Source organism: Rhinolophus hipposideros (genome assembly GCF_964194185.1).
Source record: "Rhinolophus hipposideros genome assembly, chromosome: 20".
In the NCBI taxonomy this organism is placed as follows: domain Eukaryota; kingdom Metazoa; phylum Chordata; class Mammalia; order Chiroptera; family Rhinolophidae; genus Rhinolophus; species Rhinolophus hipposideros.
In genome coordinates, this window is record NC_138066.1 from 35,243,058 (window position 1) to 35,303,872 (window position 60,815).

Below are 60,815 nucleotides of genomic sequence, written 5' to 3' on the forward strand. Positions count from 1 at the left end.
GACATTTCCCCAGCTCTGCTGCTGGAGAGATGTGCAACTCTCCTTGCAAAATGTTCTCCACCCAGCCCTCTGTAGACTTCCATCCACCTTTCCCTGGTACACCGGGCCCACCAAACCTGAGTTCTCCCTTTTGAGCTACTGATGAGATCAGCTATCTTAAGCTGGGTCTGTAACCCTGAAGTTGATCTAATGTGTTGAGGTCCTTCTGCCCCCTATATTTATCCCAGCTGGTACCTGGGAAAATATTCTCTTTAACTTATTCATTCTGGAAAAGTTTCAGGATCGTATCAGGCGCTGGGGAGGGGCACTAGTTGACCGCTAGGATCTGCATCTGTTCTCCCACTAACAATTGCCCTTCTTGGTAATGGATGTAGCCCAAAGAACCTCAGCCTCGCCTGCTCATACTCTTACCTGTGTATGTATATCTCACCTCAACACACTCCCAGATACACCTCAGTCTAAGGATGTAAAACGACCATTTTCCAAATACCATCCAAGTCATACTGTCATATTTCCTTGCTGGAAATCAGTCCTCCCCGCCACCCCTTTGCCTCCGAGGCATTTAGGGAATTGTGGAGAAGGACGGGTAGACTGCTACATATCTGTGAGGGGGAGGGTAGAAGTGAGGACCCGTCCAAAGTAAATGTCCCCTGCCCAAAATTCTCAATAGCTAGAAGCTGAGCAGGTGTGAGGAAAGCGATCTTAACCGGATCTTCAGCACCAAAGCCCAAATCCATTTGCTTAGGGCAGGCAGGAAGAAATGTCTTTTTTTCTCCTGTCCCATATTCTCCGAGCTGAAGTCATCCGTGTGCTGTGTATTTGAGACGGGACTGTTCCTGTCCCCAGCCCATGACTCAGACCTCCGTCTTTCTCCCACTGAGTTCTTCCTCCCCCATCAGTCCTCAGTGCTGCACCCGTTGACCCAGTCAAGGCCGGTGAAAGAGGGCGGGAGAGCCTAGTGTTTGCAGAGGGGGTTTTAGGACCCAACGGAAACCCGTGCCTCTTGCAGCAGTCTAACCCAGAAGCAGGGGGAATCCTGAATCGAGCTGAGAGGGCTTCCCCGCTTCTCCTGGGAACCCCATCGCCCCCCTGCCAGCACACACCTGAGCAGGTAGGAGCACGCGCACCCCTTCCCAATTCCCCCTCGGTCGCCTTCCACCGGGCGTCTCCTAATCTGCCGGTTTCCCTCTCGCCAGTTCAGGCTTTCCCCGTCCCTCCTCCCCCACTGCTCACTGTAGTCCTGGGAGGTGGGAGCCTGGGAACAGCGGGGTGTCTGGACGCCCAGCGCCCCTGCACCCTCCAGCTCCCTTCCTGCACTTCCCCGGAGACATTCCCATTCTCTAGCCAAGAATGGAAAGTGGGGGGAAGGACTGCCCAGGCCCCACGCCCTTGCACCCTCCTTTGCAGTATTGCCTAATACCCCTTCCCCCACGTCACCTCTACCGGAGAATTGGCAGTGCTGGGGTAATAGAGAGCCGAGGGAACAGGAGCAGGACAGGAGCCTCCCTGGGGAATTCCTATCTTCTTCCGCTCTGCCGAGAGCCCAGGACTTTGCCCCCCAACTCCCTACTCACCTTGGAGGGGAACTCATGTTCCCTTCCATGCTCATCTCACACTTGGGTGGCCAAAGGCTTTGCTGGAGGGTACTGGAGGTTGTCAGCGGCTTTTGGTGACCTTTTCCTCTAGGGAAAGTTCTTTCAGCTTAGAGCACCTCAACACCTATTGCAAAGAGACCCCCCCCCCCGCCTGTGCCTCCCCCTACCCGCGTGTGTGTGTGTGTGTGTGTGTGTGTGTGTGTGTGTGTGTGTAGACCATGTGGCTGTAAGATCCATAAGCGTTGGCTAGAGATGGCTGCGTGCATTGATAGGCAGAGATCCCAGATATGGCCCAGGCCAGAACAGACTCAGCCCAGATGGCTGGGACGGGGGTGTGTGGACCAGATCAGGGGGGCCACCCAACTGCGCCAGCGTCATGGGCTCCCTGGCTTTCAGAGCCTCGGGCTCCTGCTGTTACCCCGAAGCTGCTTCTCTCCTGCAGGCTCCCTGGGAGAGGGCTGAACGGCACCTACTAATGGCAGTGGCTTATTTTTCTCTCCAGTCTGGGGCTGACAGGTTATGCTCTCTGAAGATCTAGGGCATCTCATTCTGGTTTGGTGGCTTTGCAGGAGGGTTGCATGACTTGTCTGAGTAACCATGTGTGAGTTTGTACATTGTTTCTAGGTGAAGTGGACGAGGGAGGAGAGTGACAGAAGAGACTGGTCACACTTGGGGGAACCCCTCTAGCTTTCTGGGTGTCACCACTCTGGGTGCCACCACCCAGAGAGCTAGTAGTGGGCAGGTGGCATGTCCCCAGCTGGTAACTGTCCAGGTGCCAGGTGTGCTCCGTATTCCTCCCTGGCTCCCTGGCTCCCCTAGGAGTTGGTTTTGGAGGAAAGGGTGGATAATGGAGTGGATAATAAGCTTCAGACTTAGTTCTGCTCTTGACTCAGAAAGAAAAGTCAGAGATTTTGAGTGTGAGCGGTAGAGTGAGAATCAGAGGCCTGCACTTGAGACTCAGCCCAGTCATTTCATGATTGGCATTTATACAGGTCTCTAACCCTCAGTTTCTTCATTTGTACAAATGGCTGTCAGTAAGAAGTTCACTTGTCTGATAGGGATACGGCCATAAAGACCCGATAAGACAATTTATTGTAAAGCTCCGTGCAAAAGGTAGCTATGGCTTGGGGGGCGGGAGGGTGGCTCTAGGATGGGATTCTCTTCCTAAATCTAGGTCAGTCAATGTCTCTGCCCTCAGTGTCCTTCCTCCATCCTTGCCTGTCTAAGAGATGGAGGAACCAGGCTGGGCTGTTGCCTCATGGGCTGCAGAATGCCCCTAGTGCAGGTTGTATCTGTCACCAGAGAGCCTGTGGTCGGAGAGGACAGATTCTCCACCAGGCTTTTCTTCCTCTGGGCTCCACACCTTCTCCCCCGAGCCCCGTCTCCACCATCCTCCTGCCATTCCTGCTCAGCGTCCTTGTCCCTGTTTCTCCCCTGCCCAGTGGCCTCCTTGTCCGGCTCACTGGGCAGGAGCCCTAATCGGATTGGACAGCTGAGATATGTGTGGTGGCTGAGAGCAGGCGGGAGGGAAGCCAGTGGGAGGATGGTATGAGGGCTGCCCCTGGCACTGCCCAGGCCTCCCAGGCACCACCTTCAGACTGCTGACTCCTGGCTTGGCTTGGCCGTGGGGAAGGGGTGCCAGAGGAAGCTCAGGGGTCTGGAGATTGGGGGAGAAGGAAACACACCCAGGACCTCTTGGATATTTGGTGGCCTTACTGTCAGTATCTCTGACTGACAGGAGAAGAGGACAGCAGGTGAGAGCCAGGCTGGCCCCACGCCTCCCATCCCCATGACCCCACTTCTCTTTCTGTTCAGAAATGTGTTCACTTACCCAGCCCATCCCCTTTGGCCAGTTTCTCCTTATGGGTCACATCTGGGAGCTGCTGGGGGTGCCATGTGTCTGCCACACTAGGGGCTGCTTCCTCCCCTCCAAGGTATTTTTCTCACTCACTCTCTGGGCGGGGTGCCAGGACTCCTGGGTTTCCCGCCTGCCTCATGGTACAGGGCTGCCCTGCAGGCCACCAGAGTCACTAAGCTGGTTTCCTTCCTCGCATGTGGGGAGGGCCTTCTCCCAGGCCTGGGAGGTGTCAGGAATCCCATGTGGGAAAGGGGTTGGGGCACTGTAGCCCCGGGCCCGGAGCACCAGGCATTTTCCCTCCTAGCCTCTGACTTAGCTTGGGGACAGCACATGCCCAGCCTGGTAGGCATGGTCTGTTCTTGCCTCCAGGCTTCCATCTTGACATATGGATAGCCAATATCTCCTGCTATCTTTTTTAGCTTTTTTCCCATGGCATCTGGGTATGGCTGTTGAAACCCCTATGTCTGCACCCACACATTTTGGGGAGTACAGGATTAGCATAATTAAGGCAGGGGCACTATTTTGTCTTCCCTCCAGCTGGGCCAGGATGAAGGAAACTAGCACAAATTTCCCCACGCCAATTCCCTGTGCCCTGAAAAGACCAGTCAGTGGAGCCAGGCCCTGCCCTCTTGGTGCCCACAATGTGGTTGGCACTGATTTGTCAGAAATTGGGAAGGTTTCCCTGTGGACCGCTTGCCTCCTCTCTCTTCCTCTCACAGGGTTGGGACAGCTCTGTGATTGTAGGCACTTATGGGCAGGCCTCCCCCTAGGGAAGGGGTGTGGGATGCCCCCGAGATGGCCAAGTTGGCACTAGTCCCAGGCTGGAGTGCTGGACATGGTTCCGAGCTGGGAGTTTGTGGGGGAGAGCGGGACATGAGCCTCCTTGCCCCCCTCATTTCCTGCTCTTTGGGCAGCTGTGGGCGAGAAAGGCTGCAGGGACTATTTTTAGTTGGTCTGTCCCCTGGCAGGAGGGACGTGCAGAAAAGCACGGGGCAGGCAGAGGGGCTGGCCAAGGTGAGGGTAAGGAGGCAGGCTGAGGCATAAGGAAGGGCCAGAGGATCTGCAGAGAGAGCAATGAGGCATGTGGGCCATGGGTAGGACCCTATGGAGAGGGCCCTGGCTCCAGTGCATGGGCCGGGCTGGGTGGAGGAGTCCTGGGGACCCTCCAGGGCTCTCTTTGTCCAACTAGAACGGACTTAGAACCAGAAGGGGCTTGAGGCCATCTAGACAATTCCTCCACCTTATGGAGGGGAAAATTGAGGCCTAGAAAGGGAATGTGACTTGCCCTAGGACACTCCACTACTCACTGGCTGCACTGGGACCCCAACCCATGCCGCTTGCACTGTTTTTCTCCTGTCATGGTCCCTCACCACACCTGCCTCCCCTGCTGCAGCGAGGAGGACCGAGGCTGGGCGCCCGGTCTGTCTCTCTCTCTGCTTGTTTGTGCAGGGTCTCGGGTAAACCCCAGCTTGGTTTGTTTATAAGTCTCCACCATGTGGAGAGAGTCTGTGTCCGGGTTGGAAGGAGGTCAGGGTTGGGGTTTGTTTAGGTGGCCTGTGGCCACTGGTGTGAATCAAGGTGCGAGGCAAGTTCCAACAGGCGCACAGGCTCGTGAGCCGTAGGGTTTGGAGACAACTTAGAGAAGGCGTCTGGTCTATTTTAGAGACCCAGAGAGGACCAGACATTTGTCCACAGTGGTGGGCTGAGTTAGAGACACACTGAGGACTAGGACATAGGTTTGCTGACTCTCCACCTTCCTTTGTGAAGCCCCCCCATCCTGTCCGACCTGGGTCATGGTGGGTGTTTGCCAACTCCCACCCCCCAACAGAGGAAGGGAGCAGGCTGAAGAGCAGGGAGATAACACAGGCTTGGAATCCCAAGTCAAAAGCGAGCCCTCCTTTGAGACCTGGCGGCAGGGGCAGCTGGTTGAGATGCTTGGAGGAGGTAGAGCAGTGGAGAATTGTGGTCCCTCAGAATTCAGTCTCCTGCCTCAGCCTCGTCCCCAGGGCCACCATGTTGCACAGCTGTAGGAGGCGCCTTTCCATAGACTATGACGTGAGTGGCCCCCCCAGAGTTGTTCAGGGCCCTGCCTGTGTAGCCAAATGTGGTGCTTTGGCCCTCCACCTTCTTTGAATCAGCTTCAGACCCAGCTGGAAGGAGGTGTTCCAGAGGGGCCTTCATCCAACTCCCACTCCCCCACCCAGCCTCCTGCCACTCAACATCTCCAGTCCTTTGCCGCCCACTCCCTGCCCCCCCCCCCACGCTGGCTCAGTGGGCCACAAATTGTGGCATAGGAGCCCCTCCCCCGCTCCGCTCAATTTCTGTCTCTGGGGGGCTGATTTATCATGCGCCCCCTCCATCAGGCCTGCTGCAGTGTGAGAAATCAATAGTGCAAATGGATTGAGGTTGCTCAGCCTGTCGACTCCCCTTGGGCCCCATCAACTCCCCTGGGACTTGGGGAGCTCCTCTTCTGTCCCCTTCTGGCTCAAGGTACACAGAGATATACACACCGCGTGGTTGTAAGCCAGAGCGCTGAGCACAGGAATTATTCTTTCTGTCCATCTCTGTCTCTCTCATATACTGGGCTGGTCTTAGCATGACAAATACTCTTCACCATTTCTTTTCTAGCTTGGGTGGAGTGGGGGCGGAGGGGCTTCAAGGACAGTAGGCTGCCAGCCAGAGGTGGGAGGGAGGCAGGTGGGTGAGGGAGACAGTGCTGGGGAAGGGATTGGGTGACAGCCCACCCCATCGTCAGCTCTGGTAACTCAATCCATGCGCTCCACCCTCCCGATCCCCCTCCCGCTCAACAACTTCAGCAGCTGCTGGCAGAAGCAGGGCTGGCAGAAGTGTGTATGAGTGCATGTGTGTATGTGGGGGGTGGGAGGGTGAGGGGCTGTGGGGGCAGGAGGTGCTGCCAGGACATGTTAAAGGAGACTCACAGCCTGGGTACAACTTGGGTGGCAGGAGGAGGTAGGGCTGGTGTGAGAGTGAGTGGTGAGTGATGGGCAAGGGGCAGGCTGCAGGGGGGCAGGGCAGGGCAGTCCAGGGGTCCCAAAAAACTTGTCTGTACTGGAGCAGGGCCTGGCGTGGGGGGGGTGGGCATGGTGAAGGGGCAGGGGCACATACAACATGTCTTACTCCAGGATGCCTGTACTTCGCCAGGGGGTGCATGTACCCATGAAGGACAACCTGCCCCTGTCCCCAATCCCCCCCGCTGTGCCTGCTGGGCATCACAGTCTTGGTGACTAAGTCACTTCTGTCCTGGGGCTGGCAAGGTGCCAGGCTCAGCTCTTCTCGGTAGGTGAGTCACTGCCCTGGCATCTCCCCCGGATACAGCTGAGTCACCCGGCTGTGCCTGCTGGGCAGGTGGGCACCATGCTTGGGGTGGGGTTCAGGGGCTGTGCGTAGCCCCAGTGTCTTCTCTAATCTCTCTCTACCATGTCCTGGCTCCACCTGTAGACCTGCAGAGCACCCAAGGGTGGTGTTCTTCCCTGTGCTCTGGGGAGGGGGTAAAGGAAGAGGGGGCAGGATACTGTGTGGAAATAGGTTTGGCTTAGAGTAAAGGGGGGAGTTAAGGATAGGACTGTGGGTTTGAATCTTAGCTCTGCCATTGATAAGCGGTATGACCTTGGGCAAGACAATTTCCTTGTGGAGTCTCAGTTTCCTCATCTATACAATGAAAACAAGAGCGCTGCCCCAGATTACCCTTCTGGATGGTGAGAAACAAATGGGGTGGGGTCATGAGGGTGCTTGTGGGAGGAGCTCCTTGGGGGATGAGTGGAGCGGAGAGGAGGACTCAGCTGAAGCTGGTTCCTGTCCCTGCAGACATCTCCCATCCCACCCACAGCCAGATGATCTTGGAGGGGCAATGCTGCCCAGCCGCTGTTAGATGACTGACAATGGGATTCTCTGGGAGTTCCCCAGAGGCTGTGAGAGGGAGGCCTTGTTTTGCTACAAGTGTGGGCCCTCCCGGGGTGTCTCAGAGCTATTTTCTATGTCCTTTGACTGCTGGAGGCTGTCACTGGCATTTCACCTATCAGGGCTCTCTCAGGTTTCCTCTAGTTTGGAGCCTGATCCCTGTCTTGGGAAACAAGCGGCTCAGGCTCCTCCCCCAACCCTTTTTCTGTGTGCAGGAGGGAAAGGGTAGACTCCAAGAAGGAGTCTTTCCTAAAGCGTGAGGAGCCCTCTGAGCCTGTGGCTTTCCTCCCGCTCTGCTAGTCTTCTGTTGCCTCCTGTACTTTTTCCCCTCCTGCATGAGGGTCCTTGGAGGATGGTGGGGGGGCAGGGGGCAGGGGCTCTGTTGTGGCCCCAGCACAGCTGGAGTGCAGCTGCTGCTGTAGATTGGACTCCTGGCCTCCCATCTGGGACCTCTCCTGCCTCCTGGCATCAAGCTCGGGGAGGGCTATATTGGGCAAGCAGTACTGGGTGCCTGGGCAGGGAGGCAGTGCCCCAAAGGTGTGCAGGCTACGTGCTGGTTCACATGGGTACTACTCTTGTGTGCATGAGTGTCTGACCCCCTGTGGACAGCAGGTTTGTGGGTGCATGAAATTTTCCCTCATCTGTACATGGCCTACTGCTATGTCTGTTGAGGAGGGTGCCCCACCCTCATGCCCTTGTGTATGTACAAATACCTGTCTTGTGTGTGCTTGTTCTGTGTGCTCATGGATGTGCATACATCTGTGCCCTGAGTGTGCACATGGGTGTGCAGACATGGATGTCCTGGGTGTACATTTACACACCTGACTCTTGGTGTGCACGAGTATACCTGACCCCATGTGCTGGCAGGTGTCTGTGAAGGCTGCCCTTGGTGGGAGGCAGTGTACCTGTGTTTATGCACACTTGCATTTTTGTGTGCATGAGTCTTCCCTTCTGGCCTCAGCTGGAAGGAAGACTGGTAGAATCCAGGCCAGGGGGAGCCTGTGCGGGCTGGGGGTGGCTGGCCTTGAGTCTCCTGCCAGGCGGGTCCCTTTCCCCCGTGCGGCGCCCCCTGCTGCTGGCTGGGCTCAGGGAGGAAGGCAGGGGGGGGGGGGTACGGGGGTGGGAGGGAGGTTGGGGGGGAAGGGGTTAAGCTTCCGCGTTCACATCTGGGAGCCATTGGCGCATTCCTGCCGGCTGAGCGCATGTTTGCGGATAGATCTGGACGGGACTGGGCGGGAGGGTCTGGGAGGGCGGTTCTCAACGGCGGACGAAAATCCAGACGCAAGCGGGAGACCGCCGGGCCCAGCGGGCGGGAAGGGGCCAGGGGAAGCGCCGTCGGGCCCCTTTCCCCTACGCCGGACCTCAGGGCAGAGCGTCCCGCTGACCTGGCTTGTCCTACCTTACCAAGGCTGGAGGCTAAAGCTGGAGAGAGACAGTGGAATACCTCAATTGTAGACCAGTGCGACAGTGGACAGAACCCGGTGTCCGCTCCCGGCCTCCGGTTCCTTGTCTGTAAAGCGGGGGCCCTCTGACCAGTGGCTTTGAGAGCTCTGCCAGCTGGGTCAGGCTGAGTCTCTACTGCGCTGGAGGCCTGGGAGGGTGGCACTTCCCCTTCCAGTGGGAAGTCCAGAAAGGGCACTTGTGGCCACTTCTCTGACTGGGAAGCGGGGGAGGGTGTTCCTTAGTGATTCCGCTTTCTGCCCATCCCCCAGCGAACTGCTAGAGGTGGGGACATGACCCTCCCAAACGGAGCAGCGGGCTGTGAGGGGGCACATGGCAGTGTTGGGGGCGGGGGTCTCTGCAGATGGAGAGTGATTCAGATCTTGCCCCGCTGGAACAAGAATGCAGCTTTCCTGGCTCCTCCGGCCTGGGCCAGGAGAGAGAATCTTGAGTCCCAGAGTCTTTTAGCATGTTGGGGTGCTCCTGGGTGTCCCCTATTTAGCTCTTGGAAGATCCAAGAGCTGCTGCCCTTTTGGGGGAAGGCTACTGGGGGGTGGGCTGCTGAGGGGTTGGGTTGGGCCAGAGTTCCTCTAACCCACTCGCTGGAGAGTATTTGGGGGAGGAGGAGAGAAGAGTGCTGGAGGAAGGTCTACCTACTCTTGCACTTTTTTTGCAGGTGAGAAAAATTAAGATCCAGAGAAAGAAAGCGACTTATTTAAGGTCACATAGCTCTCAGCTCCAACTGGTTGGTCCCTGGAGGAGGATTTAATTATGGGAGTCAAGGGCTTGACAGCTAGGGCCGAAAACGCTGAATTCACTTCCATGTTATGTATGTTGCCTCCTGTCTTCCCAGGTTTAGGTGTGGGTGTGTGTATTTGGGGTAAGGGAGTGTGATACCACACAGTGCAGTCCTTTCTCCACCGAGTCCTCTTTCATTCTTTCTTCAGAACTTCAGCTCCTCCTCGCTCTGTAGCTCTCCTTTTGGGGCAGAGGGAGGGATTCTCCCAGATTCCCACGGTCCAGCCTTCTGGTAGGCGCGGCTCCTTTAATACTCGCCCAGCCCCGGGTCTATTAAGGGAGGGCGTGATCCTATGGGCCCGCCTCCGACTTGTCATTGGTCGGTGGGTGGATGGGGGCGGGCCTGAAGGAGGGCCTCCCACCCTGCTCTGTACCCTCCGCCCCCCCAAGTCTGGGGCTCCGGGTAAAGTTTCAGCCTCCGCACGTGACTCGCTATGGCCGCTGCCTTCGCCCCGCGCCCCTGAGCCGCGGCCCCCCGGACGGCTTCTCTCCTGGGATCCCGCACCCCTGACGCTGAGCAACACCAAGGCGCAGAGTCAGGGTAGACGCTGTGCCTGTGGGCGCCGGGACGAATTGCGTCCCCCCACTGCGAGGTAACCTCTCCCCCGGGGATTTTGGAGAGCCCCGGGCTCTCGCAGTCATCGGGGCTCCACGGTCTGCTCCTGATAGGAGCTGCGGGCGGGGACCAGGTGCCGGACGGATTCCGACGGGAACCTGGGGTTTCCTGGGCTTCCCAACCCGCCGCTGCCGTGCCCAGGGCGGGGGAGCCCCGTCTGTGCGTCTGTCTGCGCCTGTGTCTTCGCGCGCAGCCGTGAGGCGTCTGGGTCGGTCTGCCGCGCGTGTCCCCGGCGCCGGAGCTGTGGCAAAACCACCGCTGGGAACTCTTGCTTTCTCTCTCTTTTCTCTTCAAAAACAAGCAAAACAAAAAGACTTTCAAACCTGTTTGGGGAGAGATCAGATGCCCAACGGACTAGCCCCCTCCTCCTTCTCCTCCTGTTATCTGAGCCGCCCTGTGGTTTGGGGAGAATCAGTCCGGGGGCCCACCCCCACCAGAGGCAGCCGGCTGGGGGGGGCGGGGCCCGCTCAGCGGGTGTACCCCGTGGAGTGAGAGGAACCGTCAAAATTGGGTATGGGAGCAAGTCAGTCCGGGGAGGGAAGTCTCTGGGTCTGGTGCTACCATGGGGTTGTGGACGCTTTTGGGGGTGAGAGGAGGATGGAATAGGCTGGTCGTTTTTGCTCTGCTGAGGGTGTCTGGGACCTGGTGCCACCCACGAGGCGGGGAAGCTGCTAGCCAGATGTGTGTGTGGGAGGGGGCGCTGGAAAATCAGCGTGGCTATGCCCCCTCTTCTCTCTGGGCACAGCCCTATTGTCAGGCTGCTCCGTGGGAAGGGGGACAGGCCCCCAGAGTGTTAGGCTGGGGATGTGACCAACTCATATGGAAATCAGTCCGGTGAAACAGTCCCTGCCCCAGCCTAGGAGACGTTTCTTTACCATCTATTCTATCTTGGATCCTGTGCCCAATGTGCTAGCGAGGAGGCCTGCCCTGGCCGCCACCTGGTGTGAGCTCCCTCTTCTGTAACTAGATTGCCTTCTGCCTGCGGGCTGTGTGCACATGTGTGTTTGTGTATGTTCTCCAAAGGACTTATTCCCCGAGAACACTTTCCCACCCCACCCCCTGCAGACCTCAACCCTCACTTCTGCTGCTGATCACCATCCCCTCCTCCAGTTTCCTGATTAGGAGATTCAGAGATGTCTCTTGTCCCGTTTCCCGGGCTGCAGTGGTCATAGGGCAAGATTGTTCTGGAGAAGTGGTTCAGTAAGAACACCAGGTCTTGCTGGGAAATGGGCTCAAGCCCCAAACTCCTCCAGGGCTTTGTGCTTGGTGGGGAAGGCCCAGGAAGCCCCAGGTGGAAGTGGGGGTGGCTTGGAGCTTGGGGCTTCCCCTGTGGGGGGGTGGAGATGAGTCTGGGGGAGGGAACCGGAGAAAGAGTATTTGGAGCTGGAAAGAAGGGGGTGGAGGTTGTGGAGTCGGAGTTTGGGGCTGTGAAAGATGTTGGTCCACTGGGAGGGGCGAGGCCATCAGTGCTGCCTGGGAATCGGCCATGTGGGTCCTGAGGCAGCGGTCACTAAGGTCAGACTGCAGTAGGCCCCTTGGGAACTGAGGATCTTGGATTCGGTGGGTATTTTGAAGATGTGAGTGAGCATGCATGAGGCGGTCATGTTAGGAGTTTCCCCACCAGACTGGTGAGGACAGCGCAGTGGTGTTGGCAGTTCTGAGAAGACCCTGGGCTTGGAGCCACCTCCTCCTATAGCCCCTAAACCTCTGTCCTTCATTTTTACCCTGAATGCCCCTAGGACCGCTCTGGGACACCTCTCTGGTCCTCCTCCTACTGCCAACCATGTGGCAGCCTGGCAGGAAGCTAGCTGTGGGCAGCACCATCCTGATCACCCCTTTACCTCCCCCTCTGGGCACAGTCACCCACATGTGCCATGACGTGGTTCCTGCCACCCTGCTTAGTGTGGGGGAGAGGACATTGTATGAGTGGCCCTTCAGGTCTGTTTTGGGGGGTATTGACCCAAACCCCAGTTAGTTTTCCTTCCCTTAAATCATTTGGGTTTGGAAGTTGGCTGTACCCTCTGGGACCTTTCCCCCCAGGCCACTAGTTGCTCAGACTCTAGGGTCTTAGGTGCGGTGGTCCTCATAGCTGTGTGACATGAGGGTGACATAAACCTCAGTGCCCAGGTCTCTGTCCTCTGGGCGGCATGAGCAGGGTAGGACCTCGGCTGGGCTGGAGGGATTGGCTTCTGTGGGATCCACTTGTGAGCCCTGTGGGGTCTGGGATGAGGGGCATCTGGGGAAGGTAATCCTATCCCTGTGACAAATACACGGGGTTATGTCCACTTGCCCAGCAGCCCACACCCCTTTCTGGTGGTGGTGGTTTTGGGAGTATGGGAAGTTGGCAGGGCCCCTGGCAAGATGACCAGAGTTGTCTTGACTTACTGGGTTTTGGGAAAGGAGTGTGGCAACTGATACCCCAGCTCTCAGGGCTTTGGCAGCACATCCTCTCTGCTGCCTGCTGTCTTTCCTCCCGCCATTCCCCACTCCACCCTCTGGCTGCTGTCTGGAGCCCACACGGTTTGTGGGGGAATGTGGGGTGGGGGCAAGGGCCTGGATCTCTGTGTGTGTCCAGGGAGTGTTCTGGGGGTTGGCAGAATTGGCTGAGGGTGTCTGGGTGTCCCCGCAGGGTGGGCGGTGTGCGGAGACCAGGCCCAGAGTGTGAGAATGTGTCAGCATCGCCGTGTCTGTCCCCAGTCTGGCTCTGGTGTGGGTGTCTCTTGCTCCGTCTGGATCTTGCCTCCCGCTCCAGTCCCCGCCCCCCCCCCCCAGCTGGGACCGCCTGCTTGCTCTCCCTCTCTGCAACTGGAGCCTCCCTTGCCTCTTCCTGGAATTTGGAGAGGAGGAGGAGGAAGAGGCAGGCAGACAGACCTCCCACACTCTAGCCTCTAGCCCGCCCGCCTGGCATCATGGGGAAATGAAATAGGCGCTATGGAACTAAGGTTTCCTTGGCTTGCCCAGGCCCTCCAACACACATCACAGAGTTGGGGGAGGCAGGTCCTACAGAAGGAGCATGGGTTGCCCCCCACCCCCCACCTGGCAGCAATGCCTCCTTTCACCCAGCATCCTGCCCGCCAGGGCTCGTGCTGGGACCTCCAGGCACCACTGGCAGCCTGGGGGGCGGGTGGGGGGATTAGACTGCTGCCAGCCTGGCCAGCACCTGTTGCCAACCCCCAGCCCTGTAACTGGAGCTGGCTTGGGAGGGGGCTGCAAAATGACAGGTGGAATTTCTGCAGCCCCCCCCACACACACACATTGGATATGCCTTTCCTTTCCTAGAACAAGGAAAGCCTGACCCCCCCCCCCAGTGTCCACCTAATCTCATGGATGATGTTCCTACCCTGCCTGTGAGGGCGGGGCCTGGGAGATGGGCAAGGGAAGGAGCTTGTTCCTATTTGCCCCATGACCCCCAACCCCTGCTCTAACTGCAGAGCTGAGCCGCCCTTGTTCAAGTTTTCTGAGCTCTGCTGCTCTGCCAGGGCTTGGGGGTTGGGGGGGGCATGGGGGTGTGTGGATGGGGGTGGTTCTCTGTTAATGTTTTAATTGCATAAAAACTGGGAGCTCAGCTCCGGGCCAGTGGGGAGTCTGGGTCTGGCTGGCCGCCCGGTTTGGGCTAAATATAGTCTGGGACATCTGCAGAGAAGGGGAGGGGGGCGGAGGGAGGTTCCATTCCCCCCACCTCTGGCCAAGGTGCCCTCGTCTGGGCGGGCACCTTGGAGCAGGGAGGGGGGATTCCTCAGCACAAAAGGCAGGGGAGAGGTGGCTGGGCACAGTTGGGACCTTGCCTGCCTGGAGGCCAGTAGACGCCTGAGATGAACCCGGAGGCTCAGGACAGTACCAGAATAAGGCCGATGGGGCTGGATCCAATGGCTCTGCTCCCCTCCCCCCAGAGCTACCTGAGGTCAGGCAGTCTCCGTGTGTCACTGGGCCCAGCTGTGTGTCACTGTGACCCACTCACTGTGTGCCTGTGTATACACACCTACCTCGGAGTGGCTCCCTCCTAGCCCCTCCCCTGGAACCTCTGTCCCCTGGGTCCTACTGCAGGTCCCCAGCCCTCCTTCCTTTTGTTCCTTGCCCCACAGTGAAACCTTCAGCCCAGGAATCGAGACTTGAGAAGGGGAAGCTGCGGTGGGGAGTTCTCTGATCTTCAGTCACGGCAGGAAGTGGAGGGGAGGGGGGGGGAACCGTGAGTGGCAGGCGAGGAGGGAGGGCCTGTCAGCCCTTTGACCAGCCTTACACAGTGCGATGGGGGGTGGCCACCCTCCCAGCCACCTCCCTTTCCTCAATCTCCAAGTGGAGGAAACTTAGGGACAGCTGATTTTCCAGGGGTTGCTAACAATCTTCACCCCCCCTACACACACACACACACACACACACACACACACACACACACTGAAAAGAATGTCTTCCTGTCACGTGGCTGTCACTTCCTGTCCCACTGTGGTTCCCCCGGGATGTTTGTTGTTGGTTGCTATGGAGATGGCCGCCGTGGGCACTACCCTGGTTCTTGTGGGGAGGGAGATGCCCCTCCCCCTAGGCCCACAGTTGAGGGGGAGGAATTGGGGGGCCTGCCTAGAGGGCTGTTTCAGGCTGAATGTGTGTGGTCTCTGATGCCCCAGATCCCCCAGGGCCCCCAGACTTGTCTGTGGGAAGGAGTCACAGCCACCTACTCAGAGGAGTGTTGGGGAGACGGTGACCGCATCTGGCTGTGCTTGACTGTGGCTGACTGCGAGTCTGACTGTGCAGACCCTGTCCCCTCCAGCCTGGGTCCCTCTGCCTGGTAAAGATACCAGTTCATGTGACCTTTTACTTTTGAAGCTTTCTTCCATCATGTGTTCTCATGGAAACTACCTTTCCCAGGGAATTTCTGTGGCTTCTTGGGGTCCAGGCTGGAGTGGGGAGGAGCTCTGGGCAGAATCCCTGGTTGTGTGTGTTTTGAGGGGTGGTGAGGTGGTACCCTCCATGCACAGCCTGTACCAGCTTCTGCCTGATCCTGCCAGCCCTGTGTTTAAGGGGCAGGCCATGGGACTTTGTGACCCATTCTCCCCACCCCCTTCTGGGCTTCCCTGTTCCCTGGAGGTGGAGAAGGGAAGAGATTTCCCCCTATTTCTAGCCTCAACTGAGTAGGCGGGTGTGGAGTAGGAAGTTCCTGGGGGGTCTATGGAAGGGGGGTTATGGGGTGGTGCAGAGTCTGACTCAGGCCTGGTCTGGGGTCAGAGCCAAAAGGATATCCTGAGGCAGGGGTGGGGGGGGCGTTCCCAGCTTCCCTACAGCCTGGGTCCCCAAGGAGGGATGCTGGCTGAGAGGGGGCTCATAGGACGGTATCCTGCTGTCGCCCTAGGATTGAATCAGCAGTCTCAGAGTTGAGGCAGAATTGAGGGGATGGGAGGAGGTATTGCTGTAGCCTCACACACACGTTTCTTGTGTTCTCTGTCCATCCAATGCCTGTCCCCAGTGTGTGTTGTACTTCTTACACAGGGAGGTTGGGAGACAGGGGTGAGGGGGCAGCTGCCAAGGTAAGGGTGGGGAAAGCCCCGTGCCAGGATAGATGTGAAGACGGTGGTTTCCAAACTGGGGGGGTCCCCTTTTGTTTGTGCCCCTTTGGTTCCCCCCACCCGGACAGAGCTGCCTTTGTTTGGTCCACACACTCCTGTGGTCTGGTTGTGGCCTGGGCAGGCTCATCTCTTCCTCTTCCTGTTTTCTTCCTTCCCCAGGGCTGCTCCCTCTCCTTGAGGCCTGGGCTGCCCCCTGCCCTTTCACCTACTCTCTGCTCCAGCATTGGGAGACTTCAGCTCTGGTTCTGGGGAGGGGCCTTCAGCCCCCCTGGCTTCGGAGGTCCTGAGCATAGCTCCTGTGGGGCTCTGGGTACGGTCCCTGGGGGTCAGGAGTTGGGGGCGCTGCCCTGCCCTGCAGAGACCTCTATTTCCTCCTCCCAGAACCTGGCCTGTCCTGGGCTTGGGCTTGTCCAGTTGCCCTTTCTGCCTGGTATTCAGTCACTGCTGAGACTATGGCATGTGGTGGTCAAGCTGGGGAGCCGTCAGAACCACTCTGCTGGGACTGGGCACTGCGTATGAGGCGGTGGGGGAGTGAGTGGCAGAGGAAGACACGGGACTTCAGCCCTCTCTTGGCCCCTCAGGATGTTTTCAGAGTCTGCACATGCTGGAGGCAGGTTTTCAAACAAGTTCTGGCCCCAGCAAGGCAGGCCTGGGGTTCTGCAGGGCTGGTGAGGAAGAGGTGACCTCTACCTGTCCCAGACTCTCCCAGGTGAGCTTTCTCAAGCCCTTCTGGGATGGGCTGACCTTGCTGAATTCCTGCAGCCCAGGCCCTGGTGAGCAGAAGATAAACAGGACCTGAGTGGCTGGGGAGGAGAGAGGGGTGAGAGCCTTTAGCCAGAGAAACCCCTGGAAAAAGGGAATCACGGTCATCACTGCTCCTCAACCCCTGCCTGAAGAGCTGAGGAGCATGGGGGAAGAGAGAGGTTGTGGCTTTGTGAGTGTGTGAGTGTATTTTCCTGGAAAGTTTATAAATAGTTCCAGCGCACTGTTCTGGTTTGAAATCTGCCCTGTCCCGCCCTGCCTTGCTCCTGGCAGGGTAGGGGGTCCAAAGGGGGCCCGTCTTTGTTTCTGCTGGGGCTGGAGTCCCCATCCCCTTCCCCCCGCAAGTTGAGCTTGAGTTTGGGTGTCATTTGCATATGATTCATTGACTGTCTAGAATGCTTAGGAAACCCCCTGTCTCCCCTTCTTTTAAGCTCCCCAATCCTGGTTTCCTTCTCTTAGCCCCTTGGGACTGCCTGACTTCTATTCTTTGGCAGCTATTGTTGCTGAGGAACCTGGTGAGCGGAGAGGAGAGAGTGAGTGAAGAAGAGGGTCTGGGTCAGCTGGGTTTGGAGACCCCTGGCTCCTCTCCCCTGAGGATAGGGGAGGAAATGGTCAATTTCTCTTCCCCTCTTCCCCTCCCCAAATCCAAAGGTTTCCCTTTTTTGGTTTGTGAAATGAAAGAAGGGAATTTGGGAAAGGGTTGTGGTTGGGCCTCCACCCACACCCCAAATATCCCTCTCCCCACATCCCTCTCCCCAGTCTAGGGGAAGCAGACCCTGGAAAATGGGTAATTCTCCCTCCCAGCCCTGTCAACAGATGCTAGCCCTGGTTGGGAAGAGGGAAGGGAGAACAGACACCCTGCCCAGGGCGGCACTGGGTGGTGCTGAGAGGCATGGGGAGGGCGGGACCCAGTTGCCCAGCACCTCCTGTGTGCCAGGAGCGGTTCTAGGTGCTTTCCAGGACTTTTATCTCTTAAATCACACAACCAAGTTGTTGAGGTAGGCAGTTCACAGGCAAGTAAACAGATGCTTAGAGAGGTTAAGTGACTTGCCTAAGGTCACCCAGAGTGGCAGAGCTGAGATTTGACCCTTCACACCTCTGGTTCTTTCTACCGTCTTCATGGCTCAGCCAGCTTCTGGCTTTTCCTCTAAGCGTGTGACTGTGGGGAATACCATGAATGGGTGGCTGGGGACACCTGACCTTGGGAAGAGATTCTGGCACCTTTTCAGGGTGTGGGAGGCCCCAGCGGTCAGGGGTGTGTGGCTGGTGGCAGGCGCTCTGGCCCCCACCCTCTTTCTGCTGTGACGAGGCTAGGCTCAGTATGGGAGGTGTGGGCCTGTGGTTTTCTCTCCCTCCAGGGAGGGTACCCGTGGGCAGTGGAGATGGCGGGCAGAGGGTGGAGGTTGGATGTGGGTAGTTTGTTTTCCCTTTCTTTGGTGCCGGTTTCGATTCTCTGATGGTGTCTTCTCCGCTCCTGAGTGCAAGGGCCAGGGCCCAGGATCTCCTTGAGGCTCCAGAGGGATCTTCTGAGGCAGAGTCTGTGCTTTTTGCCTCGGTCTCCATCATGCCTGCCCTTGCCCATCCCTGTTCCCTGGCCAGCCTGGCCCACAGCCCATATCTGTGACCTTTACCCCCTCTCGCTGCTAAAGGCCCTCCCCAGGGAGCTGAGTAATGTTGCACCAAAGTTTGCAGGCTGAGCTGGGTTAGGCCAAGTGAGGTTCAGATGGGGTGGGAGGGCCTTCCAGCCTCTCCCTGGGGTGTGTATCTGGGGGGCAGGGGCGGAGGGGTTTGAAGTTTGTTTCAATTTCAGACTTCTCAGGGGCAGAGTTGAGGCACTAAAGTGGTTGTAGTTACCTCTCCTCTGGGGACAACAGTGGGCTCCAGAGGGTCCGGACTAGACTGAGTCAATCTGCTCCCAGCCCCAAAAGCTGGGTCAGGATGACTGGGGTGTGGAGTGAAGGACTCTGTGAGCCTCACCTCAGGGAGGCAGGCCCCTATATGGATGTGAATTAGCTAGAGGCTTTCTCAGAGGGTACACTTGTGTGTGTCTGTGGGCCTGGGTGCGTGTAGGGTGGCTGGGCTCCCAGGGAAGCGTGTACCGAGGCCAGCCTGGCTGTGTGAGAGTGAGGATGTACAGTTTGAGAAACGGGGGGGCTGTGGTTGTGTGTCTGCGGGGTGCTGTGTCCTGGGGCTGGGCATGCAAGGCCTGAACTGTGTTCTTTGTGTGGTAAAGCCCAGGTGTGGAGAGATGATTATCTCCAGGTTCCCTCTTCTCCTGTGCGTGCCCGCACACACACAGGCTGGGTGTGCGAGCGCGCTCTTGCCCACTCGTACACTTTCCATAGACCTGCATGTATGAGTTTCCGTGTGTGTGTGTGTGTGTGTGTGTGTGTGTGTATGAGAGGGTCTGTCGATGCTGGTGAAGCTCAGCCAACACCCCCCCCTTGCCTTGCCTGGATCTCCCAGCTTGAGTTCTGCTGCATGGGGCCCCATAGGGGTGTGGGGGGCCCAGGGGCGGCAGCTGGTCCGATGGGTGGGGCCCCTGCTCCTCTGACGTCATCCCTCTCAGCCTGGGAGGGAATCCGCAGGGGCTTGGGGAGGGAAGGGGGCACCTCATTCAGGAGTAAGGAGAGAGGCCTCATGGTTGTCATAATTAGCAACAGTAAAAACCGTGGTCATTAACAAAGTCCAGATTTCCCTCCTGGGGGAACTGCCCCCTCCCTCGCAAGTACCTGTCCCCACCTCCCCCTCCCTCAGCCCTGCACAGGCTGGCTGACTGGCCCACAAGTCCTGGCCTCGTCCATAGTGGCCTTGGCAGGAACCCCCCCCTTCCCATGCCTGGTCCTTGGCCAAATGCTGGCCATGTGTTTGTCCGCTGGACTCCAGGTCTGATAGCCTGGAGCCTGGAGCTTAGAACCTAGTATTGCCTGAGCTTGAGGGGAAGGGGTTGGAAAGGGAGGCAGTTCTTATTTTGGGTCTCTGTGGCCCTGTTTCTTTTCCCTTTCCTTCTTTCTTTCTCTCTTCTTTTTAACAGCTTTATTGAGATGTAATTCATATATCATAAAATTCATCCATCAAAGTGTACACTTGAATGGTTTTAGTATATGCACAGAGTTATGTAACTTATCTCCACAATCAATTTTAGAAAAATTTAATCACTCCAAAAAGAGCCCCCATACTCGTCAGCAGTGACTTCCCATTTCCTTCAAACCCATGCCCCAGCCCCTGGTAACCACAATCTACTTTCTGTCTTTGCAGATTGCCTATTCTGGACGTTTCATATAAATGGAATCATACACCATGTGATCTTTTAGAACTAGTGTAATGTTTTCAAGGTTTATCCACGTTGTAGTGTATATCAGGACTTTGTTCCTTTTTATGGCAGAGCAATATTCCATTGTATGGATGTACAATGGAATTTTATTCATTCACCAGTTGATGGACATTTAGGTCCACTTTTGGGCTAGTGTGAATAATGCTTGTATGAACAGGCACGTATAATTTTTTGTGTGGACTTTGGTTTTCACATCTTTTGGGTATATCCCTAGGAGTGAAATGCTGGGTCATTATATGATAACTCTGTGTTTAACCTTTTGAGGAACTGCCAGACTGTTTTCAAAAGCTGCTGCTCTAGTTTACATGCCTATCAGCACTGTATGAGGGCTCCATGTTTTCCACATCCTTGCCAACACTTGTTGTTGTCAGTCTTTTTGATTATAGCCATCTCAGTGGGTGTGAGGTGGTATCTCATTGTGGTTTGCATTGGCCATGTTTCTTTTTGTCTGTCTCTTTTGTCTTTCATATATATATGTTTTTTCATATCTACATACATGTATTCGTATGTATGGATGTACGCATGTGTCTGTTACCCTCCCACAGCCCAAATGAGTTTGAAGTATCCTCTTGTGGCTCTGCTTCTCTTTTTCTATCCTTCTCTTTGTCGTCCATCTTACTGTGTTGTGGAGTCTCTGGGTTCATCTCTCTGTCTCGCTCTACGCCATGGTGTTATCTGCGTATGTCCTCTGGTCCCAGCTGTTCAAACAGGGTGTGGACCTGTGTACACGCTGGTTGGGGGCATCTGGCCTTTCATCTCCAGCCCACATCCCACCCCCTCCAGGGATGTTGCTTCTGCAGACAGAGAATGTGGGTGAGCTCTGAGATTAGCCTCTCTCACCCCGCCATTGGCCGGGGGTAGCAAGCATCCACCCTGGGCAGTCCCTGCCCTCCTGACACACTGCCCACCGCCAGCCCAAAATGCTGTTAAATACTGGGGGTGATGCCCAGCAGTCTTCAGTTCCCATTTCCCTATTTTCATGTATGTAAACAGGCCTCCTCCCTGGGCCTGTGGGACAAACCCAACTGGGGTGCTGGGGCTTGGATTTGGGGGGGAAGTGGTGTAAGAGGGGCCCCCTGGCTTAGGAGTCATTTTTCTGAGAAGTGCCAATGCTTTAGGGAAGCGGCTTTTCCTCCCCCTCCTTACCCCCCTCCAGCACACACGTTCTCTGCATTTTGACCTCAGGTAACCTGCACTGGGGGAAGGAGAGCCTGCTCCCTGCCTTTGCTGCAGGGAACCTTTGGGGTGACACTGTGGACCCTTTCCCCTCAGGATTGTGGGTGAGCGGCCCTCTTCAGTTCTGGGCTCTGTCCCCGTCTCCCCAGTCTGGCTGTGCTGTCCTGCCACCCCCAGCAGTGTCTGGGCCCTGGTCCCAGGCTGTCTCTGCCAGCCAGGCGTGGTGCCAGCTGTCTGCTCAGCTGGGTGCCACGGGAAAATCTCTGGCCGCCCAGGTTGGGGAGCTCCACGGGGAATGCCTGTGTGCCCTCTCCTCAATGCCCACTCACCTGTTTTTCCTCTTTCTGCAGCATCACAAGATATGCCCCCCCCAGCTTCCTAGCAGGGGCCCATCTAGGAGAGACATTCTTTTGGACGTCCTGAAGGCCTGCTCTGAACCTTCCCAGGAAAGTACCAGCTCACAGAACTGCTTGACCAAAGGACCGGCTCTTGGGACGTCCCTCAACCCACCCGGACCCCAGCTAGAGTGGCGGCTCCAGGAGGCTGAGATTAGCCTACTAGCCTTGGACAGCAGCTCCAGGACGGAAGAGGGGGTGGGCTGACCACCTAAACCCCCTCTGGGCCCAGGCCCCATGCCCCGAGGAGGGGCAGCCTGAAGCCCACCACAGCCTCCTGCCAGACTGTCTGCTTGCCCTTCTGACTGTGGCTGCTTGGCATGGCCAGCAATAGCAGCTCCTGCCCAACACCTGGGGGAGGGCACCTCAATGGGTACCCAGTGCCCCCCTACGCCTTCTTCTTCCCCCCTATGCTGGGTGGACTCTCCCCACCAGGCGCTCTGACCACCCTCCAGCACCAGCTTCCAGTTAGCGGCTACAGCACGCCCTCCCCAGCCAGTAAGTGGGGTGGTGGGTGGCTCGGCGGGGTAGGGGGGGGGCTGTGGAGGGCAGCAGGCCTCGGTCTTGGCCTCCAGGTATATCTGTTGCACTGCAGTGGCAAGGTCTTATCAGGACATGCCATTCGTTTGGGGGGGGCCCAAGGATGCAAGTCTCGTAGGCTGATCACGTGGTCGTGGTGTTTGATGTTGGGGGCAGCAGCGGGAGAGATGAAACAATGCTATGCTGTGGTACCCCTGGAGCCCTCTCCTGTGCCCTGCCGTTGAGGGCCTTATAAATAGCTCAAGGACTGGACACAGAGGCTGGAGGCGGGTAAACAAACCTCTCGACATTTGGTGGAAATGCAGCTCTACTGAGAGCGGCACCCACCTACGCCTCACCCCATCCAGTGCCTCCGAGGGTAGGGGCTCGCAGGAGTGGAGGGTCATGCTGTTGGCACCCCCTCCCACTACCAGTTCCACCCTTTGGGGAGGGTATAACAGAGGGACCCGTGAGCAGTCTGCTGGGTAGGGTGAGTGTCCCAAAAGGGACGCTGGCTGGGCCTGGACTCTGGCAGTGGACACATGCATGGTCTTGGCAGAGCCTGTGTTTTCTCTCTGTTTCTGCCCTTTACCACGGGGGTTGCCTGTTAGCTGGGCGGGGGTCTCAGTACCCTTCCCTGGCTGGCCGAGCCAGGTAGTGGGAGGTGGCGGCGGCTATGGCCAGCTGGCAGAGTCTAGGCCTTGGGCCTGCCAGGCCGCTTACAGTAACTCTGGCCCCCAGGGCCCAGCTGGGCGCCAGGCCAGGGCTGGGGGGGAGGAGGGAGCCAGGGCCTGGCCTGGGGCTGGAGGGGGGCGGGCGGTGGAAACAGCAGAATAGGCCATGGACTGGTAGACTGGCCAGTCAGCTGCTGACCTGGGAAACGTGTCCCACCTCTCCTGGCGGGCAGGGACTGAACACCCTGCCCCGGGCACCCACTGCCTCTCCTACTGCCACTGGCAAGCTGCCTGGCACCACTGCCCTATGTGCCTGGCTGGGTTGGGTCAGTGCCCCCTTTTCAGTGTGGGGGTAGCACACTCTCCCCAGAGCCAGGGAGTCTCTTTGTCCCTGGGGCAGGCCCTGGCTAGGCGCCTCACTGCCCACACTGGCCGTCTGCCCACCGCCACCGCCGCTTCCTGGATGGCTTGCTCTGGCTCTGCCGTGGCCCCCTCCCTTCCAGCCCCAACCAGCCTCTGGGAGCAGGGACTCTGTGTCTGCGCTTCTTTAGGCCCCTGCCCTTTAATCTCTGGGACAAGGGGGCAATCAGATACTGCCTCAGTTTCCACTGACAACCCTTCTCACACCTCCGTCTTCTGTTTCCTCTCTCCTGTCCTCACAGAGGATGTGAGGCGGGTGGCTTAGTGGCCTTGGAGTCAGGAACCCGCTTCTGGCCTGGGACTCGGTGGGTGTGATCATGGTTCCGAGTGTCTGTGTGGGGTAGTTAATGCAGCTACAGGGACTGGGGTTCATTATTTTCAGGTTGGTGTGTGCATCCTGCCAGGGGTGGATTTTTAGGGAAGGAGAAGTTGATGGCCGTAACCATTGCCTGTGGACAACTTGTCCTTCCCCAGATGATGGGAACAGAGCCCCAGACACTGCTCACCTGGACTCAGGGCGAGAGGGGGCCTGGCTCCTGTCCTTGCCCTGTTCTGTGCCAGAAGAGCAAATGCTTTGCCCTCCTTTGGATGTTGCAAGCTTCCTCTTTCTTGGAGGTGGGTGGGGAGAGCTTCCGCGTCCCCCACTTCCCACCCTGGTAACCTTTTCCCCCAGGGTGGAGTGCCCACATTTCAGGCTAGTGGAGGCTTCTCTGGCTTTCCCCACCCAGGTTAGGCAATGCCCCTTCCTGTCCCCTCCCTCTGTGAACCTGTGGGTTTCCCTGCTCCTCTCCCCTTCCTAGTAAACAAATTGCTTCTTTTCCTACTCAGACCCGCAGCTTCTGAGTTTCTCCCTGACTTTCCCTTTTTCTGGGACCAGAGGCATCTCCCTCCTTCCTGTGCTGGGCTGGGGGACCTGGCTGTCAGCTCTGGGGAGCGAAGCATGACAGATCAAACTTCACATGCGTGGGAAATGGAGGCAGCCTTGCCTTCCCTGTTGTCTCTGCTCTGGGTTGGTGCCGAGGTCAGGCCGATCCTAGGAGAGGTGGACATTGGTGGCCCTGATTCCTGCAGGGAGCGATTACAGCCTCTGGTTCTCTGCCGACCTTTTGTGGGAAACCTCACTGATAAGGCTCCCGCCTCCCACTTCCCACCAACAAAGGTGTTGGGACAGTGCTCCCCGCCCCCATCCTTCTCCCAAGTCTGGATGAGGCTGGACCTTGAGTGTCTCAGACATACCCTTAAGAGACCCTGTGGAATACCAGAAATATTCTCCAGGTCCCTGTAGGGAGGGCGGGGTGGGACTATTTCTCCTGCTATAGTCTCTCTGGGAGCCAGAGTGGGAGGTCCCAGAAATGGTGTAGGACCCCCTCCTCCCCAAACCAGCCCCTGAGGCTGGGTCTCTGAGGATCAGTATTTATGTGGAGGGCTGGATTCTTTGTGTATTGTGGGGAGGGGCAGGGTGGTGTGTTTTAGGGGTGGGGAGTTAAGGTTGGGTGTGTGTTGGGAAGGGAGTTAATGGTTTCTGTGTATTGGGTGGGAGGGTCAGAGCGTTGAGTGTGTTTGGGGAGAATCAAATCCAAAGCTGGGGAAGGGGTATCAGCTTGTTTGTGTGCTAGGAGGGCTTTGTGTGCTGAGGAGGCAGTGATTTAGAGCATAGAGTGTTTAAGGGGGAGTGGTTTGTGGATTATGTTTGGGGAGGGGAGGGTCTCTAATTCTTATCATCTAGACTGGAGGGGAAACTAACCTGCCTTTTTTGTTGCTTGCCCCAGGAATTCCACGGTTGGGGGGGGCATGCTGTGGATTAGGCAGTCTAGTTTGAGTTCGAGCTTTGCCACTTAGACGTCTAATGACCTCTCTGAGCATGTTTCCTCCTCTGTAAAGTGGGGATATTACCAGAACCTCCCTCGGAGGGCTTAGACAAGTCAAGACCATTGATGTAATGCGCTCATTTTGGAACTGTGCTTGTGGTCACTGCTGTCTCATTGCCCTGGTTCTGCTGTTGTGACAGTGAAAAGGGACCCAGGCCCTTTCTAGGTGGGAGTTGGAGAAAACGGGATGCTAACATCTGTGGAGCACCTACTGTGTGTGGGACTTTTATCTCTCTTTTGCAAATCTGAATCCCTATAATCCTGGGAGAGGGACATTATCTCCATTTACACATGAAGAAACAGCACTGGTCAAGGTTGTGACTAGGTTCAGTGACTGGGAAAGCTGGGCTATCTTCCACCATCCAGATAGGCAGGGTATTGTGGGGGGCATTCCAGGATGTGGGGAGCCTTGGGAGGCCAATGTTGAAGCGCCTTCAGTCGTGGCTGAGGCCTCCCTCCTCCTACCCCAGTAGGGGGCATGGGAAGGCCCACAAGCCACGCCCCCTCTGCTGTTTTGGATCCTGAAGGTTGGTGGGAAAGAGCAATAATGGGCCTGGGTCAGATCACTGTCCTGTCCTGGAAGCTGCGGATAGGATCTGTTCACACCCATCCCCACCGACATCCACCGGAGTGTGCAGAGCTCAGCAGGCAACCTTCCCCCATGCCCACTGCAGGAACAGAGTATAAAAGCCACCATCTTATTTTGTTTCAATTTGTGGGGTGGGGCAGGGAAGTTGTAAACACTCAGTAGAGCTGGGATGGGAGTCCTCAAAAGACTGGCTCAGACTTTTCCTTTCTGTCCACATATTACCTGTGCGAGCCTAGAGACTGGAGAATGGCCCTAGGGTCTAGGGGACCTTGGGGAAACAGAGGAGGGGGTGTGCCCTTTCCCCTTTCCTCTCCTCTGCCACTCCCTCCCCTTTGCAGCCTATCCTCCCCTGTCACTCCTGCCCACTTTTTCCGTGGACAATAGGAAGGACAGCCCAGGGGGAGGGGTACTGCTAATAATGACCTTCCTAGAGTCCAAAACAGAGTCAGCCAAAAGACTGTCAGATGGGGTTTTGAATGAAAATGGGGCCCCTCACCTTTTATCTGGTACCATTGATAAAGGCAGGATCCCAGCATGGGTGGGGGGGGGGAGGGGACTCAGGGAAGGAAGCCTGTCCTCCTGTAGACTGGCCAGGACCTGAGACATTGTGTCCACCCCGTGCCACGGGCCATGTGCCCAGGGGGACGTGCCAGTGCAGGCCCTGTCTACCCTCAGGGCAGGGAGGCAACATCTATGGAAAGAGGAAGTGTTTCCCTCCTTCAAATCGCTTTGGGGCAGTGCCCACACCACCTTCTTCCTCCTCCTCCATGGAGTCTGGGCACAGCTAGTGGAGCTGGGCCTTCCAGGGTAGACTGGAGGCCCTAAGACCTGGCTAGAGCACTAATAGAGGCCCTCCCCACCCCATTTTGACTTCTGGGTTGCGAGGAACCTCAACCAGCCCACAGACCCCCATGGGCAGAAGTCTTAAAGGACAGCTCTTTATGTGAAGACTTGGGCAGGTCACCCAACCTCTCTATTCCTCCTCTTTCAAGTAAGACTAGTAAATCAGTGGTCCCAGGCTGGGTGAGTTGCTGTGAGGCCATCGTGCCCTGCTTGCTGGTGAGGGCCTGGGTGAGCACCAAGTACTCAGCAAGCGCAGTGATGGGGAGGGGCGAGGCGCAGTGGGGCCGGGCATTGTCTTAGGGGATGGCCACCCTGTACTGGGACCCGCCGTTTGTCTGGCTCCAGGTCTCTTGATCTCCTGTTTGTTATCCCCTCCAGATGGGGTTGGGGATAAGAAGGAGCCCTGCCTGGCACAAGTGGGGGCCAGTTCAGTTAAGCCCACACCTGCTGAGGGCCTGCTAACCACATAGTTCTGGAGGAGCTGTGGGGGAGCAGCAGAGGACAGAGCCCTGGCCTGCAGGCAGTTGCCATCGAGTTTCCTTGCCCCACAGCAGGCTGGCCAGAGCCTGCCTTTTTCTCTCTCCTCCCACTGCATCAGGCAGGGCACTGAATCCTACTCTAACCTGTTGCATGACTTAGCTGTTGTGCAGGCATCTCAGCCTTGACTCCGCCCCCTTCTCCAGCTCCGGAAATCCTATCCATCCCTCCAGGAACATCTTGAATACCGTCTCTTCTCAGAAACTTCACAGACGTTCCCTGTAACTCACTACACTCTCCCACTCTCCTTTGAATGCCTGTGGGTCCTTGTTTTGTCTCTTAAAACATTTGTCTCTACCATGAAGTACCTGCAGTGAGCTGTAATCATTTGGGAGATGTTTTCCCCATCCACATGTCTTGGATGGCAGAGACAGTCTCAGATCCCTTAGTACCTGTGTTCGCAGCTGTGAACACAGAGCCTAGTGCATAACTGGTACCCAGGAGCTGTCATTTGGGAGGAGAGATAAAAAGGGCTGTGGAAGTATCTGCCCTCTTCCCAAGCAATCTCATCCACGGCCAGCATTTGCCTTCAGACCTCAGACCCCAGCATTCCATCTGCAACCCAGACCTTACTTAAATGACACCTCACTTTGGAGCCCCACACCCACCTGTCCACCAGCCCAGTAGACTTCTCTACTTTTTAGTCTCAGGAACTTTGCTGTTGCACAAGCCACACTCTGAAGTCCTCTTTGTTATTTCCTTTCCCACCCCACCCCCATGTCTTCTGCCTTCAACATGTCTCAAGAATCTACCTTCCTCTGTCCATCATCACTGCGTTTCCTAGACTGCACTAGCATTGTCTGCTGCCTGGGCTGTTGCAGTAGCTTCTAATTGGTCTCTCTTACCCTCCTACAATCCATTCTTTAGACAGCTGATAGAAAGAGCTTATAATACTGTAAATCGGATTCTTCCCTCTCCTTTGCTTGGAATTTTCCTGTGGCTTTTCCGTACATTTAGGATAAAATCCAAAAGTCTTACCGAGGCCAACAAGCCCACCTGGTCTGGCCTTAGCCCACCTCTCCAGCCTGTTCTTGTGCCTCGTTTCCTCTTGAATTTTGTGCCTAATCCTCTGTCAGTTCCTTGAATGAACTTAACCAACTTCTGTAACCCCAGGACCTTTGCACAGGCTTGCTTCTTACTCTTTACCTAAGTAGGTCTCTGCTTTGAGGTCTTCCCTGACCCTTCAACCTGAAATTAGGTACCTACATTAATTGTTTTTCAAACCACACTATACTTGTGTCATAATACAATTATTTCAGTTTGCAATTGTATATATATATATATATATGTATAGATACACATACACATATATACATATATATGTATATATACACACAATATATATGAAGTTTGTGATTATTTGCTTAAGGCTATTGCCCCATAAGATCTGCAAGGGCAGGCTCACCAGGGTATCCTCATAGGAGGTACTCAGAAAATATTTTTTCTTGAATTGGCCTGGCATGGTAGGAATTTGGGCTTTGGCGACAGAAAGTTCTCTCTACCCTTTATTAGCAGTGTGATCTTAGACAACCCACTTAGCGTTGTTGCCACATCAATTAATTTGTAAGATAGGAATAAGGCCTGCTTTTCTTTTGGAGTTGCTAGGAAAATTAAATGACAATATATGTTAAGAACCTGGCTTCTAGAATATCATCCTTGGGAAGCATGTCAATTCCTATCTTTTTTTGGAGGGAGCTCTGCTGCAGGGTCAGAGCTATTTATGGGATACCATCTCCTCCAGGAGCGTCCCCTCCTTCACGGACCGGACCGACCCAACCTAGGCCTTTCTTCCAATGGAACAGGCATCCCAGGGGCTTCCAGGAGGAAGTGATCAGCTGAAAGGCACCAGCCCCTCCTTTGATTTCTCTAGGGCTGAGCTGTGTGTGTGGGGGTGCAATCCTAGTTCCGCGGCTGGGAGACACCCTGGGCGGGGCTTTGCTCGCCGGAAGCACGCCGAGCAAAGGAGAGCCCCCTCTGCGCGCTTCTGTGCTGAAGCACCCGCGCTGCCGCCTCGGGTTCCGGCGGACTGCAGGCGGCTGGAGTCACACATGATGTCACAGACAATGACACAAGCCGGGTGTCTCAATCCGACACAGCTCCGGAGCTGCACAATGTCACACTCGGCACGCTGCGTCCGCGGCGCTAACACTTGTCCAAACGCACGCCCTTCACCTCCCGCGTCTCGGGGGAAGCTGGCCGGGCTCAGCTGGGGAGGGGGCCGGCGGGCTAGCTCCACGGGTGGGCTGGCGAGCCAGTGATGTCACGGGCAACGGTGGGTGGGTCACCAGGAGGTGAGGCGCCTCCAGGCGAGTTCAGGGAGAGTTCAGCCGCATTGCATTAGGCAAATGAGGCCCGGGCTGGGTGGGGGTGTGTGTTAGGCGAGGACACCGGGACCACCCCCCCTCCTCGCACCGTCACCTCCCCCGCCGTGGCTTCGCTGGGTCGGGAACTGACCAAAGCACGGGGGAGACTGGGAGCCGGAACTGGGATGGGGGAGACGCCCGCCCCGTTTCCGTCCTCACCTCTGAGCGCAGCCCCCTCCTCTCCCCGTACCGGCCTCGGTCTGTACTAGGCGTACTCCTCCTCTTGTGCCTTTTCCCTTCCGTCCCCTCTTCTCTCCTCCCCCTCCCCAGCCTCTCCCTACTCGCTCATCAAATGCCGCCTCTCAGCCTCAGTCCCGGTGTTTCGCCCGCTGCAGCCAGGCCAACCGGGAAAGGGTTAAACCAGGGGCGGTGCCTGGACACGACTGGGCGGAGAAAAGGGGGTGGGACCGCAGGGGAGCGGGGCGCGGACTGGGGGTGGGGTGCAGCGGCGCGCACCACCGGAGCCCCGGCGGCTGGCCTGGTGGAGGCGGGGCCGCGCGGGGTCCCCACCCCCACCCGGAGTCCTCGCCCGGGAGAAGCCCGGGAGCCCCGGCGTGGAGAAGGAAGTGCTCGCTGACCGGCCCCCCCCCGTCCACCCCCGCCTGCCCCGCGTCCACGCTGATCCCGCCCCCGGCCGGCGCACTTGGGGAGCCGCGGGACTCTGCCTTGGACACCATGAGACTCGAGACGGGAGCCCCCTCGAGGTGAAGCCGCCGAGTTCCCAGGTCTCGGCCGGGCGTTCCCGCGGGGAGCCGAGGGACCCTCCTCCCAGCGCACGCAACTTCCCTGCTTCCACCTGGGACTGGTAGAGCGGCGGGCTGACTTAGGCACGGAACTTTGGGCAGTGGGCGGCCCCCTGCCCAGGTTGCCAGTCGGGGCGAGGGGACGTGCCCCTCGCCCCCAGCTGCACTCTCTGGATGGCGCCAGCGGCTGAGTGAGGGAGGCGGTGCGCAGGACTTCCCCGCCCGGACCTCTTGTCTTCGCGGGGAAGATGTACGAGAGTGTGGAAGTGGGGGGGCTCACCCCCACCCCCAACCCGTTCCTGGTGGTGGATTTTTATAACCAAAACCGGGCCTGTTTGCTCCCGGAGAAGGGGCTTCCAGCCCCGGGTCCCTATTCTACCCCGCTCCGGACTCCCCTTTGGAATGGCTCAAATCACTGTAGGTACCCGCCGCTCCTCTCCTATTGTAGGGATTGGGGGAGGGCGGTGGGGCTTCCGGGGATGCGGGCCTGGGGGGGCGGGTCTTGTCTCTACCCTTCACTTTCCCTTGTTTCTCTTGCTGAAACCTGGGTGTCCTAGCTGGGCAGTTGGACTCCCCGAGTAACCCTGGCGCTATTTCTGTTATATCAGGGCTGAGGAACTTTGGGGGTTCCTCCCTCCAGGAAACATTTGTTCATTTCTTCTTCCATTGGAGGTGAAATGAAGCTTCTTGCCCCACTTTGTGTCTTCTTGCTTGGAATCCAATAGCCTCAGGGCAGAATGGTCCTTTCCCCCACCCTGGAGGGTGGGAGAAAGGTCCTATTTGTGGGCTTGTCTGCCCCTAGGAGGAGGGGCCTCCTCCCCAGATCCTAGCCCTTGCGTCATTTGAGTGGGTGTCAAGGGAGCAATGGACGTCTTGGGTGTTGGCAGTGGGGTGTGGCAGGAAGGGGCAACTTCATCAGACACCTCAGCGTCCCTTCCATCTTGGGAAGGGGCACCTGTCCATCGGACTGTGGTCCTGGCCCCAGATACTTGGCTGGCATCTTTGAAGCACCAGTCCTGGGAATGGAGGGGAGAGCTGCTTTGCTGCAAGGAATCCTCCTCCCCCTACTCCTAACCTGGTTTGTTCGCTGGGGGATGAGTGTGTTTTTTGTGGTTCTGGGGTTACTGTGGAAATGGATACATTCCCTTCCCACCCAGCGATGTCCTTTTGTTACCCTGTGTGCACTTGGGATAAGGGCAGGTCCTGGGCTGCCCCTTCCCTAAGAGGGGCGCTGATGAGAACCCTGGAGTCCTGGCATCCTGCTCCCCTCTCCTCACTGTGCCCTGTCTGGATTCAGTCTCCGCTGGCAGAGAGGGGCTCTGTCCACTGCAGGAGCTGTGCGTGCTGGGGGTGTGCTTCTGGGTGTGTGGTTACCCAGCTGTGCCTGCCGTGGACCTGGCTGGGCAAGAGCTAGCTCTCTGCTGGGGGTGTTTTTGTTATGCTGCTGGGGTTTCTTCCTACCCTCCTCAGGCCTCATCTTTTCCCTGGAGCTTCTCCCACCCTCCCAGACCTGCTGCCTTCCTCCTGCCTGCTAGGGAGGAGGGGTGGAGTGGGTCTCTGGGGGCCTGGCAGATTGGAGAGGGTTTAAGGGCAACTCGCAGCCCCTTTGGTCACGGAGGAGAGACAGAGACACCGACCTCTGCCTCTCCCAGAGCCACCTTAATTCGAGCCTTTGCTTTTGTCCTGCCCCCTGACCTTTGCCTCCAGGGCTGATGGCTGAGAGGCTGCAGACTGGAAGGGACCGTGTGAGCGTGGGTTGACTTTGGCAAAAAAGGAGAGGTGTGAGGTATGACCCTTTTATCCTCCCAGAGCTGGAGGAAACGGGTGACCCCCAAGTGGGTAATTGGGGCAAGGCTGCTGGGATCACCTCCTCCACCGCCTGGACTGCCTTTTCTAGAGGACTGGGGGTGAAGCAGGGATGGGAGACCTTGGGCTCCAGCCCTGTCTCTTCCTTTGCCCTTGGGGACAGCTCAGCTCTTCAACTGAAAGGGAAGGAAGAGGAGTGTGGAGTCTGGCAGGTGGAGGATTTGGTGAGGCAGGTGACGGAAGTGGAAGTCTGTCCCCCACACCCTTTCTGGGGTGGGGCAGAGCGCCAGGCCTGGACCCCTCGTCCAGCATGCCATGTAGGTGTGTGTATATGTACATGGGGTGTCAGTGGGCTCAGTCCCCCAGGCTGTGGGAGGGGTGTTTGGAGGCCCTGGAAGGACTTGGAGACTGGAGGTGGCGACTAGACCCTGTCTAGAGTTCACAAGGTCAATACCACTGCCTTAGAAGGGCCACTTGGTATTTGTGGAGGTCCTCTGGTGACAGGGGTCCTCCGACCCCCTAGCAGGAGTTCTCTGCTCCAGTCTGCCTCCTCCACCAAAGGTGGGAAGAGACGGTAGGACAGCTGTAGGAGGAGACCTGCAGGGTCCCGGGGACATTGCCTCCTTCCCCAGAGCCCCCATTTGGGGGCACTAGAGGACAAGGGGTACACAGGATGTGGTTCCCCGTCTGTCCCCCACCAATCTCTGCTGCTCACGCCTCCGCCCGCTCCCAGACGTCCAAGAATGTGAAGCACGTGGCCCCCGTAGTGGGGGAAGGGGGATAGATGCTTATCGGCAGCTGCTGGGCCAGGGGCCTTCTTCCGCCCTGCGGCACCCGAGCCACCCCCACCCTCCCTCGGGAGGAGGAAGGGCCGTACTAAGGGCCCTGCGCCCCTTCCCAGCCCTCCCCAGGGGCTGCAAGGGGAGCTGCGGAGGAGCGGGCGCCAGCTGGATTGGGAGGGGAGCCGCTGGCCAGGGGCCCGGCTGATTTCCTGCCGATCTCCTCCAGGAAACCGGCCCCTTGTGCGAGCCTGCGAACGGCTCTGGGGCGTGGGGAATCCGGAGCGCTCTGTGCCTCCTGCGCGCCCGGAGGGGAACGGGGGAAGGGCACCCTGGCAGCGCGGACCGTTGGGAGGGGACCCTGGCTTTCTGGGCCGCTGCCAGCCCGGCGCTGAGCTCTGGAACTTTGAGCTGAGAAGGTGTGGCGCTTCTCCAGCTTAGTCCTTCTGCGGGAAGAGGAGAGATTTGTGGGCTGGGGCCTCTGGGGGAGGCGGTGAGCGGGGAGGGGCCAGGGCATGGCAGTCCTTCCCCCGACGATTGTGTGGGCAGAGTTAAAGCTGTGTCCTTAACTCTTACAGAGGCCTTGAGGGTCCCAGAGTGCCCCTCACCTTCCCAGGCTGCTGGCTGGCAGCCTGAAGAGGAGGGGACTTGGGCCAGGGCTCTAAGTTCAAAGGGCACACAGGGAAACAAACCTCAGCTCTGTTACCTGGGTGACAGGTGGGGATGTGCTGGAGGTGGGGTATAAACTGTGATACAACTTCAAAGGCACCCAGTGGCTGTCTGTAGGTGGACAGGAGGATTCACCCAGCCCAAACTGTGGCCCCCACCTCAGCTCATTCCCCCATCCTACGAAAAACATTTTTAAAAGCACGTTCTTTCAGTTCCATAAACACCCTCTGGACTTTGCCTGAGTTCCCAATTTCTACAGGTCTTTGCCCTGATAGTCTTGTCTCGGGCTTTAGCACTATCAGCCCATCATCCTGGATCCTGTGGGTCTTCCCATGCCCTCCACCCCACTCTGTACCCCAAAGCGCCCCCTCTCCTTTCTCCACCTCCAGTCTGGTCCATTTTAGAGGTGGGCCTTGGGGAGGCCGGCCCAGGGCAAAGGGCTGATGGGGGGTGAGGGGGTACATCAGTACCTCCATCCTCTGCTTGTTGGAATGCTGACTGGGATTCTAGGCCATGCCCCCCACACACCTCCGTGTCCTTGACACCCCCCCACCAATCTGGATTGTCTATTGTTACTCCTTTAACGTCTTGGAAAAAGTTAGCACAACAAAGGGCTCCTTTGTAGCTCACCCCTCTGCCTCCTGGCCTCACCCAGGCCCCCCAACCCTGCCCCCCCAGCAGCTGTTCTCAGGCCTCTCGCCTGTCTGATTTGCTTGTCTGCCCCCCCCCCCAGAGAGTGAGGTGGGGGGGAAACCAGGCCACGGACGTTGGGTGTTGGGGTAAGGAGAAGAGGGCTGGGGGGGTGGGGTCAGTGAACAGTCTGTGGACTGGGGGGGGGGGGGTAGACATCCACTGTTCTTTGCGGTGGGCCAGGCTCTGGACAGGCAAGGGGATGTGGGGCCATCGCAGTGCTGGTCAGCCAGGCTGACCAGGGAAGTGGTGCCCAGGCACTACTGAGAGCCAGGAAAGCCCTGCCAAGGTTGTTGGCCTAGTTCCCTGTCAGCAACCGCCTGGCAGTCCCTGGCGTGTCTGCAGGTAAGCTGGGAGGGTGGTAGCATGCAGCCAGCCCTATGTCCAGGTGCTGCTTTTCTCTGTGCCTGGACTTTGGAGCCATGAGACTCATGGCCATAGGTGCTTGGGCCAGCGAACCTCGTGTGTTGGAGTTTGGGGTGACAATAGGTAGGATTCTGGGGTGTGGGAAGTGGTAGGTATCTACCTACCTGGGAGGCATCCTGGACCCTCCTTGGCTTTGGACAAGTGGACTTAGCAAGGGCCTCAGGAAGGTGTTGGGTGGCTCCTTGGGAATGTACGATTGCCTTGGTCACAGGTCTCCATCTAGCACAGATCACCCCCAGCAGCGCAGGCTTTGGGCATAGACGCCTCCACCCAGCCCAGCCCTGCTCTGCCTGGGGTGATGGGCATGGGGCCAGGCACTGGGGAGGGTTTGGCGAGTGGGGGCTGCCCTGCTGGCTGGGTCATCCCTCCTCGCTGCCCTCTTGGAGCTGAATAACAGGAGGGGAGGGGGATAGTAACCCGGACATAGTATTGAGGCCAGACAGACCGACCATTGATGGGAACAGACCCCCTTTGTCATGCTGCTCCCCCCAGACTGGGTACCCAGAGCAAGGGGCTTCCGGGGCCCATAAGGACTCTTCTCCCTGTCTGGGGGGGGGTCCCCCTGCTTATCAGGGAGTCCCCGCCTGCTTTGCTCAACATTTGTAACTCTTCTTTGCACACCCTGCTTTGAGTCCCAGGCCAGGGGATTGTTTGGGTGTAGGAGGGGCTGTGGCTGCAGGCAGAGAGGGAAGGGGGAACGGAAGCTGAGGGGGTGGGGGAGTGGCCGGCTTTGAATATCCTGTTGACCCCAGTTTCCTCTGCCCCCAGCTTGTGTCCTCTTCTTCCCTCCCTCCTCAGAGGCCTTAACTCCTTCCTCACTCGGGGTAGGAGGTGGGGTGGGGCCTGGCTGCCCAGGGGCTCGGGCTTTAGAACCGGGCTGACTCCCACCCCTGCCTACCAGGTATATCCATGTCCACATACAAATCTGATGGTTTACCATCTGACCTTCCTGATCTTTGAAGGTGGTCCTGGGGGAGTAGATAGGAGTGATGGGGTGTTGATGGCTTCATTGGCAGCCTCATTCTGCAAGCCTGGCTGAGGAGTCCCAGCTTTCCTGAGACTGTCCCTGGCCCCGAGTTTGAATCCTGGCAGCTGTGGTGAGGCTGGGAGAGGCTCCTGGAAGAGATCACGTGGCAGGGCGGGCCTGGTGTTAAGGATGGTGACCTGGGTCTCTAACCACCCCTCCCTCCCTCTTCTCTCCAGCCATTGAGACCCAGAGCAGCAGTTCCGAAGAGATAGTGCCCAGCCCTCCCTCACCGCCTCCCCTCCCCCGCATCTACAAGCCTTGCTTTGTCTGTCAAGACAAATCCTCAGGCTACCACTATGGGGTCAGCGCCTGTGAGGGCTGCAAGGTGAGTTGGGTCCTTGGGAAGGACAGTCCTGATTAGATATGTGGGATGTCCCCACTGCCGTGTCCTGGGAGCATGCTGTTGGGGGTGGGGGGTATCCCTGAAGCTGCTGTGCTTGTTCCTGTGCAGAAGATGGCAGCAGCCTTGAAGGAGAGAACCTGCCTGCCATAGGAGCAGGGGTCCCTCAAACCAGAGGTCCTCTCCTGCCTAAGCTCCTTTCCCTGTCTTCTTCTTCCAGCTGGCAGGGCATAGGCTTACTCTGCCACCGCTGCCCAGGTTACCATGGTGAGCTGGCTCCTGACTGGCTCTTGGCTTGGGACCCAGGAGGCCTGCCCCCAATGGCCCTGCCTGAACCTCGCCATGGCAGCCTGGCGGGAGGCAGGCAGGAGCAGGCGCCTTGCCTTGGCCTCGCCTTCAGGTGTCCAGTCTGTGGGCTCCCCAGTGTCTGGCGGGATTTCCCTGTGCCCATGTTAGACTTCAGGGTACAGAGGTGGTTGCTACCTTCCCAGGTGGGCATGGCCTGTCTGTCTCCTCTCCTAAAGCCTGAGCCTCTGGACTGGTTTCTTCCCCAGAGATTGGGGCTTCCTGGCTGCCCCTCAGCCTGGAGGAGCTGTCCCCAGGTGTGGGGCAAAGATCAAGGGCAAAGCAGAAACCTCAGACTGTGTGTCTGCCTGTCCTGTCTGGTTGTTCCTGGTCTGTCTTTGATCTGTCTGTCTGTCTGGTTAGCCCTGGTGTGGAGCCTCTGACCCATCTGGGTCCACCTGTGATCAGTCTGTGCCTATCTCCCTGGTTGGAGAACATGTGTCTCGTTGCTTGTTCCTGAAAGTGTGTGCGTCTCCATCCCTTTGGCCAGTCTGTGTGTCCTTCCACGGCCTCTTCCTGCTTGCCTTCTGCGCCCAGGACTGTGGGCTGCAGAACTGTGCCTCCCTCCAGTCTAGCGCCATCTCCCTCTTTTCCTGACTCACTGGCAGCCCTGATGTCCTTTTTCCCAAGGAGAGAAGAAGCAGTGTCTGTGGGTATGGGTTGGGGGAAGCCCCCCGCCTACCTGCAGTGTAGAGGCAGGTATTGGGGTTCTAGGGGAATCCTTGTAGGTGGGCCATTCTCCCATCTTACCTGGCTTGCTCAGGTAGGTGATGGCCACAGGCTTGGGGGCAGCAGTGGCCTGGCCCTCTGTCCCACTGGCCGGGGCCACAGGCTGGTGTGGTGCTCACTGTGGGTGTGGCTGCCCTGACCCTCTCCCCTCCACACCCAGGGCTTCTTCCGCCGCAGCATTCAGAAGAACATGGTGTACACGTGTCACCGGGACAAGAACTGCATCATCAACAAGGTGACCCGCAACCGCTGCCAGTACTGCCGGCTGCAGAAGTGCTTCGAAGTGGGCATGTCCAAGGAGTGTGAGTGCCAGGGGCCACTGGCCGGCCACACACTAGGCAGGGCCTGAAGTGCTCCCACAGGCCAGGGGAGCAGGGGTGTGTGGATCTGTGTATATGGACGTGACCTTGCACAGCTGGTACGGTGTGCAGGCTCGTGGTTAAGGACGGTTTGTGGATAGCTGCAAGGATCTGTCCGTCTGTCTGCATTGAACTGGCTGTGTGTCCATATGCAGACAGCCATTCCAGTTTGCACGTGGCCGGCTGTGCGTGCTTGCACACGTGTGCGTGCGTGTCTGCTCTGGGCTAGCTTGCTTCCAGACCCTTTTTGGCTTTGGGACAGGGCTCAGAGGTATCCCAGAGTCCCTGTGGATTTTGCATCTTACGGGAGGGCCTGCACTGAGGGGTGCTGGTTGGCGTGTGTGTGTGTGTGTGTGTGTGTGTGTGTGTGTGTGTGTGTTGGGGGGAGGGTGCGGCTGGCACAGGGATCTGAAAGCCATTGTCTAGTGAAGCCTGGGCCCTGGAGTTGGAAGAGAGAATTGGGATTTCTCAGATCCCAGAGGGATGGGGGTTTCCAGTTTGGGCTCAGCTGAAGCCTGATGGAAGGAGGAAGGGAGGGCTGGACAGGGAGACCCTCTTGTGTTGAATCATGGGTGTTGCCGTGGTGACCGGTGATTGATGATGTCAGAGATAAATGACGCTGACAGACGCCTCCTTGTCTGCGTGGCCGTTGCCATGGAGCCTGAGCCTTGGGGGATGGGGTGGGGGAGGGGGCTGCAGGACCCCCTAGCCCTTTGTAGGGAGGGCAATGGAAGAGGGAAATGGGGAGGGCATCTGGGGGACCAAGGAGCTCCAGATAGGAGTAGAGGGGACCTGCATCACCCTGCCACCTTTGCCACAGGAGGCAGGGGCTGCCTTGTCAGGAGCCTAAGAAGTGGTGGCTCCATGCTGCAGAGTGGGTGACAACTTGGGACCTTTAGGGCCCAGCATCTCCTCCTCCCTTTGCTTCTTCCACCTTCAGCTCCCAGAGCTTTTCAGTGCAGAAGGACCAGGGTGGGGACCCCCTCTCCCTCCCACCGCCATCTCCCCTTTCCCTCCCTCCTCTCTCCGGCTGCTCTGTGCCCCTGAGCTGAGCAGCTGCCATTTCAATAGAATTAAAGCTTCCGAATGATAAACGTCTTGTCACAGCTGCAATTTTCTCTTCCCAAATTATCCCCCCACTCTCCCTCTCCCTCTCCCTCCTCTCCCTTGCACTTTATTGAATTTGCAGAATCGACATGAGTGATCTCCAAATTATGCTAGCTCCCCCCCCACCCTCTGCCCCCTCCCCAGGTCCCAACCCCCACCCTCTCTTCCTCCAGCGTCAGCAGCCGCCACCACTGGCCCTGTGAGTGATTGTGTGTCTGGGATAATCGGCTGGTAACGACCCCATCGCTTCTTTAAAGCCGAGTGGTGTGTGCTGCTCAGCCCCTGGTGATTTGTCAGCTCCCCCAGCTAATGGGTCGAGAGATTCTCCCTCCTGGCCCCCCACTCTCAGGCTGGGGAGCACTACTCCTTGCCTGCCTGCCCAAGGAGAGGAGCTGCTTCCTTGAGGCAGTCCCAGGGACCCCCGGGGAAACTGCTGCCAGGAGGCCTGGGGGCCATTAGGAGGCAGGAGCAGGTCCTTCCTGGAAAGAGGGAGTCAGGGGCGGGAGGCTGAGCACAGAGGTGGGACACTCCTGCACACTGGCTTTCCCTGTGTACGCAGTGTGGGCTGGAGGAGGTGCGTGGGAGTACAGGGAACAGTGGGTTGGTGCTGTGGTCCCAGGGCCCTGTGGCAGGACTTGGCACGTGAGTCAGGTGGGCATAGAGGAATGGCTCAATCGATGTTGTCTGTGCACTTGTATGTGTTTGTGTGCGTGTGTGTCTGCGTGTGCATGCGCGCGCTGGGTGACCACCTGTGCAGCAGCTCTGGAGGGAGAAGCTCAGGCTGGGGATGGACCGCTAACCGCACTTGCCCTCTAACCACTGGCCTTGCCCTCCACAGCTGTGAGGAACGACCGGAACAAGAAGAAGAAGGAGGTGCCCAAGCCTGAGTGCTCAGAGAGCTACACACTGACCCCGGAGGTGGGGGAGCTCATCGAGAAGGTGCGCAAAGCGCACCAGGAGACCTTCCCTGCCCTCTGCCAGCTAGGCAAATACACTACGGTACGGTACGGCTTCCCTTGACCTGGCGAGGTGGGGTGCATGCAGTGCACGCAGGCCCAGGATGAGGGCACCCCACTCCTCCTGCCAGGCTGGCTCCTCCTCACCCCTGCCTGGGGCCTGCCCGGCCTCCCCTCCCCCTCCTCTCCCTTCTGCTGCTGCCTCCTGTCAAGGAAGTGAAGGCCGGTATAGGGCAGGCCTGGGGGGCTGGTGGAGCCAGACCGAGGGGGAGTGCCGTGAGGAGAAGGCCCTGACTCTCCCCCGCTCTCCCAGAACAACAGCTCAGAACAGCGCGTCTCTCTGGACATCGACCTCTGGGACAAGTTCAGTGAACTCTCCACCAAGTGCATCATTAAGACTGTGGAGTTTGCCAAGCAGCTGCCTGGCTTCACCACCCTCACCATCGCCGACCAGATCACCCTTCTCAAGGCTGCCTGCCTGGACATCCTGGTGAGCGTCTGCGCCCTGCCCACCTGGCTGTTGCCCCATGTCCTTGGAGGATGTCCTGCCACTCAAATAACCACCTTCTTAAACATCCATCTGGAACGGACTTGTCTGAGTGCCCGCCCACCCAGTTATCCACGCTTCCTGTCCCCCACATGTCCACTTGTCCACTTCACCACTCAGCACCTGAGTGTACATTGGTTTACCCCCTCACCCACATGCACAGCCATCTACCCTCACCCCATCTTTCCATTAGGCCTTCCATCCAACCGCCCATCTTCCCATCTGTTCAGTCTGTAATACAGGTTCAGCTGGGACCCTGTGTGGCCAGGCCTTGAGCTGGGTGTCAGTAACAGAGGTGGACACACAACCATCCATCCTCTCTTGAAAACCTGTGTTTGGAGGCAATAGATATATCAACAGAGGTTGCAAATTGTGATAAGTGCTAAAGATGGGGGAGGGCTGTCCTCTCCTCCATGCAGAAGAGAGAGCCACAGCTGCTGCGCCCCAGGGAAGATGTCCAGAGGAGGTGGCACATAGGGGTTTTTTGAAGGGGCATGGGAGAGGGCGTCCCGAACTTAGGACAGGATGTGAAAGTCTGCTGGTATGAGTCCAGCTGGATTCAGGGGACCTGAGGGCATTTGGTGGGGCCAGAGGGTGGGCTGGGCTGGAGGCAGGATTGCGGGCAGTGGGGACTGCCAAAGCCGCCCGACAAAGGGCACTCTCGGCCACCTCCAGGGTGGCGAATCTGGGCTGTAACTTCCGGGTAGGGGTGGGGTAGGCAGCCTCCCATCCACATGCCCAGTTGCAAGAGGCAGGATCACAGTTGAAGCTGACCCACATTGATTAAGCTTCTGTTGTGTACCCTGTCCTGGGAACTGTAGTCCTCGCCTGGGAATACTAGTTGCGAGAGAAATCTAAGCCCTGCATGGAGGCAGGGTCACCTAGATCGCCACAGTCCGGTCGCCGCTTCGGTGTGCAGCTCTTTACACTTCAATTAACTTAATTCGGTCCCTCAGTTGCACCAACACATTTTCAGTGTCTGGTGGCCACACTGGCGGGTGGCTGCTGCATTGAATGGTGCAGACTTAGAATGTTGTCATTACTGTAGGGGGTTCTGGCGGGCCAGCACTGGCCTGGCTGCCCGCCAGGTGGTCCTGTGGGCTAGAGGCTGGTGCTGGCCATGCTGGGGGAGGGGCCGAGCCCCTGAACTCTCACCTCCCCTGCACCCAGATCCTGCGGATCTGTACGAGGTACACGCCCGAGCAGGACACCATGACCTTCTCGGACGGGCTGACCTTGAACCGGACGCAGATGCACAACGCCGGCTTCGGCCCCCTCACGGACCTCGTCTTCGCCTTCGCCAACCAGCTGCTGCCCCTGGAGATGGACGACGCTGAGACCGGTCTCCTCAGTGCCATCTGCCTCATCTGTGGAGGTGGGCAGGGGCCTGCGTCCAGTGGCCAGACTCAGGGTGGTGGTGCCCAGGGATCGTCAGGTCAGAAGGGGACAGTGGCCCTGGTCAGGCCCCTTCCCAGAAGGGAAACCAAGTCCCAGAGGGGCAGGGTCTGGTCTGAGCCGCACAGCAAGGGGATGGTGGCGGAGACCTGCGCTCTGGTTCCCCATTTCTGGGCAGTGCTCCTTCCTTCTAGGACACTTCAGAATAAGGACTTGAGGGTCAGACCACTCAGGTGCAAATCCTGGCCAGCGGTGACCTTGAGCAGGTTACTGAACTTCTCTGAACCCGCGTATCTGTATAATGGGGCACAGTGTGTCCAGAGTAAGACCCAGTAACTGTTGGCTGCTCTTACCATTTTCCTGTGTGGAGTTCTGCAGTGTTGTGCTGGTGTCGGTAATGGGTCGGAGTGGGAACCTGCCTGGGCATCCCCCCTCTGCTTGAGGTCGGCACTACTTGTGTTTAGGGGTCCTATGCCCATGAACTGGGCTGTCAGGGCAGGATTTGGGCAACCCCATGCCCAGCTCCTCTTTGCTTACACCAGAGCCTCCCAGGAGGGCCTTTTCTCCAAGTACGCAGTGTACTCCTTCCACTGCAGTGAATGGGGAGGCCCAGGAGCAGAGACGCCCAGCTTGTGACCTGGGCTGGCGCACCCCCCAGTGGCCAAGGCTGGGAATGCAGCTGCTCAGGGGACACCTCTGCTTCCTCAGACCGGCAGGACCTGGAGCAGCCAGACCGGGTGGACATGCTGCAGGAGCCGCTGCTCGAGGCGCTAAAGGTCTATGTGCGGAAACGGAGGCCCAGCCGCCCCCACATGTTCCCCAAGATGCTGATGAAGATCACGGACCTGAGAAGCATCAGTGCTAAGGGTGAGGCTCCCACATCTGGAGAGAGAGGCCCCGTGTACCTGCCAAGGCCGGGCCCCAACACCTGGCCCAGGGTGTACTGTTCATGCCCAGGACCAGGACCCCTGCGTCTGAGCCAACACCCCATGTCTTTGAGCCTAGGACAATACCCCATTCATCAGGACCCAGCCTGTCCCCATCTGTGTCTAGGCCAAGGTCCCCTGGGGACCCCACCATGTCCAGGTGACCTGCCTGTGAGCTCTAGGGTGGCAGTGTCCCCTTTGCATAGTGGTTAAGGGTATGGCTCTGGAACCAGATGGTGTAGGTGTGTGTCCTTGAGCAGGTCATTTCACAGCCCCGAATCAGTTTCCCATCTGAGGAGGGGGGTAATGGAGCCTAGTTGTTTTGAGGTGGCAGCAGGAGAAGCCGTGGCACACAACACATAGGAAGGGTCCAGGGTCAAACCAGGCGGTCTGACCCCAGAGCCCAAGTTCAGAACCACTTTCCCCGCTGCCCCTTGGACTTGGGGACTTAAGAGAGCGGGGTGGTGTCAAAGAGCTGAGCCCCAGTTCAGTGCCATGGCTGCTGTATTGGCAGTACTGATGCTTCTGCCCACGGCGCCCTGCCTCCTGCAGCCACCCTTGCTTGCAGAGCTTGCTGGACTGGGGGCATCGGGCATGTGCTGACTTGTGCCCCTCTTCTTCTGCAGGGGCTGAGCGGGTGATCACGCTGAAGATGGAAATCCCAGGCTCCATGCCACCTCTCATCCAGGAAATGCTAGAGAACTCAGAGGGCCTGGACACTCTGAGCGGACAGCCGGGGGGTGGGGGGCGGGACGGCGGTGGCCTGGCCCCCCCGCCCGGCAGCTGTAGCCCCAGCCTCAGCCCCAGCTCAAACAGAAGCAGCCCGGCCACCCACTCCCCGTGACCGCCTGTGCCCCGTGGACACAGCCCTCGCCCCTCGCCTGGCTTTTCTCTGCCTTTCTACCAACCATGTGACCCCAGCCAGCCCTGCCCCCTACCTGTCCTCCCTTCCTGGGGCAGGGAGGAGGTGGCGAGTCTGGACAGAGGCCTGGGTGCTGTGGACTGCCACCCCTGCAGCCTGGGCTGACGTCAGGGGCAAGGTCATGAACTGCGTGCGGACCCCTGGTCCTGGGCCTCGGGATGGGGCCTGGGGGCCTTGTGTTCATCGAGCCCCCTCTGCCCACCTGTCACATGTTCATCACCAGCAAACGCCAGGACCTGGCTCCCCCATCCTCAGAACTTGCAAGCCATTGCCCCCCGGTTGGGGAACCCCCCCTTGCCTCGGTTGGTGACAGAGGGGGTGGGCCAGGGGTGGGGGGGTTCCCCCTGTACATACCCTGCATTACCAACCCCCAGGTATTCTCGCTGGTTTTGTTTTTATTTTAATTTTTTTTGGTTTTGATTTTTTTAATAAGAATTTTCATTTTAAGCACATTTATGCTGAAGGAATCTGTGCTGTGTATTGGGGGGAGCTGGATCCAGAGCTGGAGGGGGTGGGTCCTGGGGGAGGGCAGTGGCTCAAAGGGGCTCCCACTCTCTCTCCATGTCCCTGTGTCCCCCAGCCCTCTTCCCCCCCCAGCCTTTTTCTCCTCAGTTTTCTCTTTAAAACTGTGAAGTACTAACTTTCTGAGGCCTGCCCTCCCCTCCCTCGTGCTGGGGAAGCAGCTAGCCCCTCTTCTCCCTTTGCCTAACCACTAGGTGTTACAGTTCCAGGCAGCCCCTGGAAGGAGGGAGCCCACCACGAGAGGTCAGAGCAAAGCAAGGGGGGCCCTCAGACCATACAAGTGTGTGTCTCAGCTCTGTCCTTGGCTGAGCTTCTCCGTGGCAGGGCCCACGTGATCTCAGCCCTCTGGCCCCCACTGTGAAGGCTCTGGCCAAGGGTCTGAGCTGTCCCTGCCCTCCGGCCTCACAGCCACCAGCACCACCCACAGGGTCCCAGACAGAGACACACACACCAGAAAGGCCAATACACGCTTGGCCTGAGTTCCTCCATTTCTCTGACCTGCCCCCCACTACCCACCCTACACCTCTGCCCCCTTCTTGCCCCGCAGGACGGGCCTACGGGGGGTCCCTTCCCCAGATCCCCTGCACCCCCAGGACTGGGGGAGCTGGCTCTGCCCTGCCCCCCTTGCCCCGGGGTTGGGGTCTCATCCCCCCAGAGCCCGCTGGTGCACCTGTTACTGTTGGACTTTCCACTGAGATCTACTGGATAAAGAATAAAGTTATATTTATTCTACACATGCCTCAGCCTTGCTGCCTCACCGCCTTCTCTCAGTGTCTGGGTAGGGGGTGGGGGGTCAGTTATGAGCACTGAGGGCTGCCTTGTGCTGGGGTCTTTGGAGACCCTGTTGCAGGAGACAGGCCTGCCCTTGGGAAGCCCTTGGCCTAGGAGCCTACACAGCCTGTGTTGGGGAGCTCCAGTCTGGAGGTGGGGAAGGGAGGGAGGAGAGACGGCCCCTACCTCCAGGGAATCCCGTCTGAGGGAAGAAGTCAGCCCTGCCCTCAAGAGTTCCTAGCCTTTGAGAAGCCAGAGGTTGGATCTGAGGGTCATTTAATAAAGAAGTTCTATTTTTGGAGGGACCACTGGCTTGACCATTAGGGCAGGAGTGGCAGTTGGCCTGGGGGCCTGGGTCAGGGGCTCATGGCAACATTACAAGAACATGGAATTGGGATGGAAGCTTAGGAGGCCAGCCCATCATCCCTCTGCCTCCAAAAAGGACTACCCTGCCCTCCCCTGACCACCCTTAAGGTCACTCCGTGGGCAGGAGGCACAGAGGACAGATTGCGGGAGAACCTGGATGTTCCTGGTTGAGAGGTTTGTGTGGCAGCCGTCTAAGGTCCTTAGAGACCAATTCTGCCCACTCCTTACACTACACATCAGGGCCCAGAGAATGCAGTGCCCTTGTCCAAGGTCACACAGCAAGTTAGTGGCAGATGGGGAACCAGTACTGAGGTCTCCCACCTCTTAGCCAGGGCTCTTTCCTGAATCTCTGAAGCCCCAGAAGAAGCGTCAAGCTCCGAAGCTGTGTTTGGGAAGGATTAGCAGCGTGGCTGGGCAGGAAGAGATGCCCAGGCAGGACGGGGTTTCTTCCATTGGGGTTTCATTTCTACGGCTCCATGCCATTTCTACTTCAGCCGCCAGGTGGCAGCAGTTCCTCGTTCATCTCACCTGGCCCACACGAGTGCGCGAGCGGAGGCTCTCCTCTAATAAATATTTTCTCACACATTCTTTATGAATCTGAAATGAAATTTAACGTAACATACTTACACACTATGCTATGACATTGTGTTGTACAGGAGAAATGAAAGGACAGTGCTATGAATGTCAATATGTAAATGCTTGAGCACAACCACATGGCAGAAATATGACGTAGTCCCCCGCTTGCTTCTATTTTTAATGAACACGTTTGAATTTAAAAGTAAGGTCAGAAGCCATTCTGTACATGAGGTGTAGGAAAGTTAAAGAGTATGGGTGAATGTTGAAATAAAAACTGACAATGTATAATAAAACCATGCAAAAAAATTCCCAAACAAAACCCCTAATGGTTTACACGTAAAAACAGAGGTTTTGGGCTCAGGTAATTATAAAGAGCTTTTTCACTATGTAAATGTCCAGAGGGTCATTCTTAAGTCAGCATGACAATTCTTTTTTTTTTTTTTTTTTTTAAAGGTATACTGCTTTGTTTATTTATTTATTTATTTTTTTGGTTGTTGAGAGCCCACTGGCCCATGTGGGAATCGAACCGGCAGCCTTCAGAGTTAGAAGCAAGGAGCTCTAACCGCCTGTGCCACCGGGCCGGCCCATGACAATTCTTTATTATGGGTGGACCTCTTGGCATTCCTAGTCCCTGTCCACTAAATGCCATCAGGGTCCCCCATCATGTGACAACTAGAGTAGTGGCTCCTACATTTACAAAGTGCCCCCCTTGGGGTAGTACCTTTGCTGTTGGGACCCTTCAGGGCTTGAGGTTGCCCACAGTGGTTCACAGTTCATTGCTGAGAGCAGTTTCTCAACTGTGGCACAAGTGACATTTTGGGCCCAGGAATTCTTTGTTGAGAGAGAGGCCATCGTCTCGTGCATTGGTAGGATGTTTAGCAGATCCCAGGCCTCTGCTCACTAGAAGCTAGTTGCACATTCCCCGATCCGTGCCCACCAGTTATGTCTTCAGACACTGTCAAATGTCTGCTGGGGGCAAAATCACCCCCAGTTGAGAACCACTGCAGCAGCGTCTGGTCATCCAGGACTGACGTGTGCTTCGCATGGCGTCAGGCCCTGCCTTTCACCCGAGAGACTGACCAAGGATGGCGACTGGGATACAACTTGGGGAGGACAGCAACGGGGTCTTGCTTGGACCTTGGGAGTCCAGGGAAGAGGAATTGAAGCATGCCTGGGACAGGTTTCGGAAGGCTTCCTGGAAGAGGTGCCTCTTCCCAGCTAAATCTCTAAGGTGAAGAGTTAGCCAGGTGAGATGCAGAAGTGATAAATAGCTTCATGTGACCAAAACTGTCACCAGCTCAGTGTTTTAACCATTTCAGTGTTTGGTCAGAATGGTGGAAGATCTGAGGCTGTAGAGACTGGGATGGGCTCAGGTCAAACCAGCTCAGGAGCTGGACTTGATCTCGGTGGTGATAGGACTGAAGGATCCTAAGGCAGCAAGGGAGGTGTTCAGATATTGGAATTGCAGGGGGCGAGAGCAGAGGCTGTGGGAACACTCTAGGCCACCGGTGACGGGGCTGACGCTGGGCAGCTTCTGAAGGGGTGAAGAAGAGTGGACAAGGCGAGGAATGTTTAGGTGATAACACGGGCGGACCAGGTGATTGATGGGATGTGGAAGGCGGGCAGAGGACAGGCTGTGGCAGCAGTAGGGGCAGGTGTTCTGGGGAGATGGAGATGCTAGCAACTGAGAGGAGAACTGAGGAAGTGGAGATTGCATTTAGGGTGCTGGTGATTGTCCACTTTTCCTGTCCCTCACTCCACTCCAACTCACTGGCCGTGCTGCTGGCCTCAAATACCCGCAGCACATTCCTGAGACTCGGGGTCTTTGCGCTTACCACTCCCTCCAACTGGAACGCTCTTCTTGGAGGCAGCTTCATGGCCAGCCCCTTGCTACATTCTGTTCCCACGTCACTCCTCGGGGATGTCACTCTCTCTCCCCTTACTATTACCGTGACCTGGTGGTATATTCCAAATTATTGTCTGCCTTCCCCACCAGGATGGAAGCTCTGTGAGGCCAGGTTTTACTCATGACTGTAGCCCAACTCTGGATCTGCTGTATTCGACACAGCAGCCACCAGCCACATGTGACAACTGATTCTTAACATGTGAGTGGTCCAAACTGAGATATGCTCCAACTGCACAATACATACCAGATTTCAAAGACTTAGTAGAAAAAAAATATAAAATATCTCCTTAATACTTTTTTATATTAATGATGTGCTGAAATAATATTTTCGATATATTGGGTTAAAGAAAACTATATTACTAAAATTAATTTCACCTGTTTCCTTTTCCTTTTTAATGTGGCTAATGGAAAACTTGAAATTACACGTGTGGCTCACATCCCATTTCTATGGAACAGTGCTAATCTCGAAAACTGCCTGGCATACAGTAAGTGCTCAACAAATATTTGTTGAATGAGTACATCTGGAAAACAGCTGGACATCCAGCTCTGAGTGTGTGTGGAGGGGTCCAAGCTGCAGACGCAGAACTGTGATCAGAGAGACAGTGGCATATGCGGTGAGCGTGGATAAGTGCTCAGGTCCCAGGGACACGTTTAGTTCTTCATCCAACACAAATTTACTAAGCACCTCCTACGGGCCAGCGAGGAGAGCAATGCCATCCAGCAGAAGTGCTCTGCCTGGGGAAGCCCGGGTGCCACTGGGCATCTGGCTCTAACTGGAGCGTGAGGGCTGTCAGGGAAGGCACCTGTTTTCTTTCCACGTGAGATCAAAAGACAGGTAGGTGTTAGCTAGGGTGGGGGGAAAGTGGCTGCAGAGGAACAGCATGTTCAAGCCCTTGGAAGCAAAATGGGTCACTTGCTTAGTAGGAAGACAAACTTCAGTGTGGATTGGAGCACGGAAACCGTGGGAAGCCAGAGGAATGGCACTGGAGGCCGGAGAAGCAGAGCCTGTGGGATGGTAGGCCAGGGCTTCAGAAGACTCATTCAGGTGCTGGACTTACTCCCTGAGGACAGGGAGGCCCCAAGGGCATAAGTAGGGGGCTATTTAGAAAGCCCCCACAGGTTGCTGTGTGGAGTCCAGGCAGGGGTGCTGAGGCAGAAGAGGAAAGGAAGACAGAGAGGAGAGGGCCAAGGACATAGGAGAAAATCAGGCATCCTGCTCCACAGGGTCTGACGAAGTCCCCGGTGCCGTCAAATGGTGGCCCCTGGTTGTCACTTAGGTCCTGGGTGATCTTACAGAGAGCAGCCCCACTGGGGCAGTAAAGGAGAAAGACAGATGAGGGCAGAGGAGAGACAGGAGGGGGATAGGAGGGTGGGTGGTGGCTGCAGGGAAATGCAGGGCTAGGAGCATTTATGGAGAGGTTTTTCTGTGTATGGAAGGGACTTTATCATGTTTATGGACCGAGGGGAACAGCGGCAGGATGAGGAGGTTGAAGTTAGAAGAGAAAAGGGTCCTGCCCTTTGATCCCACTGGCTGCCCCCACTCTACCTCCAAGAGAGGGAGGGCCTGGCCATGCAGCCCAGACCACCAGGTGGAAAGTGTGGATGGGTCCCACAAGCCTACCAGGCTGAGGCCTGCCCTGGGGGGTGAAGGGCAGCTCCTCTCCCGTGGACACTGTGGCTGCTGCCATCACTGGATCCTGGCTACCCACACTGCGCATATCAGAAAGGCCACACAGAGAGCTCACACAGGGCATACACATGCCCACAAGACAGCCCTACACAGGAGTGCATGCGTGTACACGTGTGCACACAGAGCTCACACAGGATATACAAATGCACGCACACACACCAAGGGCTCGCAAAGGCTCTACATGTGCGCACGCACATACCTCTCACTGTGTATATGTGCACCTGTGTGCACACACACAGCGCGCTCTCCCAGAGGCCGCGTCTCAGTCTGCACGAGGGGAGGTCCTCGGGATGCTGGTGTCACAGTTGGTTTTTCCCCAGTAAAAGAACCAGGTTACCACCTGAACCTCCACTTTCTACTCTGCGGTCTGCTTGCCCACTTTCTCTCAACAGCCCCCTCCTCGCCCCGGCCTCCTTTCCACCTGGATCATGGCATCAAGGACCTGCCTTAGTTCATTCTTCCCCGCTCGGCTGGGAGTCCCAGGGGAGAGCGGAGGCTGCCCTGCGGGCCACCCTCACTGCGTGGTCGGGGAACAGGTCTGGCAGAAGCCACTTCTTGCTTCTGCGCCGAAGGTCCGGGTGGGTGGGTCGGGCCTCTGACCTCACCCTCCGCCCGAGGCAATGCTAGATGGCCAGGTCCTGGCGGACGGTGGCCAGTGACGCCTTGCTGCGGCCGCTGCCGCCCTCGCTGTCGCCGGCCGGCGCCCGGTGCGCGTAGGCGGGTGGGGCGTAGGAGTCGGGCCCGGGGCGCCGAGAGGGCAGGGCTGGCGGCGGCGGGGGCGGCGGGAGCAGCTTCTGCACCTCCTCCTGCGCCTTGTTGCAGCGGTTGTCGCGCTCGGCCGCTTGGCGCAGGCGGCCCTTCCAGAGCAGGTGGCCCAGCTCGGCCACGCTGAGCAGCGCCGAGAGCAGCCCCACGGCGAAGTAGAAGATCACGAAGACGGTCTTCTCCGTGGGCCGGCTCACGAAGCAGTCCACCGTGTGCGGGCAGGGCGGGCCGGCGCACGCGAAGTGCGGGGCCACGCGGAAGCCGTAGAGCACCGTCTGGCCGCCCAGGAAGGCCAGCTCGGCCAGCAGGCGCGTCGCCACGCTGAGCAGGTAGCAGCGGCGCGCGCACGGGCCCTCGGAGCGCAGCCCCGCGCACGGCGTCCCGGCCTCCGCCGCCGCGCCGCGCGGCTCCTTGCTGGCCCGGTGCACGGAGTAGATGACGAACAGCACCGGCGGCGCCGACAGCAGCAGGATGTGGAAGAGCCAGAAGCGGTAATGGGAGACCGGGAAGGCGCGGTCGTAGCAGACCTGGCGACAGCCCGGCTGCAGCGTGTTGCACACGAATTCTTCCTGCTCGTCGTCGAACACGGCGCCGCCCACCGTGGCGAGCACCAGGATGCGGAAGATCAGCATGACCACCAGCCACAGGCGTCCCACGAGCGGCGACTGCAGCTGCACGGCGTCCAGCAGCGAGCCCAGGAAGGCCCACTCCCCCATGGCGCTGGGGGTGCAGAGCCGGGGTCAGAGGCCTGCGCCCGCGCCCCCAGCCCCTCCATGCCCATGGGGGGGAGGTCAGCTAGACCTCCTCTGACTTTGGGGTGAGTTGGGGGTCAGCTAGGTCTGGGTTATTTAGCAGGGATTTTGTGGGAACAAAGGAGTTAGCAAGGGGGGGGGCAGGAGGGGTTAGGTGATTCTCGACTATGGGTGTCCGTCACTCTGGGGTCACTGGGTGCTTGGGAGGAGCCGCATTCTGGTGCGTTAGCCAGATATCCATGGGCCTGCTTCTCCAGAGTCCCAATTTGCACGAAGGGAACTTGGAGATCAGCAGGGCCGCCCCTCAGTGCATTTGTAGAAGCAGAAACCAGCTGGGCCCTATGTACTCAAGGCTCCTTTCCATGGGCAAGAGTGGTGCCTGGAACCCAGGACTCCAGGCCCAATTTGGTACCCCTGGGAGAGGTGGGAGTCAGCAGACCCAGAGGGACCTCACCTCCTTCTTTCTCTGTCCTTTGTACTGGAGTGAATTCCTCTCAGAATTGTAGGGTGACACAAAAGTAGCCCCTGCTATTATAACTCTGTCAAGACCCTCTGTCCTAGGTGTCTCCTGCCGTCGGACCCCAATGAGTGGTAATGAGGACCCTTGACACCCCTTGGCTTCCAGTCTCCCCCATCTCCTGAAATCCACCCCAATACACACACACACAGAAGCCCCACAGGCCTCTGACACCCCCAGACCCTCAGCCGACCCCACTCACCCTGTGGCTGGAGCTGAGGTGTTAGAGCTGAGCGAGGAATCTTGGGAGATGGCTGGGACCTGTTCCTCCTGGTCCTTTCATTTTCCCTTTCGGATTTGGCCAGGATGGGTGATAGGACAGGATGGCCGAGAGGGGCTAGCTCTCCCCCCTCTCTTAAAGGGACAGGGTGACCCTGTTGTCTGAGTCCACCCTTGGGAACAGATACAGGGCCACGCCCCTTGCTGGGCTCTGCCAGCTCTCCCTTTCCTTCCCTCACCCACCTCCACCCCATCCCATCCCACAACTGTGCTGCCATCTGGAAGTGGGGGAGGGGGTTAACCAGAGCTGCACCCCTTATTGAGGGAACCTCAGGGAAGCCGGTCACGGACATACTCCCTCAAACTGGAAGGCTTAGATCAGCTATCAGCTATCTTCTTTGAAGGCGGTCTTCACCACTGGAGGGAGGGTTGGTACTGATGTTGGGGTTACTGGTATTTTAAGAGGCAGCAAACACCTAATAGCTCTGGTTCCAGCTCTGCTATTGACCTTGGACAAGTCACTGAGCTCTTCTGGACCAGTTTCCTGGCTTGTTAACTGAGGAGGCTGGGCCAGCTGACCCCCAAGTTTCCTTCCAGCTCCAGCTCCACATCTTAATGCTAAGGTCCCAACCATGTTACAGAGAACAGAAGAAAACATGCCCAGAAAATCTCCCACATGGAAAAACATTAAGGTATCAAGAGTAGTTAGTGGCTTTGGTAGTTACATAAAAGCTTTTGCTTCCTTCCTGTTTTTCTGTAATTTCCAGACTTACCATAATGAGCATGTTCTTTTATAATGTGAAAAATAAATAGAGAGAAAGGCTTCTCTTCCCCTATAAGGCTCTGAATTGAATCACCTGCTATGGCTCCAGGTGGCAGGAGAAGCTATCCCATAGGGCAGGAGAGTTGGGATGACCCATGGTGACCCGAGCAGCTAGGGAGGGGACGCTCTCAGGCTGAGATGTTTTGTTTGTCCCCTCTGTCTTTCTAGGTTTCTGCCCAGCCTGCACTCCATTTCCCTCCCTCACAGTGCACCTGCTATTGGCCAGGTACTCTGCAGAGCCCATCACACGATTCAGAGGACTTGATGACCCAGCAGGAGGGAAGCTGAGACTCACAGGGTCTAAATCACTTGCTCACAGTCACACGGCAAGTAAATAGCATGTCCGTCCTCATGCCTGGCCCGACTGCTTCTAGGTTTATACTTTTAAGCCTGTCATGGAACTGTCCTTCCTCTAGCCTGGCTGGCCTTCCCAGGTAGTGTCCCAGGGTCTGACAATCCCCAGGGCTTTGGCTGGGCTAGTGGGCACAGACACTGGAGGTGGGCCATGCCTGCCCCTCCCTGAGGGGGTAGGATGTCAGGACTCGCCTGCTCGACTCGGTGACATTTCTTCTCCCCCTTCAGCCTTGGAGGCCTGTATGATTTTCCATGTTGACAAGGACCCCCTGACCTGATTTCAGGAAAGGGTGGGAGATGTGCCCTTCACCCACACTGGTACAGGGGCCCAGCCTGGAAAAACCCTAGGTCAACCCCCTCCACCCTTGTGCAGCGTTCCCTTGGGAGTGGGACTGGGTGGGGAGACACTACCCTGGATGAGGTCCAAAGGAAAGCACATGCTGGGGCCCCACATTCCAAAAACAGGAAGTAGGGTGGGGTTACTGCTGACCTCCCCATCACAACCTCCTCCTGCTCCTGGCAAAGCTGCTCCCTGACCCTCAGCCCCCACCCCCAGCCGTGGGGGCTCGGGAACACACCTCATCTCCCCTGACTCCAGGAATGATCCCTGTCCTGTCCTCATGGCCCCTGCTGGGTCAGGCCACTGGCCCAGCCTGGAAAAACCCCATCAGACCCATCTGCCTGTGGGGAGTGGAAAGTGGCAGAGGTGGTGGGATAGGGTGGGGTGGGAGGTGGAGAGCCCATGGTCACCCTGTGCTGTACCCCGGGCCAGACACAGGAGACTCTATAATCTCAGGGGCCCATCCTCCTTCCCAGATAATGCTGTCCAGCCTGGGAGGAGGTGTCGCTGATGCTAACCAGGGCTGGCGGCACGTGGCCCCGTTCTTGGCTGTACTTGAGGTCTGGGGCTGGACTGAGAGGCCCATCCTGCCCTAGTCCACGTTCAGTCTCTGTCCTGATACTTCATCCTACCCTGTCTGGAGCCACTTCCCATGTCCGTTGCTCACGAATACACATATGCAGTCACATACATGTTTATACTCAGTAAGTGACATCATCAGGACACAACTGTATTTTCTCTCCCCTGTGCCCCTCTTAACATTTAAAAAAAAGTCTTTACAGGAATGTTGCCTTTTAGTGAGGCCTTCCCTAGCTACCCTAACTGGAATTTAAACCCCTATTTCCTAGCCCCTTTTCAGCTTTATTTCCTTTGCACTGATCACTACATAACATACTTTATATTTTTTCTTATTTATCCCGTGTAGCATACATCTCTTCCATTAGCGTGTAAGCTCCATGAGGGTAGGGATTTTTGTGCTTTATTCACTGTTGTGTTTCCAGCACCTAGGACACTTCCTGGCACATAGTAGCTGCTCAATAAATGTGTGTGTGTGTGTGTGTGTGATGAATGAATGAAGTGGGGTAGGAAGTTGAGGAGGATGCAGATCTTCTCTGCGCCAAGGTGTTGACAACTCTGGTGGGTCCCATGTCTCAGTTGCTTCTTCTGGTGTCCTCTAGAGCTTGTGATCACTAAAGTGGCCAATTTAGTCTGAGATTGGTAATCAGAATGTCCAGTCCTGGGTAGAAATGAAAACTCCAAAATGTATTAAAGGTAAAATTCTCCTGTCCCCAGCTCAGCCTGAGTGGGAAAGGAGAGGGTGGGGTGGGAGGCAGTGGGCATGGTTGGTTCTTCTTGGTTACTTCTCCTAGTTCTCTGCAGCCCCTTCCCCACCTGGCTGCACAGTTTCCGACTCTTCAAACTCTTCCAGGCCTGAAAACCAGATAGGACCACCACCTTCTGCTCACTGGTCACCCCTGCCTGCCCCTCTCTCGTCTTCCCTGGCCCTCAGCCTTATCTGGGACAGGTTTGGCTCTATAATTATTTAAGATTAGGTTTGGCTGTAACAGCAAACATACTAAACAGTGGCGTAAACAAGACAGAAGCTTGTTTCTCTGTCACATCAAAGGAGGAATGCGGTGGTCTATTCAGGGCTGGTGGAGCAGCTCTGAGCCCGAAAGTCCTCAGGGGCACAGGCTCCTCCCAAACTCCTCACTAGGTGTGGCCCTCGTCCTCCATGAGCCACAGATTCATTCCTATCCAGGCAGCGGATGGAGAAAAGGATGAAGGTGGGAGAAGTACATGCAAGGGCATCTTTCTTAGAAAAGTCCCAAGAAGCTGCCATGTGACCAGCCTGCTTTTGTATCATTGGCCAGGATGGCCTTCCACAAGCAAGGCTGGGAAATGTAGTCTTCATTTGTATATGGTGGCTTTGCACCATAGTGGAAGGGAGGAGAATTTAGACTTAATTGTCACAAACCTGCTTCAGGTATTGGCCTTCTACGCTGACTTGGGAAGTCAGAGACTCAGTTCCCCCCAAGTCTGCCCCATCCAGCTACTCCTGTGCAACTTCTTCCTGAGGGAGAGGGAAGCTTCCCCAGTCTTGCTTGTCACCTCATCCCAGGGCCTTCCAAAGCACTGCCCCTCTGGGCCTTCCTTCATGTTTTTCTGCCAAGTGCCACCCTCTCTTTCTTGGGCTTGAGCAGAGGAGTCATCACTGCTAGTGGGAGGCCCTCCCCGGGACTGTTTTCCCCATTTCACCCATTTCTAGTTGTGCATGTAAGCAGCTTTGCTCAGTAAGGACAAGAACTGGGCCTGAAGTGGCTGGGCCCTGTAGGCAGCCTCATCTGAGCCACCAAGGGGCTTGGAAATCCCTCTCTTCCTTTCCTCGAAAGCCCAGAATAAACTGACAGATGAGAGAAACTGCGTTGGGATCCGGGTTGGGCTCTGAGTTATTAAAAGGCATATTTCAAAGTCCCTTTCCCGTTCCATGCAGCTCTGGGTGGCCCATGTTTGTAAGTGCCAAGTTGTATAAGCAACCACAATCACTGCCTGTAGCGTGGGGTCTCTGACTTTCTCTCCATCACCCCAGGGGCAGAAGTGGGATCAGGTTAACTCAAGATCAGTTGATGGGCAGACCAAAGTGACTCCCTTCCTGAAAGCAATACTCCTGGGTCCGAAGGACTGCCCTTGGCTGGGCCCTCGAAAGTCATGGAAACTTACTAGAGGCAGAAGACAAAGGCACCTATGGATTGGACTTATTTTCCTCCAGGTAAAATAACATTTACTGGTATATCCTTTTGCACTCACCAGGATGTATTGGGCCACCTTGAGGCCAATGAAGATACTCTTACTCAAAAGAAACAAATCTGACTCCAGAAAGTGCTGAGGAAAATTGTAAGGGGGAATGTAAAATGATACAATTGCTTTGAAAAAAGTCTCGCAGTTTCTTATAAAGGAAAACAAATACTTAAATGACCCAACAATTCCACGTTGAGGTATGTTACCCAAGAGAAATGAAAAAATATGTCTATAAAAAACATTTGCACTCTAATGTTCCCAACAGCTTTATTTATAATAAGCTCAAACTGGAAACAACCCAAATGTCCATCAATAGGTGAAAAGATAAACAATTCATACAATGGAATAATACTCAGGAATTTAACAAGAAGGAACTATTAATACATGCAACAACATGGATGAATTTATTTTTTAGTTTGTTTTTATTTATTTTCTTTTTTTAAAAATATTTTTATTAAAAATCTAACATACAATATTATATGAGTTTCAGGGGTACACAATAGTTGTTCAACATAGACCTAAAGAAGTGATCACCATGGTAAGTCCAGTAGCTATCTGACCCATACTATGCTGTCACGATATTATTGACTATATTCCCTATGCTGTACGTTTCATCCCCATTTGTTTTATACCTGGAAAATTGGACCACTTATTGCCCTTCACCTCCCCCCCTTTAATTTTTCAGTTACAGTTGACATTTAATATTTTATATTAATTTCAGGGGTACAGCATAGTGGTTAGAAATTTATGTAATTTAAGAAGTGATTTCCCCTGACTAGTCTAGTACCCACCTGGCACTCTACATAGTTAGTACCATATCATTGACTGTATTCCCTATGCTTTACTTTACATCCCCATAACTATTGTAACTACCAATTTATACTTCTTAATCCCTTTACCTTTTTCACGCTGCCCCCAACTGCCTCCCATCTATCACCCAACAAACCTAGTACCCATCTGACACTATACATAGTTATTACAGTAGTATTGACTATGTCTCTTATGCCTACATGCCCACGACTACTATGTAACACTTCTTTTTTTTTTTTTTTGAAGATTTTATTGGGGAAGGGGAACAGGACTTTATTGGGGAACAGTGTGTACAGGACTTTTTTCCAAGTCAAGTTGTTGTCCTTTCAATCTTAGTTGTGGAGGGTGCAGCTCAGCTCCAAGTCCAGTTGCCGTTGCTAGTTGCAGGGGGCGCAGCCCACCATCCCTTGCGAGAGTCGAACCGTCAACCTTGTGGTTGAGAGGACTCGCTCCAACCAATTGAGTCAGCTCAGCGGCAGCTCAGCTCAAGGTGCCGTGTTCAATCTTAGTTGCAGGGGGCGGAGCCCACCATCCCTTGGGGGACCCTTGAGGAATTGAACCGGCAATCTTGTAGTTGAGAGCCCACTGGCCCATGTGGGAATCGAACCGGCAGCCTTTGGAGTTAGGAGCACGGAGCTCCAACCGCCTGAGCCACCCGGCCGGCCCAATTTGTACTTCTTAATCCCTTTCCCTTTTTCCACCCACACTCCCAACCACTCTCGCATCAAAATGTTCTCTATATCTATGAGTTTGTTTCTGATTTCTTTGTTTATTTTGTTCTTAGGTTCCATATATAAGCGAAATCATGTTGCATCTGTCTTTCTCTGACATACTCATCCAGCACAATACACGCCACCACAGAGGGCAAGAATCCATTCCCTTCCAAGGTGCCAAGCAATATTCCATTGTATCTATGTACCACCTCCTCTTTATTCTTTCATCAATGGACACCCAGGCTGCCTCCACATCTTGGCCATTGTAACCAATGCTGCTATGAACATATGGATGCACTTGTCCCCTTGAAGTAGCATTTGGGTTTCTTCAGTTACATACCCAGAAGTGGGATTACTGGGTCCTTCTTTGTCTCTTGTTGTAGACTTTGTTTTAAAGTCTAGAAAAAGCTGGCTATCCCAGCTGTTTTCGTTTGTTTCCATTTTCATGAAATATCTGTTTCCATCTCTTTACTTTCCGTCTATGTGTGTGTCTTTCAATCTGACGTGATTCTCTTATAGGCAGCATATGTAAGGGTTTTGTTTTCTTATCCATTCAGCCTTCCTATGTCTTTTGATTGGAACATTTAATCTATTTACATTGAAAGTAATTGTTGATAGATATGTAGCTATTGCCATTTTTTTATTCATAATTTTTATCCTTTTTTCCCCCTGTCTTAAAGAAGTCCCTCTAACATTCCTTGTAATACTGGTTTGGTGGTGATGACTCTTTTAGTTTTTTTTTGTCTAGGAACTCTCTCTCTCCTTCAATTTTAAATGATAGCCTTGCTGGGTAGAGTAGTTCTGGTTGTAGGTCCTTGCTCTTCATCACTTCGAATATTTTGTGACAATCCCTTCTGGCCTGCAAAGTTTCTGTTGAGAAATCAGCTGACAATCTTATGGGAGTTCCCTTATAAGTAACTAGTTGTCTTTCTCTTGTTCATTTTAGGATTCTCTCTTTGTCTTTAACCTTTGCCGTTTTAATTATAATGTGTCTAAGTGTGGGCCTGTTTGGGTTCATCTTGTTTGGGACTCTGTGATTTCTGAGCTTATATGTTTATTTCCTTCTCCAGGTTAGGAAAGCTTTCAGTCATTATTTCTTCAATCTCAATCTCTTGCTTTCTCTCTTCTCCTTCTGGTACTTCATGATGCAAATATTGTTACGCTTAATGTTGTCCCAGAGGTCTCTTAAACTATCCTCATTTTTTTGGATTCTTTTTCATTGTTGTTCTGATTGGGTGTTTTCTGTTACCTTGTCTTCCAAATCGTTGATTCGATCCTCTGCTTCATTTAGTCTGCTGGTGATTCCTTCTAGTGCATTCTTCATTTTATTTATTGTATTCTTTACTTCTTACTGGTTCTTTTTTATAGTTTCTATGTCCTTTTTTATGCTTGCTATCTCTTTGTTGAAGTTCTCACTGAGTTCTTTGAGCATCTACTTATAACCATTGTTTTGAATAATGTGCCTGGTAGTGTGCTTGCCTGCATTTTGTATAGTTTTTTTTTTTTTTAAAGTTTTTGTAGTTGTTTTTATTTATTTATTTATTTTTTTATTTTTATTATTTTTTTTTGTTTGTTTGTTTGTTTTTTTGTTTTTTGTTGAGAGCCCACTGGCCCATGTGGGAATCGAACCGGCAGCCTTCGGAGTTAGGAGCATGGAGCTCTAACCGCCTGAGCCACCGGGCCGGCCCTGTATAGTTCTTTTTCTGGACTTTTCTCCTGTTTATTTATTTGGGACGTGTTTTTTTGTTTCCTCATTTTGGCTGTCTCTCTGTGTTTGTTTCTGTGTATGAGGTAGGTCTGCTATGTCTCCCAGTCTTGACTGGGTGGCCTTAGGTTTGTAGTAGGTGCCCTGTGGGGCCCTGGCACAGTCTCCCGGGTCACCTGCTCTGGGTGCTCCAGAGTGTCCCTTGCGTGGGTTTTGTGTGCTTTCCTGTTACAGTTGAGCCTTGTTGCTATTGGCACATCAGTGGGTAGCATTGGCCCTCAGATTGACTGGCTGTGAGGTTTGGCCACATCCACAGCTAGTGGGCTGCTGTGCAGGGGACTTACCCCACTGAGTGGGATTCACCCCAGCAGGCTCTGGTGCCTGTTGAGACCTCCCTTTGTGTGTGCACTTGAGGGGCTAATTGGGCAGTGCTCTGCTGTGATCTGAAGCCTACCTCCAGGTATGTTGGTTCTGGGGCTTTTTAGGAGGGTATCTGGTGCAGGCCTAGGTCACCCACTGCCTGTGACTGGGCAGGGACTACCTGATAGGAGCTACAAAGTGATCCACAGTTTTTCGCTGCCTGTGCTAAACCTGGAGGCACATGGAAGAGGCCACACTGTGAACCGATGACCACTGCCACCAGTACTGGGCCTGGGGTAGCTCTGCAAAAAGCCAGGACACCCCAAGTCCTGCTGCCACCTGCTGGCTTCCTTAAAGTTCAGCCGCTGATAAAGCCTCCTGTGGTATGCAAATTGGATGAGGCAGGGTCTCAGGGAGTCACTACAGTGGGAAGAGTTGTGGGCACCAGGTTAATGTAGATTCTGGTTTGGTGTCAGTGCTGAGCGTGGAGCTACTCAGGAAAAGTCTCAGAGCTCACCAAGGCCAGTCATTGCCTGCCTGGGGCTTGTGGACTCTGATAGTTTTTCAAGAAAGAGAGCAATGTGGGTGGGTCTGGCTGTTCCCTGAGAAAGTGCCTTTGGCTTTGGGGGAGTTGGGTGGTGCGGGGTCCCAGTGAGTCAGTAGTGCAGAGCCTTGGAGCTCATCAGACCAATCAGCAGATTTGGCCGTAAGCGTAGGGGGCGGGCTCAACATATTAAAGATGGTGGCTCCCTGGTGGCTGCCTGACGGCTGCGTTAGAAGGCCCCTTAAGGGGAAAATGGGACTGTCCTCCAGCTCTGGCCTCAAAGCCACACACCTCAGTCTGCTCCCTGTATGCCTCTGACATCCCCCGAGTCACTGTCCCTCTGCTGGAGACCAAGGTGAGTGCCTGCGTGGGAGTCTGTGCACGGGCTGTTTAAGAGGATGTCTGGGTTTCCCGCCACCTTCTGTCCCATCTGGATGGTTGGAATCCCCACTGTTTTTCATAGCCAGGTGTTGTGGGGGCTCCTCTTTCTGGAACCAGTACTCTGGGCTGGGGAGCCTCGCTGAGGTCCTTCGCTCCTCTGGGGGGAACCTACGCGGCCAAGGTGCCCTCCCAATTTTCATCCACTACATGGAGGTTTGGGGCCAGCCCGTTTCACATCTCCGCCCCTCCTACATGTCTCGATGTGGCTTTTTTATATCCTTAGTTACAGAACTTCTGTTCAGCCAGACTTCAGGTTGGCTGTTGTATAGGTTGATTGTTCTGTAATGTAGTTGTAATCTTAATGTGTTCACAGAAGGAAGCAGGCACAGTGTTTATCTACTTCACTCTCTTGGGTCTCCTCAACATGGGTGAATTTCAAAAACATTATGCCTAATGGAACGAGCCTGACACAAAAGCATGCATACTGTATGATTCCATTTACCATGTTTCCCCGAAAATAAGACCTAGCCAGACAATCAGCTTATAGTAATATAAGACCAGGTTTTATATGAATTTTTGCTCCAAAAGATGCATTAGAGCTGATTGATATAGGACTGGGTCTTATATTAATTTTTTGCTCCAAAAGATGCATTAGAGCTGATTGTTTAGCTAGGTCTTATTTTTGGGGAAACATGGCATATGAAGTTCTAGGTAGGTAAAGTTGACCGATAATGGTAGGAGTCAGATAATGTTTATTTGGGGTTGGGGTTAAAGAGACACATAAGAACTTTTTGGGATGATGAAAATATTTTTTCGTCTTGATTGTGATGGTCATGCAGGAGGGCACATTTGTCAAAAGTCATCAGTCCATACACT

At 55.9% G+C, this 60,815-nt stretch overlaps 2 protein-coding genes across 4 annotated transcripts; one reads left to right on the forward strand and one right to left on the reverse strand.

Annotated features, from left to right (window-relative positions):
• Window positions 1–1,004: 1,004 nt before the first annotated feature.
• Window positions 1,005–44,283, forward strand: RARA (retinoic acid receptor alpha). Of its 3 annotated transcripts, none has more exons than XM_081027263.1 (9): window positions 1,005–1,111; window positions 21,403–21,945; window positions 35,577–35,725; window positions 36,975–37,116; window positions 39,119–39,279; window positions 39,550–39,726; window positions 40,954–41,158; window positions 41,887–42,045; window positions 42,731–44,283. In XM_081027263.1, exons 2-9 carry the CDS (start codon window positions 21,768–21,770, stop codon window positions 42,946–42,948), a joined length of 1,389 nt encoding a protein of 462 aa, XP_080883389.1. In that variant the 5' UTR covers window positions 1,005–1,111; window positions 21,403–21,767; the 3' UTR covers window positions 42,949–44,283. The 3 variants fall into 3 exon arrangements, with proteins under 3 accessions (XP_080883389.1, XP_080883388.1, XP_080883390.1); XM_081027262.1 differs by lacking the exon at window positions 1,005–1,111 and adding an exon at window positions 10,003–10,202; XM_081027264.1 differs by lacking the exons at window positions 1,005–1,111; window positions 21,403–21,945 and adding an exon at window positions 29,793–30,420.
• A 1,404-nt stretch (window positions 44,284–45,687) lies between these two features.
• On the reverse strand, window positions 45,688–51,190 carry GJD3 (gap junction protein delta 3). Its single transcript, XM_081028721.1, has 2 exons — window positions 51,094–51,190; window positions 45,688–50,342 (listed from the first exon to the last, which is right to left on the reverse strand). The coding sequence occupies exon 2, from the start codon at window positions 50,336–50,338 to the stop codon at window positions 49,481–49,483; it is 858 nt and encodes a 285-aa protein (XP_080884847.1). The 5' UTR covers window positions 50,339–50,342; window positions 51,094–51,190; the 3' UTR covers window positions 45,688–49,480.
• Between the last annotated feature and the right edge of the window lie 9,625 nt (window positions 51,191–60,815).

Coding starts and splice junctions, on each gene's coding strand:
- GJD3 (XM_081028721.1), bottom strand. CDS start 50,338: ATGGGGGAGTGGGCCTTCCTGGGCTCGCTGCTGGACGCCGTGCAGCTG.
- RARA (XM_081027263.1), top strand. CDS start 21,768: ATGGCCAGCAATAGCAGCTCCTGCCCAACACCTGGGGGAGGGCACCTC. Junction 37,117..39,118: donor AGTGGGCATGTCCAAGGAGT/GTGAGTGCCAGG, acceptor TGCCCTCCACAG/CTGTGAGGAACGACCGGAAC. Junction 39,280..39,549: donor AGCTAGGCAAATACACTACG/GTACGGTACGGC, acceptor CCGCTCTCCCAG/AACAACAGCTCAGAACAGCG.